We start from the raw sequence: 65,176 nt of genomic DNA on the forward strand, positions 1-65,176 counted from the left end.
TGGCATGAACTTCGAGTTTATCGGCCACCCATACCAGATCCAATAGCCATTCAGAGAGAAGAAGAAGATAAAATCTTCCAATATCTTGTGGGTCTCAATCCAAGCTATGAAGCCGTGAAATCACAACTTCTTTTAACAACTTCCCTTCCCTCCTTTGCTCAAATTACCACCATGGTGGAGCAAGAAGAAAGCCGACGGCTTGCTATGAGTGGTCCACAAGTCGGTGGCAGCGAGGGACACGAGACTCATAGCTTTGCCACAAAAACCCCCAATTTCGGAAAAAACCCTAACTTCCCAAATTACTCAAAACCGATCAAGTATCAAGGGAGATAGATGCTCTCACTGCAAAAAGGAGGGTCACCAAGCCGAAAAATGCTATTTTCTTCACCCACATCTCAGGCCGAAGTGGTGGGATTCAAAGAGGGGAGGGGGAGACGTGAAAATGGCGGACTGGAATGAAGGGAAGAAGAGAAAGAAAGGGACTGAGTCGCGGACTGAGTCGCGTGGGGGTTTTTCTGCTCAAACTGAACCCAACCGGCCAATAAAAATGATTGGTTCAAGTGAACCAGGGTCTAACCCAGATGGCGCTGGCGGGTCAAGCGGGTCAGATCCGATGCAGCAGTTTTTTGAGCAGTTCTCTGTGTGGTTCTCCAAGAAAAATTCAAACAACACTTGTGGTATTGTCTCTAACTCAAATTATTTAAATTTGTATAATCAAATAATTATAGATAGCGGTGCCACTGACCATATGTTTGGAAATAAAGACCTTCTTACAAATTTAGACATGGCAAAAAATAATCAATTTGTATTAGTGGCCAACGGTATGAAAGCACAAATTAATGGTGTAGGAGAAATTGATATTTTTAACAAAAAAGTTCATAATGTTCTATATCTTGATACATTCCCTATAAATCTAATTTCCGTAAAAAAACTAACATATGAGTTTAATTGTGACGTAATTTTCTCATATAAAAATGTTATCTTTCAGGACCGGGAAACCGGGAGGAAGATTGGGGAAGGTTTTCTTGAAAATGGACACTATCTCTTGAATTTACAAGAATTAAACGTTTGTGCTTCCGCTAAATCTATTAACCAAGACATTTGGCATAAGAGGCTTGGGCATCCTTCCAACAAGATTTTAAATAGTGCACTAGATTTTTCATTTTCAAATTGTATCAATTGTGATATATGCAAGTTGGCAAAACAAACAAAGCTTCCTTTTTTCCAATCAAATAGCAAAAGTGAAGCATTGTTTGATTTAGTTCACTCCGATGTATGGGGTCCGGCCCCAATTAACTCTTATAATGGATTCAAATATTTTGTTATATTTATTGATGATTTTTCTAGAACTACTTGGTTGTATTTATTAAAATCAAAAGATGAGGTTTTCAATTGCTTTCAAGAATTTTTATGTCTCATAGAAAATCAATTTGATGCAAAACTTAAAATTTTTAGATCGGATAATGGAACGGAATTTGTAAACAAAAATTTCACAACGTTTTTTAAAGAAAAAGGAATCATACATCAAACTACTTGCATAATCACTCCCGAGCAAAATGGAGTGTCGGAAAGAAAAAATAGACATCTATTGGAAATGACACGTGCATTACTATTTCAAAATAATGTTCCAAAAAAATTTTGGTCGGATGCCATCCTTTGCGCCACTCATTTAATAAATAGATTACCAAGCGTTATTTTACAAAATAAAAGTCCAATGGAAATCATTTACCAACGAAAAATTAATTTTGATTATCTAAGAGTATTTGGTTGCGTATGCTTTATAAAAATTAAAAGAAAAGATAAATTTGACTATATGTCAACCAAAATCATTTTTTTGGGATATTCCTCATTTAAAAAGGGATATAAGTGTTATGATCCTATAACAAAAAAATTATTTACGTCTAGAGACGTTATATTTTGTGAAGATAAGCCATATTTCAAAACAATGGAAATGAGTGAGACACCACATGCAAGTGACCAAATAAATTTGGAACCAACGGTACTACCTCATGTAAATGACCAATTAGTTACACAAGATAATGACCAAGAGGTTGAGACAAGTGTTGTTGAAGAAACAATAGAAAATATTGAAACCAATGATAATGAGATAGAAGAAAATCAAGAAGTTAGACGGTCCATAAGAACACCAATACCGTCCGCTAGACTTAGAGACTATGAGACCTATACAGTGCAATACCCTATACAAGAATTCATATCATATAAAAATATTTCTTCTTCTTATAATGCATTTCTCACCTCCATTGAGAGAACACTAGAACCAAATAACTACCAAGAAGCCATAATTGATCCGGTATGGTGTGGTGCCATGAAGAAAGAACTAAGAGCTCTTGAAAAAAATGGGACATGGGTAATTGTACAATTACCAAAAAACAAAAAACCCGTTGGTTGCAAATGGGTATACAAAACCAAATATAATAGTGATGGTACCATAGAACGGTACAAGGTTAGATTAGTTGCCAAAGGGTACACTCAAACATATGGAATAGATTACAATGAAACCTTTGCCCCGGTAGCTAAAATGAATACCGTTAGAATTTTATTTTCTATTGCGACGAATAACAATTGGAATCTATACCAAATGGATGTAAAAAACGTCTTTCTTCAAGGAACACTTGAAGAAGAGGTATATATGAACCTACCACCCGGCCATAAATTGGAAAACAATTCTAATTTAGTTTGTAGGTTAAATAAATCAATTTATGGATTGAAGCAATCTCCACGGGCATGGTATGGAAAACTTAGCTCTTATTTAATTTCTTGCAAGTTTAAAATTTGTAGTGCCGATCATTCATTATTTATTAAAAATGATGGAGAAAATATAACCCTTGTACTAGTATATGTAGATGATATTATAGTTACCGGAAATAACGTAGAAGAAATTAAAAGAGTTAAAAGCCAATTAAAGGAAAAATTTGACATCAAAGACCTTGGATATTTAAAATATTTTCTAGGAATAGAGGTAGCACATTCAAAATTGGGACTCTTCATCTCCCAAAGAAAGTATACTTTAGACCTCTTAAAGGAAACCGGTAAATTAGGATGCAAACCAATCTCTACCCCAATTGATAACCGGCATAAATTAAATGATGAGGATGGTGAACCAATTAAAGACATAAACCAATTTCAAAGGCTAGTTGGAAAGCTAATTTATCTAACGGTCACCCGTCCGGATATTTCTTTTTCCGTAAGCCAAATTAGTAGATTCATGCACTCACCAAGAACTCCACACCTAGAGGCAATAAATAGAATTTTAAGGTATTTAAAGAAAAATCCCGGCAAGGGAATTTGGACGAAAAACAATAATTCTAATATCATATGTGGCTATTCCGATGCAGATTTGGCTGGAAGTTTTGATAGAAAATCCACTACCGGCTTTTGCACATTTGTAGGCGGAAATTTAGTCACATGGAAAAGCAAGAAACAAAACGTTGTGGCACGATCTAGCGCGGAGGCGGAATATCGTGCCATGGCGTCAACCGCATGCGAATTAACTTGGATAAAACATCTACTCAAAGAAATAGGCATTGCTTGTGATCAACCAATGAAGATGTATTGTGATAATAACTCCGCAAGACATATCGCATCGAATCCGGTATTCCACGAGCGAACCAAACATATAGAAGTGGATTGTCACTTCATTAGAGAAAAAGTTCAAGCAAAGGAAATAGAAACACCATACGTTAAGAGTAAAGATCAACTAGCGGATATCCTCACCAAAGGCTTGGACCCGAGTTCATTTGAAAAAATTTCAAGCAAGCTAGGATTGTATGATATATACATTCCAAGCTTGAGGGGGAGTGTTGAGAAATAGGATCTAGGATCTCAGATTAATAATCATCATAGATCTAGAAATAGAAGGCTAGGATTAAATCAAGGAAGTAAAGGGGCCTCCTTGCATATATTCAACAAATAGGTATACTGTACATAGGTACAAGGTACAAACGGTAACAAAACAGTAGCTTAGATGTTTGTAATATATATAGGAATGGTAACAGTGTAAAGATAAAAGAACAAAATGAAATAATTGTTTTCTCAAAATAATCTCTCCTCAGAAATTGCATAAATTCAACATTAATGTCAAGCTCTTTTACACATCTTTTGTTAGAAATTAGAGGTTTGTACTTGGTTGTTAATTTGTTATTTAGTCTTAATTCTTGATAATACTCTTTCATGTTAGTGTGTGTTTATTTATTTTGAGAAGAGATCCACTTACAATATTTATTAAATATGTTACAACATCTTATAATAATTTGGTTTTGCAATTTTTAAAGTTCAAACAGTCAATCTAAATTATTCAAAATGTACTTAGAAATCAAATTTTACATTTTTGATATGTTTTTACTATTTATTAAGTATTTTATAAAACTGATATTTTTCAGAAGTCCATAATTGTTTGAAACAATTAATTTTGTAAAATATTTAATAAAATTTTATTTTCAAATATATTTTAACATAGAAATTATATTAAACGGTTTAAATTAAACTTTTAAAATCACAAACTTATTAAGATATTATAACTTACAGTATACTGTGGAGTGTGGATCCCTCCTCAGTCCTCAATCATTTTATATTTCAAAAAGCAGGATATAATAGACAGGATATTGTAATGGCGGTGCGCATGTGAGCACTAGAGACTGTAGTGGTGGGCCCCATCTAAGCTAGCCGCAAATGAATCCTCTCGTCAGACTCAGTCCTCTTCTTCTCCTCCTAAATTCCTATTGAAAAAGTTGTAATATAATAATAATGAATGCATGGACCTAATTAACTTTCCTTGTGAGAGCGAACAAGGCTCTAAACTCCACACACAATTAAACAAACAAACACAGCTCAAGCAACCAAAAACCACCCCACAACCGCAATAAGCCCCGTTTGGAGTTTGGACAAATACGAAACACGTTCCTAGCAGCATGTGATGTGTTCCTCAAAAGGATGTAGTAATTGTGTTTCATCACATCAATAAGGGGTTGGTGAGATAATTTTTAAATTCATTGAATTAACTTCAAACGACTTATTCAAATAGTTGAATATTTTTATTTACGAGTGATGTGTGCACCATGAAGTCATGAACCAATCACTAATTTTATTATGATATTCAACAAAGGTAATTAGGCTAAATTTTTTTTAGCTTCATTCAATCACTGTCAATTAAAAATGGCAAGAACCTATCGTGTGCACCCGTGATTTAGCGTGGAGGGAGGCAAAAGGGACACGGTTGACACAGCTAGCGTACACCCGTGACAGACACAGAGATAGAGACGACAAGGAACCTGCGCATGAGGTTCCTGCATTGTACAATCTATTATTATCGTATCTGGTATGTTTGTCATGTGACTTAATTTCACCAAATCTTAATTCCAGTTTCCTATTGTCAAAGACTTAAAAGGCAACATTATTCCGGATTCGGGTCGGACTGTTCATGTTATATCATCCGAAACGAAAAGATTGTATTTACCATTTTGCCTTTTACTTGGATTAATTTGTACTGTACCAAACAAACCACACTCTCTGTTTTTTCCATGTAGACCCAACCAAACAATAGCAAGCAGAATTGCTGCGAAGAAAACGACATGGATACCAGAAAAAAGAAAGGTACAGAGTTGAAAACAAAAACTGATTAATTATGTTATTAAGTGGGCCTCTTTTTCTGGTTTGTTGCTTACCTTATCGGTTGGTGCCCATAATATGCACTCATGCACCGAAAGAAACACCTCCATTCTGACTATGATTCCCACGATACCACTTCAAAAATTTAATTTCATGACTAGGGTCTAGGGCCGTCCTGAAGATTTTAAATTTAGGACCCTTTATATATATAATTTTTTTATGAGACCAGCTAATACACTTCCATAAGTACTTCAACACTATATGTTTATTAAATTATTTTTGTCTTTTCAAAGTCCAAACAGTCAATTTGAACCATTCAATATGATATCCATATTAAAATGTACTTGAATACCAAATTTTACATTTTTTTTTATTTTTATACTTAATATAGGTAAAAAATTCATTGATTCAAAAGATTTTGAACTATAAAAAATAATTATTTTCTACTTACCTTAAAAAATAGTAAAAAAAATTCTAAAAACTGCAGGTCTCCAAGTATGTTTTAATATGGATATCATGTTGAACGGTTTGGATCAACTATTTGGACTTTTAAAACGCAAAAACGACTTATAAGCATAAGGTGTTCAAGTACTTATGGAAGCAATTAGGGGTGTTCATCGGTTCGGTTTGATTTCAACTGAACCGAACTAAAGTTTCATTTCGGTTTCTTCGGTTCAAACTTAAATATATTAATTTTTTTATTTAAAGCAATTGATTTATAATAAACCGAAATATATTAAGAAAAAAAAACCACGGTATTAAGAAATAAATCATAATATTAAGAAATAAACCAAAGTAATTAAATCAATTGATTAAAAAAAGGGTATAATTAAGAATAAACCGGGGCAGTCCAGCCTAAATTCATAATATATAAAAATTCGGACGGTTCGGTTATTTTGGTTTTGAAAATTTTTAAACCGAACCAAACAAAAGTTATAATTCGATTTTAAAAAGTAGACCGAACCAAACCATTAAACTGAAAAAAAAACTAATCTGTTTAGTCCAAACTAATTCAGTTTGATTCAAAATCGACTAAATCGGACCCAATGAATATCCCTAGAAGCGATTAGCTAGTCTGATTTTTTTATTGATATTCCAATATATAGATTATACCTATTTATAAAAAAAAAATTAGCCCTTTATATATACAAAATTTGAGCGCTAATATTTTATTTAGTTTTAATATATACAAATTATTTTTATTTATATATATATATATTTTTTTTTTGGAGGCCCTTAATTTTTGGAGTCCCGAGCGGTCGCTCTGGAAAAAAAAAAAAAAGCAAAGTTTTAATACAAGAAAAGTCAAGGGGGGTTCTTGAACTAAAGTTAAATTAATCCAGAGAATAATTGCTTGAGTTGAAAAAACAACCCTTTACTTCTCCATTTATATGCTTCGTGCAAGTTAGCAATGAAGAGTACTAGCTACTAAACTGTAAACATTTTTTTTTTCCTTCCAAAATATGGAGTTCCGAAGACAAAGAGACTTCTCTATCACTGTATACTCTCTCTTTCTCTCTCAATTTCTATCTCATACACACACCGAGCATACTTAATTCCCAGTTAAAATGCATCTCCTTGGCTTCTACTCTTGCTATATATTATAGGATGATCTTTTTAAGTTCATTGTTGTACTCCGGCCCGGTCAAAAATACATACTGAGCAAATCCTTGTGGAATTTCAAACAATTAGACTGCATTTTTCAACATTTCTTTGTGAATTATATTTACTGGGATTACTTCTAATTCAACTGCATATAGTAACTATTTTGAAGTTTGTAAATTGTACATATAGCTCATGCATCTTCTGAAGGCACATTTTTATTTTCTTTGATTGTGCCAGATTGAACTAACAACGTGGCTGCTGCTCATAGCAACTATTTCAATCACACCAACTCAAGCCGTCCGGAGGCAGGGTTCATATGATGAGAAGCCCAAATCCGGCAACCCGGTAACAGAGATAAAGTACTCATCACCGAGCTGCCGGGCCCACGCGTCATCTCTGGCAGAGTTTGGCGGGGTTGGGGATGGTACCACTTTAAACACTGATGCTTTTAGGTCAGCTATTGACCACCTCTCTCAGTATGCAAGTAACGGTGGCGGTATGCTGTATGTTCCAGCCGGCAAGTGGCTAACCGGCCCATTTAACCTTACGAGTTACTTCACATTGTTTTTGCACAAAGACGCCACGATTCTAGGTACACAGGTGAGTACTCAGAATATATTACTCTTATATAATGCCTGTTTTTTTATTTTTTTTTTATTTTGGACCCATAAAACAACTAAAGTCACACATTTAAAATCTCTGTTCAATGTCAATGGTCCAGTATATGCAAAGTATGTAGTTTGTAAGGTTAAATAGGTAAATTACAGAACGAAAATCAAAGTGACACTGACAATAGTGTGCTACAAAATGGCGCAGGATGTAAATCAATGGCCTCTGATAGATCCCTTGCCTTCATACGGGAGAGGGAGAGATAAGCCCGGCGGCCGGTACAGTAGCCTCATTGGTGGATCTAACCTCACCGATGTTGTCATCACTGGTATGTATCATGATAGACCATATTAAATCTCATGATTTTCATAACTAATCAGTGCAAATCTTTGCCAATTCAAGCAATAAAGCAGACCTAGCCATGATACATTTGCAATTGTGCCTGTCCCAAATTGTACCACTTAGTACAGGAATGTACAGTTTCTCCTAGCTTGCTTGTCACAGCTACTATATATTATTTACCATTGAAATACCTGATTTGGTATTTATTTTATTGTGCATACCACACACTATAAATTAAACGATATATAATTTTAATTTTAGGGGACAATGGAACGATTGATGGACAAGGTGCCTCCTGGTGGCAAAAATTTCATAAAAACCAGCTGAAATACACACGCGGTTATCTAATCGAGCTGCTATACTCGAACCAAATATTGATCTCTAACCTCACATTAGTTGACTCGCCTGCTTGGAATATCCATCCTGTCTACAGCAGGTCCTTTCAAACTTTACCAGTATAATTTTTCTGGTTGTAAAATTTGTTAACTTATAAGTACATTTCTTGGAAAACCTCATATGAATTACAAATAATATCAAACTTCAATAATTTAGTAATGTTTTTGGAGTCCACGTTTGTCAAAAAACAGATCAAACTGTGCTTAGTCACTGGTTCACAAATTTATTGAGCTTATTGTAATTAATTATTTGAGTAATGATCTATCATTTTTTTCAAACATATTGAGTTAAATTTATTTAGCCATTGTACTTCCACTGGTGATATGACAGCTTTTCTGACATGAGCTTAATAATTCTGCAATGCAGTAACATAGTTGTGTCAGGTATTACAATTCTCGCTCCGGTGCGTTCTCCTAACACAGATGGAATAAACCCAGGTTAGTCCTAAATGCTTGCACAATTGAACATTGACAAGCGGTAATCAATAATTAATTTGCCTAAACCTCTCCCAATTGGTTGTAGATTCATGCTCACAGGTGAAAATAGAAGACTGCTATATAGTTTCAGGGGACGATTGTGTGGCAATTAAGAGCGGTTGGGATGAGTACGGCATCTCCATCGGCATGCCTAGTCAGCACATTGCCATTAGACGATTGACATGCATCTCTCCCACCAGTGCAGTGATTGCACTTGGAAGTGAGATGTCTGGTGGAATACAAGATGTCCGTGCCGAAGATATAACGGCCATCAATTCTGAATCTGGGGTACCTAATTAATGAACCATATGTTTAATTCAATGTTTAATTGTTTCGTAAAAAAGATAACATATATGCATGTTTTGCCTAATATATAGGTACGTATCAAGACTGCACCGGGACGAGGTGCCTACGTGAAGGACATTTATGTGCGGGGTATGAACCTGAACACAATGAAATGGGCCTTTTGGATGACCGGCAACTACAATTCGCACCCGGACGACAAGTACGACCCCAACGCAATGCCAGAAGTTTCAGGAATCAGCTACAGCAATGTGGTTGCAACTCAGGTGACGACAGCTGCCAGGCTAGAGGGAATACCCAATGACGCGTTCACCGGGATTTGCATTTCCAATGTGACGGTTGGCATGGCCAAATCCAAGAAGTACCCGTGGACGTGCACCAATGTGGAAGGCGTCTCAACTGGTGTCAGCCCCCAGCCGTGCGAACCGCTTCAAGGGAAGCACGATGGTGGATGTCCTTTTCCAACTGAGCCCTTGGATGTTGATAGTATCCAGTTCGAGCACTGCTCTTACGCACTGCCGTAACTAACTAATTAATTTGCCTTTTGTTTTAGAAAGAAATTCTTTCTTCTTTCTTTAATTGCTCTATGGAAGTTCTTACGTAACTAATTGTTTTTGTTCTTCGTTATACAAAATTTTAATATTTAAAAACAAAATTATTTGAGTACCCTATCAGTACTCTCAAAATTCCCGCACCCCATTTAAAAAAATTATATAGTATGATCTGTACTAATTATATGGTCCTCACTAATTATTATTCTAAAAATATATTATATGATATCTACTAATTATTATTCTAAAATCTCTGCAGCACTCTTTCTCTATGATCCCCCTAATTATATAGTTTCCCCTTTTTCAGTTCCCACACTCGTCCTCGCGTCAACTTTCATAAATATAAATATAATATATTAACACTTAAAAAATAAGATATTAATATTTTGATGCACAACTTGTTATGATCATCTATTTTTCAGTCCCACAATCGTTCCGCATCAACCTTCCTCTAATGAAGCAACGGGGACCCTATATCACCGCATCTGTCTTACTCGGATACGGCTATTTAGTCGCCATACCCGTATCCGATACGTATCGGATACCGATACGCGTCTGATACGGCCACGATACGTATCCGATACGCTAGCTGGCGTATCGGATGACGTGGCGTATCTCTAAACTTTCTGATACGGTCGCGATACGCGTTGACTCATATCTGATACGACTATTTCAGCTAGATACGGGCGAGATACAGCTATCAGCGCTGGTGAACCGTGCCCGCACCCGTGAGCCGCGACTCTGAGCTGCGCCACACCTGTGGACCGCATATACACTAGCTGAAATATTTTTTTTTCCGCCAAAGCTGTGGTTCGAACTTGGGAAGGCCCAGTCCCAGCCAAAAGCTTTATCCACTCCGCAAGATTTTGTTTATGTTATATTGCAGTAACTCTGTTATTTAATATCTAATCTTATATTAAGCCTTTAGTTTTTTATAGCTTGATTCAGATTTTGTAATATATTCATCTTTTTAATTATATTTTTTATAATTATTTAAATGTAATATACAGATTAATAAAAAATAATATATATATAATAGCCGTATCGTATCCTTCATTTTTGAAAATTGCTGTATCACCGTATCCGTATCGTATCCGATACGATACCCGTATCCGTATCCATGCAACATAGCACCGCATTAACCTTCCTCAATTGTCATCGCATCAATATTTATCTAACAAAAATAGTTGACCACATAAGTATAAATATTTCAATGTATATGTATATATACTTGCAGTACTTGATATTAATACTTTTTTACGTCATCCAGTGTCATATGTAAAAAAATACTTACATGTATATGTATAAATACTTGCATGACGAGGTATAAATACTTATGTGATGACGAGTTCAAAAGTATGTCATCATGGATCTCATTTGAAAAAGAAAATTGCATAAAAGACGTTCGTGATTTTAGATTCGCAAAAGTCCTCACATATTGTCAGAAATATGGATGAGATTGAACGGAGAAAAAAAATCATCTCTAAAAACGTGTATGGTCCCCACATGTAGTTTGAGTGGTCCCCGCATATATTTAGGTCATGTTCGGATGTCACGAGATTATACGGGATGAGATTTGATGGAATTGAGAACTCACTTTTGAAAAAGTGGGAACCCACAAGTACGGATATACACAAGATTTATTATGAAAATGTGTTAAATTAAGTGTTCGGTTGTACAGTGGAATTAGTCGTAAGAAATTCTATTTTTTTTTTCTAATATGTTTGATAATATACAATTTTCTTTATTAATAAAATTATCAATAATGCAATTAAATAATAACATAATATTTCTTATTAATTATTATATTATAAAATATAAATATTTTTTATAATTAATTCAACCTACTAGAAAAAGAGACATACATCCAGATTAAAAAATACTTCTTATTTAAGAGTAAAAAGACAAGATAAGAAAAAAATTACTCCAGAAAATAGAAGTGCATCAAAACCAAAAATATATAATCAAACTCAAACTTATAATAATACAAAATGTCTAACAAGCAATCTAAAATTAAAGCTAATAGTTGGCAGTGCACCGACTGGAAAAATCAAAATTGAGTTGGACTCAATTTTCATTTTCCCACCAATTTACATTATGTGGGAAAGAGTTTAGGAAAAACTATAGGAATTAATACATTGGAAAAAAAAAAAAAACGAGCATCCAAATGGTATGAGAATTATAAATCCAATTTCCTCAAAAATCATATATTCCCATTATAAAACTATACATCCGAACAGCCTCTTATGGTGCGGATACGTTTGAGAGATTTTGTTAGAGAGACAATTATTTACATAAAACTTGTTCACCTCATAAGTATAAATTTTTTCATGCATAAGTATAAATATTTTCTTGCATATGTATTAATATTTTAGAAAAAAAAAATTTAGAGTTATTGTGATTCTCCAAGTAGTTATAGTAGTTATGGCACAGATATAGTAGCGCGAATACTGTTATCATCTTTCTTTAAAAAAATATTTATATATTTCTAGATTCGCTACATCTAAAATTTCTTGATAAAATCGTATCGTCTTCAATTTCAGGTTTCTCGAACAAACAGTTTTTTTTCAGGACGAATTTCAAAAAAAATAGTTTTATTTCTATTTCTGTATGCATGACATAAGAAAAGAAAGTTTGTTAAAACATGTTCGATAGAAAAAATCGATATGGTAAAAAAATTTACTTAACAATGCTTAAGAAAATTCTGCTGAATTGAAATTCCTACAAATTTTCATTGACGTAGAACGAAAATAAAAGCTAAAAAATTATGAAATGCTACAAATTTTCGTTAACAATAAAAAACACTATATGGGTCCATTAAACTAAAATGCTTGTCGGTAATATAAAAGCTGTATTAAGAAATTGTAATTCATAAAAAAATTATGATTCGAAATAATTTATTATCTTAACGGTGTAATATATAATTAAAATAATTGAAATAGTGATGTTTTTAGAAAATAAACAAGGAAAATTATAATCTTTCCAAAATAATGTGAAATATATACATAGAGTAGAGTTAAAATGTCTTATTAATTTTGTGTTCTATTATACTTCAATATCATTATCTTTAATTTTAAAATTTAAATAATTGATCCAAATGTTTAATATAATCTTCATGCTAAAATGTGTTTGGATAACAAATTCTAAAATCTTTAGAATTTTTCACTAGTACAAAATCACTGTTTTTTAGAATTATCTCTATTAGACCTAATTTTGTTAGTGCTATAATCGCTACATATCAAAAATAAAATATTATTTGTTGACCGCCTTAATAAAGCGATCCGTGTAATAAACCACAGCGTTTCAGCGAGAAGCCGACAAAGCAAAGCAACCCCTTCCTAAAAAAATTTATATCGACCAAACCTTTTCCTCCACGGAATCAGAGAAAAAAAAGAAAAGAAAAGAAAAGGGTGAGAAGAGCTTTCTTCTCGCAGCTAGGGTTTCTTCTGAGAACAAATCGCAAAAGAAAAGAGGAGACAGAGAAAGAAGAAGATGACAACGGCGGCGCGACCTACGTGGGCTCCAGCCAAGGGAGGCAACGAACAGGGTGGGACCCGCATCTTTGGCCCTTCTCAGAAATATTCGTCGAGAGATCTCGCTGCTCACACCAATCTCAAACCCAGGTTTGCGAACACAATTTGGAGATGCTTAGCTTATTTTCTTAAGAAGCTGTACTTCTTTCAACTTTTTTATTTAACAAAATAAGAAAAACAATGCAGGAGAGAGGGGCAGGATACAAAGGAAGAGCTTCAAAAGAGGAATTTCAGAGACGAATTGGACGAGCGTGAGCGCAAGCACTATTCTTCCAAGGATAAGTCATATTCCGGTAATTCCCATTTATTGCTGGTGAATTTTCTTATTCAGGGTTAATTGTGTTAAATATAGTCTTCATTAAACTCCACACTTATTTAGTTTGAACACTTATTTCACAATTTAAGCTTGCTGAAGGGATAAAAAAAAAAACATTTATTTGTACTGGTTCCTCAATTCAAGATCATTTTTTCTAATTTGAATTTGTGCTTTACAGAAGAGAGAGACAGAAGGAAAGGGTCAAGCTCAAGCCAGCTTCTCTTAGAAGGTTAGTTTTGTACTGTCTTCATCAATTCCTTCTGTATTCACATATTCACAGTTATTCATGTTATTTTCCATTTTACAATGGGAAAATTTTCATTTGAGTCACAGGGTCCAAGAAAGAAATTGAGGATAGAATATTTCCACGAGAAATTGATGCTGATGACTCCGATGTTGAGACCAAACCTGAAAATGACAGGTTTTTTTTTTTTTTTGCAATTACCATCTTCATATTCAATTGCCTTTCAATACTTATGATCAACAATTATGTTCTGCTGTTGGTACAACACCTATCATCAAATTATTATATTGCAGAAAAATGGAAAAAGGAAGTAATGAAATATTTTTTATTGTTGGTACCGTAGCCCTTGTTTTCGTGATTACCTGTTTCATATCATTGAATATGTCAAGCTTGTGCTATAATTAATGACCATTTTAATTTGACAGTGATGAGGATGATGAGGATGATGACGACGATGATGACGATACAGAGGCTTTGATGGCTGAGCTGGAGAGGATAAAGAAAGAACGTAATGAGGAAAAGCTCAGAAAGGTCACATTTTTCTCTTTCTGTTATCCATTGTAGTGTAAGAGTTATCATGCTCCCCTTGCATTTTGAAGTCTTGAATTTTCTATTTTTTTTATGAATGCAGGAGAGGCAGCAGCAGGAAGAAGAATTAAAGGTAAAGGAGGCTGAGCTAATGCGCGGAAATCCTCTTATAAACATTAACAGTTCTACCTCCTTCAGTGTCAAGAGAAGGTTTGTTCTCGTACTTTTTTAATAAATTCTTCGTTTTGTTGTTGTAGAGAAGTGGGTATGCAGAAGTTGCATGTTCACTGTGTTATTGAAGAGTCACTATGGTTGGTACTGGCATATACCAAACAATTGTATGAACTGAGGATTATCTTGCAAAATTCAGACACAGCATGTGTAAGGACACGTCACAACACAGTATAGAGCACTGGATAATAGTAAAAGGACAGCCCAAATGTCATCATCTTTTCCATGTGTAATTGATGTGTGTCATAGTGTATTTGTAAAAGCACGGCATGCATCTAACACGGCATGCACGTGTAAGGGCACATTACAACACAGCACGAGGTGTTGGGTGATTTGCTCATCCCCATCTATCTGGCACGGTACAGCTAGCACGGGCACGGTAGCATGGTCAGGATTTTTTTTTCCTAAATTACTTCCAGCGGGATTTGAACTCGCATAGGTTATCAACCAAGAGAATTTCCAATGTGCCAGCCCGCACCTGTGATAAGATAATATTTTCATTGCATATGTACTGTTTTTCTATCCCAAATTAAACAAAAAAAATAGAAAAATTAGAAAATGTAGGTGGATTGATCATATTGCCTGTTTGATTTTGATGGATTTTGGTTTCTTGTGTAACAATAAATGTAGGTGGGATGATGATGTGGTATTTAAGAACCAAGCACGTGGAGAAACAAAGACGCCTAAACGGTTCATTAATGATACCATTAGAAGTGACTTCCATCGCAAGTTCTTGCAACGGTACATGAAGTGATTGAAAGGGATGGACACTATGCAAAGCATTTGAGAAGGCCTTTTGGGCATCTTGCTTATGTGTAAAATATCATGTCGTCACAGCAAAACCTTTGCAAGAAGGGTGTGTTCTGTTGGTTATGTAAAACTATTGATCATTTGGCATTATGTTCTCTCTGTTTTTTTTATTTCGTGTCATAGAACCTTAGTTTGTTACTATATGTTCGAACAAACTTCATTGTTGATTGTGAGTATTTTGTTTATACTTGTAACATCATGGTTGGGTCCGTTGTGTTTGTTTCTTGGATTAAGTCTAGACTATGGTTCATTTGTACGACCAACTTAACTGAAAAATTAACAATCGTGTTAGTCTTTAATATCTAGCCGTATTTACTCCCCCTGTTGGGGGTACAGTATCAGTATTCGTCTTTTGCAATACCTGTTGCCAATACCGAGCCTTTATAAATCGTGCTTCAAGACGTACAAACCGTTTATAAGGCGCTTTATGTAGAAGTGACGGCATTCACAGATTGTAAAAATCGCTTTACTTAAATACGGATTCCATTTGCAAGCATATGCGTAGATTGGCAGAATACACCATCAGAGAGTTCTTCTTTTTGCGAGTACTAAAACACCATAAAAATGTACAGAAACCATACCTCACAGATCAATTATAACAAGGAAATGGAAAGCAAACTATTCTTAATAACGAGTTCAACATACGATCAATATACAAAACCAGACACCTCAGTTGATATGCTAGAATTTGCAGCACTAGAACCACCACCGAGGTTTTAACAAAGAACAGAGACGAGGAAGAACTAGAGCACTAGAAGCATGAAATGGATTCCACCTGACACTATTTCCCTTGAAATTTTCTAGGCCCATCTCCTAAGCTAGTATACCAATATCTGTCACCACTGATCTCCCCTTTAACATTTTCAATTACAAATGCTAATGTAATTCCACTGTTCCCATGTCTGATTTTGCTCCTTGAAACTGAAATGGTGTGACGTACTCTTTCCGCAGGTACCACAACTGACAAAGTTGAAGCCAACATTACAAGTTCAACTTCAAGATGCAAATTGCAATTCTTGGAAAATACATTTAGCATGTCAACTAAGTCTTTCTCTAGATACACTGAACAATCTAATATAATAATGAACAATGAGCACCTCTAGGAAACAAAATACAGCTGAGTTCTATTTTACTCCCCCTCCCTGCTTTTCTTTCTATTTGTTACTTGCTGAACAATTTCGAGAGGTAAATTTATCGGTATCTAATATCTGTACCAAGCTCCGGACCACCATGGAAACCAGGCAGTCTGCCTGCCTGCTGTGATTTCGCCCGCATTTCCATTTGTAATATCCTTTCCAGTGCCTCTGGGTGAGTTTGATTGCGAACTCCAAATTCTAATGGACCTGGTCCTAATTTTATGACAATTCAAGAAGATAACCAACATCAAATATATTAGAGGTTAGGCTCATCTGGTCATACATATTCATTTACAATAGAATGTTTTGATAGAAGATAATCCTGTCAAGGGACTCATTTAAAGTTTAAGGCACCCTTGAAATCAAGAATTTTTTCATCCCTTCGGATCATTGCCTTTTATATTCTCAAGACAAAAGAGGGCAGATATAGGAACAGTTAAAACTGGACTTTAAAAGATTAGGTTTCATTTCTAATTGTCCAACCGAATAGTCTAACATTGACAACCAAAATGTGGACTTATAGCAAATTCAATTTTACTAGGTTATTCAAGTTAATATACCTGGCATCCCAAGTCCAACTCCATGCCCAAAATTAGGTGGTTGGTGCATCGGCAAATTCGGTAAACTGGTTGCCTCATGAGACACAAAACCTGGGTGCACCTGATGCATGGGATGAGGTACAGGACCACCTCTTGACAGCCCGTGACGGATCAGGTCCATTTCTGGCCCAAACCCAACAGCCCCATAACGAGCATTCTGCATCATGACATGTCGAGCAGCTGGATCAAGGTCAAATTGGGGGCGGAATTGATGGCTTGGATCTTGCAACATTCCTTCAGGGCCAAGGAGTCTCATCCTTTGACTTGGATTAATGTCTTGAGGCCCGCCTATATGAGACATTGGAACATTATCAGACATGCGAAGATGGGAAACAGGTGTGGTGTTATCAGGTCCAAGCCCAATATTGAGCATCCTGTTACCAAGATCGCCAACTGAAGTATCATGCAATGCCACTTCAGTCTTGCTATGATTTGTAAAAGGCGGAAGGGAGTTAGGGTTTGGCTGAAAATTTACAGGAGCGTCATTGACTGAAAATAGACTCTCTTCCTCAGGTAAATTGATGTTCATCTCTCTCTCATGAAAATCCTGAAATAAGATATTATTGGAATTGTTATTCCTGAGCTCTATGAATTGGGGCTCCGACAGATCCTCCCTGAGAGAAGAGACAGGTGCATCCATTGAATGGAGCTCATTCATGAATGCTGTACCGAATAGAGCTTCTAGGGTTACATTATTCCCTGAATCAGTTGTTGCCTCAAGGTTTGTGCTAGGTGTAATTTCAGGATCCTTCTCCTTCATAGCAGCAGGAGCTCCCTTCTGCAGTAAAGATAGGAGGTTGAAAGATGAACTATTGTCCTTGTTAGCACCATCAGACCCACCTCCAACTTGCCAGTTTTTACTCGAGATATTAGGCCTAGTAGCACTGTTGTTATCGGTACTGCTGCCTGCCTGGGATAGCATAAGTTGTTCAAGATCTTCACATGTGAGAACAGCAGGCTTAGTGTTAGTGCTGAGAGTTTGATTCTGGGGCTCATTAGTAGGAGCCATTGATCCAAGAGCAGAAGCTTTCGGCACCACTTGTTCAAATTCTGTCTCGTTAGCTGTCCCGAGAGAAATTTGAGGATATTGGGTAGACTTGTTGTCAAGATTTTTGGCAAACAAGGAAAGAAGATCCTTGGATGAAGTGTCTTCTACAGGCTTTGCATCTACAAGAGGGTAAAACAAGTCCTCAAAGCTCAATGGAAACAAAAATCAGCTACGAGCACATCAAACCACCCCCCATAACATATTTAAGATGCACTAAACAAGTGACAGACTTACCTTCTTCGAGGAACCATTGGGCGAATTTGGATGATTCTGGTACAGAAGATGGATTGATTATCACTTCTTCAGCTTTGGAAGGCCGGGGCTACAATTAAAGACAGCAGAAATATGGTCACAAATTGTATCTGTAAAATTGCCAGAGTAAAAACAATTAAGAAAAAAATAAACATCCTCTTTTTCTATGGAAAAGGCGAATAAACTGTATAGGACTTGAGATGTGACCGACAGCCACAACTCTGTTTGATCACTTTCTTGGCATGAGAGAGTACAAAATACCATCCGGAGTTTGTACTGGACCAGAAGACAAGGTTCCAAGAAGGCTCAGTACCAGTGAATCCATAATTAAGATGTTAAGAGGGTACTTTGATATAAATCCCCCCCCCCCCCTTCCAAAAATCCCTCCAACAGTACAGAATTAATTGCACTCACAAAGGAACAGGAAAAACGTAGCAGAATGAGATGTGTCTTGTACAGCCATGAGCCCCCAGTTCTAGAATACACCAAAATTCAAGACTCTAAATCTTATTTAATAACTAACATCAGAACAGCCAACATACCGCAATCTGAACAATGGAAGAGGAAGGTGCACTAGGTTTCGACAAGGCAGTACCAAAGAACCTCTCCAGAACTGAAACTGAGCTCTCCTGCTCTGAAGAACTTGCAACTATTCCAATAGATCCTGCCTCTTTATCCTCATGGTTGAGAAAAGCACCCCACATTTGAGTCAAATTTGGGGTACCCGTAGCATTATCTTCTTTATTACCAGTAGCTGTACTCCAGTATTGAGCCTCGGTTGCACCATTCTTCATCTGCAAGCACATACCACATAATCTTTATACTGATTACCAAATGAAGTTTCAGTCGTATACCAATCACACCAAGTGCCAGTACTAGCTGCACTTTCTGCAAGTACTGCATATTTTTAAAGAGGTTATTATAAAGGAGAGGTAGAATTGATCCCCGTGTTTATATGAGGATCTTAACTTATTAGGTTAATGCGAAGCTAAAGTATGAGCTTTCTTCTTATGGCCAACTAGAACTTAATTTAGGTGCTCTCTTTTATTGAAAAGGAAATTATAGGCTTCAAATAATCATTACCTCAGATTCGGTAGAGGCATTCAAAGACCCCTTTTGGAGCTTTTTGTCGCCCACGGAAGAACTGGCAAAGCCTGGCGGCACAAGTGGCCTAGAGAGAGAAGGCTTGTTGGAAGCATCATGTGGAGCCACATGTCCATCTAGGTCCTCATCCTTTTTTGAGATCGTGCCTTGGCTATTGGTTGAGCTTTGCAACAGATCAAGGAGATGGTCTCCACTTGGCTTTGGGGCTTTCTCTTTCTGATTTTGTTTCTCCTGCAGCACTTTGTGTTGTTCTTTCCTCATCATCTCAAATGATGCTGTGCATAGACAATTTTCCTTCAGAACCAAGATACCTAATAATATAATCAAAATACCAGTAGTGGGGGTTGGGGGAGGAGCACAGACCTCTTCTTTTTCTTTCTTCTTCAGCTCTGTCTTGAGTGGAGTGCTCCGTAGAGCCAAAGGTCTCATCATTGCAAGAATCAACACCACCTCTTGAATAAGGTGCCGGCTGAATATGAAAAATAATAAAAGATTTTTTTAGAACAGTACAGCAAAGGGTTCACTGCGCAACGCAGAAGTACAATATAGTCTGGTTGGACACAAGCCCAATAGCACCAAAGAATTTATCATACATCCCAGCATAGAGTATAGCAAAGGATACTAAGGCTCCTAAAGCCGTCCCTTATCAGAAGTCCTTAATTAAGCACAAATTATAACAATTAGATTCAAATAACAAATGAAATACTGATCTAGAGGTGACATGGAGGTGAGTCTACGAGATGGATAATTCATATATTGAAATTTTGGGGATATTGCCTTGTACGGACGGGTATAATATTACCTTGAAAGGACGGGGAGGCTGATAAGGCTCAGAAGTCCTTTTAAGCTGATAGGGCACACTTGGGTGGGTGTTAGGTGAGGTTCCACTGACAAATCCAGATGGCTTTCCCAAAAGGCCATCATGCCCTCCTGATGAGCCCTGCCAGCTCCTTCTGTTCTGGTTTCCGAATCTTCTCTCTGCATCAATTACAGTATTTACACAGATTAACAAGGACAGTCAAGTTTTAAACAGTTTTCAGATTCTGAACAATGGATCAAAAACTTGTCTGATCCCAAGTCAAGTCAGCCGAGTAGGTCATAACTGACTGAAGATAAGCGAGTTTCATCCAAGAAACTTGCTTGAGCATTTTTTTCCAGCAAGCTCAATTGAGCGAGTAAACTCGGTTGAATATGTAGTCTAAGATTGATCCGATTGGACCAAACTTCACCAGCTTAGTAATGGAAAAAGAAAGAAATGGTTGAAGTGCTTGAATTTAAGAGGATATGCAATTTAGCTTTTGGAGAAGAAGGGTAGAATAACTCATTTGTGAAGAAGAAGAAGAACAAGAAGAACAAGAAACCAAATGAGAGCATAATTATTCTACTCAATCTTCTAAAGTACACTTGGTGCATAGACTCTTTGTCTGAATACTATTACTTGGTTCATAATAAACCAAAAACAACCCATATTTGGCTTTCCTTCTTGATCTTTGGAAATGTTGTTTGAATCACTGTGTGGATATTATAGATTCAAAAAAGAGATAACAACAACATATTTCACTGTTATGTATAAATTGCACCATGACAGCAGCAATACTAAAAATATAATTAATATTATCAAGTAGAACTAGGGTGTTCTTAAGTTCATCAAGCCCTTTTGTAAACTCAACTCTAAAACCTACCAGATTGGTTTCAAACGACGAATCATTTTGTATAGAGTAAAGTGGTAAAAAAACGTTAAAAAAAAATGCATTAAAACTAATTTATGAACCTTCTAATTTTGACCACTTGACTTTATACTAAATTAATTCGAAAGGTTAAAATTTTTGCATGTAAACGCATCACTCGTAAGGTAGATGGGTTTCAACGGTTTGGATTCGTCACTTGAAGCCAATCCGATAGGTTTTAGAGTTGAGTTCACAAAGAGGCTTGGTGAACTTAAGAACACCCTAGTTCTACTCAATATTATTCATTTATATCAAAAATATTTTCAACTATAATATTATTTTATTATTCCTTTTTAAGTCACAAAAATCATTCGAATCATAAAATGATTTGGCCCATGCCAGCTGATTGTGATCCATATTATATTATATGTCCATTCCGATTCGGATTCAGATCCCGAGTTTCCAAATGATGTTCTGAACAGCTCAATCTTTAACATCCTAATACAATGGAATTTCACATACACCCCCAACAAAATGCTGAAAATTGTACAATCTAAAGAAATTTGGTTGACACCACACCACATATACCCGTTCTCTCTTAATAACACAAGTGCCTAAACTAACCTTCTTCAACACATTAAAAACAAAGATTGTGATGGCAGAATAATTAATTCTTCTTGTATTTTTTTTCTTGTAATGAATTTACAAATATATGCTTAAGGGTGTCTACGGAGGCGTTTCACATTTTCCTATAGCTTTGGACAAGGTAATTGAAGAACTTCCCAATAACCCTTGCAACTTGAAATTTAAGTGCCCAACTAAAGTGCATTTTAGGAAAAGCAGCTTGGACATTTTAAGATACATTCTATTTGTAGGGAGTATACTAGAAGGTTGGTACAGGATTAAAATAAAACCTGTGCCAAAAGTGTCGCGTTCAGATTGTGAGTCGGCATCTTTGTCGCTTGACCCAGTTGAACGAGTGTCCCATCGACCTGAGCTTCCTTTGGAGAAGGTGCTAGAACTATCAAACCTTGTCAGAGTTGAGCCATACTCCCCTCTGCCTCTTGACCTCTCTGCTACAATACTGCTCGAAGTATCCTCTAACTCACTAAAATTTATAGTGAACAAATCACATCAGAATTTTGGGAAATGTTGGTGATATTCCAAGTTGTAATGAGTACTTGAATTAATATACTTTCATTTCTTAAAAGCTGGTAAATGATTTATGGTCGATTGGTAATTCAGATTCAATGAAATCCTTAACTTACAAATAATTAAAAGGTTACTAGAGGATTAATCTAAAAGCACTAAGAAGCTTCACTTTTGGAAACCTCACCCTAGATTATTTTTTCTCATTTTAATACATATATGCCATAGAAGTAAAAGTCTGCAAAAACAAAATACATTCAAAGAAATTCATATGGAAGAGGGTTAACTAAGGGAAATAATTACAGAGGATAGATTCTCCGTATGTAATGGCACTGAGTCAAGATTATTTTTTTGTGCACATGTCAGCACTCTGACAAGATACACCCATAATGTATCAAATTCGTGCAAAAACTAAAGTGCTGTCAAAAACATCCCCTAGAATTAATGAGGCTAACTGCCACTATAGTGAGAACAATTACTGTGGAAGGTTACAACTTCAGATAAAAATGGCCAACTTAACAATTCCACCTGCCATATAACATTCACTACCCTTTTTTTATGTTGATAAAAGAACTCTTAACTAATACATAACAAGACACATGTACATGAATTTAACATTAATACTGAGTCTTCAAAACACAAGCAGACAAGAGACTAGATATAATACCATATTCTCGAGGGCTTAAAATTCACAAGAACAGAACGCATAAAATAGCCAATTATATTATAATACGACAAGGGGTACCTTCGAACTGAAGAATCAAAACCATCAGGCAATTTTTTGCATATTTCCAAGTCCCTGAAGGAGAGGAGGAATTCTCTTGTATATGTTTTTATCAGATTCCTAGAGTACAAGGAAAAATAAATCATAAAGGCTTTGTTAATAGCAGCATTTAAACTTACACCTTTGATCTTCAACTGTAGACATTGTAAACTTCAATCCAGTAAAAATAGTTTTCAGAAGAATTTTTTTAGATTGTCACAAGAGGCAATTGCTTCTGAAAACATCATGAATGCCCAACAATAAAAATTGTGCCTTTAAATTTCAGCAGAGGGAGAAAAGGACTTACTTATTGGATTCAGGTACATTTTCTGATGGGATACCAGATGGAGCCTGATTTGCATTTTCCAAACTCATCCCCAAATGTTTAAAAACTATGCAGTCAGCTACAACAGACAGATCTACAACTAAATTTCTACAGTCTAAGTCATACGGGTCGAATCGAAACCCCAGGAAGTTATTAAACTTCTTTGAGGATCCTGTACAACCTCCCTGTGCCAATTAAAAGCACAACAGTTTAGTGATATAATTTCTGTGAACTAAAAACAAGAAACAGTGCAGGACAAAGAAATTTTGTGCAGCAAAATAGAATTGGCTGATCTAATATAAGAAAAAGAAACGGAATAAGGACAACAATTCCTATGGAAATCTTGAAACGTTGGAGTATATCTAGGCTCGTGTCAACATGTGGTGAAGATAAACATATTTTTGTAAAGGAGGATAGTTAATAGAATTATACAAAAATTACAAAATACTAGTGTATCTGGAGAGAGTTAAAATAGAGGTGCTACTGAACGTGGCTTTTATGGCAATTGCGGATGATGAATCTAGTATCAAAACAAGAAAAAAAAATAAGAATATCTAAAAAGTAAGCACAAACCCTAGAACGCCCAATCTGGGATTGTTTTCAGATATAATAGCTCAGTGATCTAGAGAACATAGGACTAATAAGATCCTGCAAGAAGAATCAGGCTAGATAAGCTTAGAAAAGGTGCAATTTTAGCTTAAATTGTCCTATAAAATATTACAAAGAGTGAAATGGTGATACTCCTGTGATAGCCAAGAAAAATGAAACCCTAGAAATTCCTAACCTCGCAAGGACGGAGAGAGAGAGACAGAGAGAATTACCTTTCCGGATCGATGGATTGGTGCTTTGGAGAGAGAGAGAGAGAGAGTTCCTGCTCGGCTGGTATGAAAAGGCGATGACCGGGATTGAAACGAGAGAGAGAGAGAGGGAGATGGAGAGAGAGAAAGAGATGATTTCAGTACATTTTTTTATTGGTAAAATTACCTAGGTACCCTACAAAACATGAAAACGCTTGGAGAAGCCCTTTACGGGGGGAAAGGCTCGGGGTGACTGTAAATTTATGACGTAACCCCTGATTTTTCTTTTGTTTGTTGGTTTTTCCTTTTTGAGCGCAACGATTTCTTACAAACAGTTTGGTTTGGTTTGGTGCTATACTGCTATTGATGGATGTTTCGCTTAAAGAAAGATTCAAGAATCAAGATGTGGAAACGGGGCAAGGCATGCACGTACTCTCTGCAGTACTGCCGGAATATAACGAGTTTTCAGCCGAGCGATTGGAAATTGTAATGCATGAGAATGAGAATTATCTTTTAAAAGAACAAATTAAACGTCCTCTCTAAGAAAAACAATCTAATTACTGAATGTGTCGTGACTGGTGACATGCATGTCTTCATTTTCATCTATTAAAATTAAAAATAGATAAAATCATCTGCAGATCAGATCTGTCAAGCATACATAAAGATGAGATTAAGTTGGTGAATCTGTTTCTTTGCATATTCACAATTAAGTTATTTTACACATCGACTATGTTACGCCGAAATTTTCATTGGAAAAATATTAATGGGCTCTAGTGTGATTGGTCTCGTTAAGCCCGGTTATTTTTTATTATAATAAACAATAAATAATAAATAGTACAGTTAAGAAATAATTTTCATCTGCATTATTCTAATTTTACCGAATACAAGCCTGCTGGTATTGGTAATTGGTGTGAATCAAAAAATTAATCCCCACTCCGTACTTTTTCATTTTGAGATAATCGTGACGTAGCACTAATACCATCCTATAATCATCACAATTTCCTATCACAATTTTTTGTTATATAACCAATAATTATTCATTATCCGTTTATTATCTATTAATATTAACATGTAAGGATATGAAAATAATACCTCCACCCATTACATGGTACCCATCGATACCCCTAATATGAAGAAAATATTATCCGCGAGAACAAAAAAATATTGCTAGCTAATAAAATAAGAAAAGATTTCTAATCATCAATCGTTGTATTGGGTCAACCAAGTCTCTTAATTTTTTTGTTTAATAAAATCCTTCAACCACTGTGCGTCTATACATGGTTCAATATTCTAAAGTCTAAACTGTTTCTTAGTTCGAATAGTTATCTGAATTCATTAATTAAGACTCTAAGGAACTCACATTACTTGCAAATTAAGTCATCACCTATAATGTAAATATTAATTATCAGCAACTAATTAAGTATCAATTTGAACAAATAATCGAAGATTAAGGGTAATTGATTCAAGAAAATGTTTAAGAATTTGATCGAATCACTGTACAATAGCCGAAAGGCTTGATCGATTCAAAACTAGAATTTATTTTTTAAATGTTTCTAAATTATTCAGACTCAATTACAATTATAAAATTGATATTTTTTTTTTGTAAAAGCTATCAATTATTAATGTTCTTTTTAACTTGGCACCCCAAAGAAAAGTATTGCTGAAGAGCGTTAATTTTCTTAACTATAAAATTTTTCAGTTACATATTTTTGCCGAGGAGAGTTCTAATACCTCATGTTTTTCATACCTCATCATACCTTATATTTTATATCTTTATTTTTAAAATCTAAACTGTCGATCTGAACCACTCAACATGATATCCATACTAAAATATGCTTGGGATAAAATTTTATAATTTTTGAAGAATTTTTACTATTTTTTAAGATAGATACAAAATCGTTGTTTATGGACCGTTAAAAAAAGGTGACTTTCTACTCATCTGAAAAAGAGTAAAAAATTACAATAATTATGAAATTCCATCCGAAACATAATTTAGTATGGATATCATGTTGAGCGGTTTGGGTCGACAATTCAGATTTTGAAAATAAAAACATAAAATATAAAGTATGATGAGGTATGACAAGTATAAGGTATTGTAACTCCCCTCGTTCTTGCCAAGTTTTTATCATCAACGATATCAGTGAAAATCCAACCACCTCAAATGATTTAAATCGTATGATGCTAGCCATGATTGAATATATCAATATACTATAATTCAACTAATTAATGGAATGCAGCTCATAGTTGTACATGCAAAATTAATCTGATACCTATTTTAAATAAATGACTAATCATGTACTAAATGAAAAAAATGGTACAAAAGAATGTACTTTTTGACGGGGAAATAAGATATTTAACGTTTCAATACAAAAATACAAATTTAAAATTTTTGATGGGTACACTAGCAATTAATCCCAACAAAATAGCCTTCCTGACAGTTTTGCATCCTCACCCCGTAAAACTATCCTTATTTGCCCTCTGAAAGTCGGGCCCCTCAGCAGCTGTCCTACTCGCACTGTTTCCAGTCGTCTTAGTTCTTACCCCATCAATGGTCACCTTGTCCGTTTTCTTGCTGCAACAGTAAAACCCTAACACGACCTCCCCTCAAAATCCTAAATCTAATGCCCTCTCTCGTCCTTCCCACCGCCTCTTTCTCCACCAAACTCTCACACCGCCACCATTCCACCATTCCCTCCGCCTCGCACTCCCGCCGCCCGCATCTCGCCGGCGACCCGCCTCGAACCGTCGTTATCACCTCTGGAAAAGGAGGCGTCGGTAAAACCACCGCCACTGCAAATCTGTCCGCCTCCCTTGCTCGCCTCGGCTTCCGCGTTACCTCCATAGATGCTGACGCTGGGCTCCGCAACCTCGACCTCCTACTAGGCCTCGAAAATCGGATCCATTATACCGCCTCGGAAGTGTTCTCTGGCGAGTGTCGCCTCGACCAAGCCCTAGTCCGGGACCGCCGATTCAACAACCTCCGCCTCCTCTGCCTCTCCAAACCCCGCTCTAAGCTCCCCTTGTCTTTCGGGTCCAAAACCATTACTTACTTGGTTGATGCGCTCAAAACCCTTGAACCCGAAAACCCGGTTCAGTTTATCCTAATTGACTGCCCTGCGGGTGTGGATGCTGGTTTTGTGACTGCAATTGCACCTGCAGATGAAGCAATATTAGTCACCACACCTGATATAACTGCTTTACGTGATGCAGATCGGGTTGCCGGGCTATTGGAATGTGATGGTATAAAGGATATTAAAATAATTGTGAACCGGGTCCGGGCTGATTTAGTGAGAGGGGAGGATATGATGTCACCCTTGGATGTGCAGGAGATGTTGGGTTTGCCATTGCTTGGGGCTATCCCAGAGGATGCTGAGGTGATTCGGAGCACAAACCGTGGGTCCCCATTGGTGTTGAATGATCCCCCTGCACCAGCTGGCATTGCTTTTGAGCAGGCTGCATGGCGGTTGGTTGAAGGAGATACAATGACTGCGGTTGCACTTGAGGAAGCAGATCGACCATCTAAGAAGGGGTTTGGTTGGTTCTCATTCTTCGGTCGGTGAATACAAGTACTTTTCAAGCATTTTCTTTCTTTTATGGGTTTTGAGTAGTTACTTCACTTAAATTAGTTGCTTGTTTAAATTGGAGGGGTCAATTTATGTGAATTGTTAGCTTAATTGTTTAGTTGTAGGTTGGAGATGGTTTTGATTGGGGTGGTAATTTTGTTTAGTAATTCTAGAGGTTCAGTGATTGTTCTTTTTTCTTTGTTTCTTTGTTAATTTTATTTCTGTGTAAATGAAAATATTATGGTTTAGGAATTGTGATGCCTTTTATGTCTATTCATTTGGACGTAACAAATTATTACAACAACAACATCCATATCTGATGATTTGCTGCTTTAAAATTTGTCATTTATGCTTTGGTTGACTGAATTGGGACTAATTGTATTAATTTTCTGGCACTGGGTGCTTCTCCAGTCTGCTTAGGTAGATATCTCACAAATCAATCCAAATGTTACAAGGTTGTTTACAAGATGTTTGTTCTGCCTAACAGCGGTACTTATTAAATCAGAGTTTTTTTTTTTTTTTTTTAATAGAGTAGTTGTGCTGCTACAAATCAATGGTCCCAAAATTTGTTCCATGATGCTCTCATCATTCATCAAAATCAGGTTATGAGCTTGGGCTCGGGAATGAGTTAGAACATTAGGTTGCTATGTACTGATATGGACCAGTATCTATTTGGCTGTCCCTTTGATTAACACGTTGTTTGAGTTTAGCTCTGGACTGTCCGATTAGAATCCGAACCAATCTGGCACGCGTCTGTAGTGCATGGAGCCCTTTAATATTCGTGCAGATCAAATTGGACGGTTCGGAACTAAACTCAAATGGTGCGTTTAATGAAGACTGAAGAGATGCGAATTCTTACAATCTAGCCCAGGTTGGATCAGTGCCTCTAAATTTTCCACTGCCTTTTGTGTTATTGATTCCTTTGGCAACAAATGCAGCTTCCATTTTCTCGTCGTAAGACTTATCGGTTTATTAACCTCGCGTTATTCTCAGACTGTCTTTGTAGTATCTTTGCATTATGTTATGTTTCATCTTATCGGTTTATTAATCTCGCGAGGTGCAAAGAAAACAAACTAAAAAAAACTTAACTTTAACCCCCAAGTGAGAACTATTTGTATCCTTTAGCGAGTCGCCAAAGATAGATTCTTTTTTTCCAAATTGGCGCTAAAATCAAATTAACAAAATTGAAAATAATAAAAAGTTAAAGACTTTGAATGCCTCACTACATTTTTTTTTGGGTCAAAATTTCTTCGGACAGATATCTCTTGAACTTGATACTGAGTCCAAAAATCCAGTTTTTTTGTTTCTTGTATTCAAATTTTGTCAATTTTTTTATTTATCAAAATCATATATCTATGAAATGCAATCTAAATTTCAAAGCAATTGTTAATCTATGAAATGCAATCTAAATCATATTTTATATATTTTTAAAATTGACATTTAAAAGCAATTGTAAATGATGACGTGATATTTAATAAAAAATATTAATATTGTAAAATTAATATAGTAACAGTTGCTCTACCTCCTTCCAATTAAAATTATAATTGTCACAATATTTGTAATTTGTTTTCAAGTGAGATAGAAATGATTTATGACGTACTCTTCTTAAACGAATACTACCAAACCAAATTATAGCAAGGCTTTTAAAAATTGAATCAGTCGATCATCCTCGACATACTAAAATGTGATTCATTGAGGGGCTCTTTAGTCTTTGCACACCAATAGCAAATCTATTTTTGTGTTGTCTTAAATATCGTTTCAGTAATTTTTGACCTGAGAAATAAATGGTTCGGATAAGGAAGCACTGGCTCATTGCCTTGTCTCACTCAGAAAAATGCTTCCATTGTTGAATATCACGACGCCTTTCTCAATTCTCTTTTTGAAAAACTGATAGTGGCTATCAGCTAGCCTTTCTCAATTCTCAACGTCAGAATCTTCTTCTTTTTTATTCAGAAAACAGACGTCCGATGATCAGTATTCGAAATTTAGGTGGTGATACAGCCTAAGTCTGGTAAGACTCGAGGTCCGTAATGGGTTTTGTGATCGGGCGTCTACGTATGTGTTATGGTCCGTCTCGGAGAGTCGGTCCAGGATTTCTAAATCGGGGTTTGGAACCCGAGGGTGTCTAAGTCAGGGTTTGGAATCCGAGAGTGTCTAAGTTGGGGTTTAGAACCCGAGAATTTCGAAGTCGGGGTTTGGAACCCGAGGGTGTCTAAGTCGGGATTTGGAACTCGAGGATAGTTGTGAAACACTATAACTTTACCATATGCCGTGTCTCAAGTAGTGAAAGTGCCTCATTATTCAATGGAACTGTTCACCTTAAATAGCCTCCTCCAGCTCTGACATTCCGCGTTATCAGAACTGTCAGAGAGAATTCTAAGCCGACTCTGGACTAGGCCTTGGATCAGAATGCTCTCATCTCGGGTTAGGCCATATAACTAGGCCACCTATATTTATTCCATCTTGGGCCTTTTGTTTGTTCTTGAGTTAATCCCATTGAGGTGGCTTTCAATCCAAGTTCTCATTTGTGACACAAAGTTAATTCTATAAGAACCTTGGGCATATGGCCTATCAGGTGGAATATCTTTTACAGATATTTATTAGTAAAAGATCTGTCCTTTGTCATTAAATTATATGTATTTTAACTCGAGCATATATATATAATCCCTCGCATAAATTTATCAGTATTTAGAATTTTAGATTTTGCATGTAAATGGGTTAAGAGGCTTTATGAATGAAGTAGATGATATGTTAACGTTCATATTAAATTGTTCAGCATGATTTTGATAGGAAAAAAATATGTGGCACCAGATTTTATATGCTTAGAGCTTCTAACTATTTTTTATAATTAGAAAATTTATTGATCTAAAAATTCACATTCGAAAATATTGATTTTTATCTATTTAAAAAATATTTTAAATACAAAATTTGGTCTTCATTACATTTTCATATGAAGATTAGGTTGAGACGTTAAGCAGTTTAAATTTTAAAAATAAAAAATATAATTTTTCTACTTTATAAATTATTTTAGCTTAATAACAACATGACTAATTTTTCCTACTATTTCAGTCACGACCATATGTGATATGTCACATTTTTTTCTTCACTGGACGTAGGTCGAACCTGGGGAGTCGAATCGGAGAGCAATAACAAATTAGCAATTAATTCTAACTTCTAAGTTATTCAACGGCCGCATGGCCCGCATTGGCTCCGATCCTGATGGCTGATGCGGACTCAAATCGAAGATGATATCCACTTCTCTGACAAGTGGGACTGTGGGAGTACCTGGTTTCCTGGACCCATCAACAGCGTAATTCGCCAGATGGAGCTCGAAGCTACTAGAAAAAAAAAAAAAAAAAAAAAAAGCCTCTGACATTACTCCAAACATGAATCTCGAAACATTATTCTAACATGCCATCACAGCGTCCCTTTTGTACAAGTGTTTATCAGTGATTTATTTCTTTTTCTTTACCCAATATTTCTTCTTTCATTTTCTATTTATCGAAGACCCGTATCTTCATCAGAATACTTTCTTCTCCACACATAAAAAAAACGGTATTTGGCTATAATTTAATCCGTGCTAATAATTTTTCATATAGTTATGACATTTTCCTATACAGTATTTTACTCTAAAGTATATAGAAAAATATATATAAATACAAATTATTAAAAAAAAAAAAAATTCAATTGATCCCCTTCTCTTTAACTAGCTCCGTCTCTGTGCCAGGCAGAATCGTTATGTTGACAATTTCTTGTAAAAACACTTCACAACCACAATCAAGATTTTGAAAACAAAAACAAAAAGAAACGATTTTTGGAGGAAAAAAGTGAAGTCGATTAGCAAGTAGCAAAGTGTGTCTCGTAATAAGTTAGAAGGGTCGGTTGACAAAAGCTACAGCTTGTTTTATTTTTCTTCTCGTCTCGCTGTCCTGAAGTGCTCTCTCTGTGTATCCCAAGGAACTATTAGCCAAAACAACCCTAAAGTATTTTTTATTATTTAAAAGTGTTTTTTTTTCCCATTTATTGTGAATGTAAATTTTGAATGGTATCTCGTTTTTATGATCCTACTGCGTGATTAGAAATAATTTGATCGAACTCTTTGCAACAGGACCTTTTAATGTATCGTGACTTTTAAATATATGGTGATGTTGTTATTAGATTGTATCATAATCTACTTGTCTGTTTGATTAGATTTGTAAAATATATATTTGTTGAATTTTACAATTTTTTTGTCATGAGATATTTTATGCAGGTTCATGACTATAGAAATTGCAATATACACATCAAGGATGGATGAACAATTGTTATATTTATCGAGAATGCATTCATAAAACACTTGGCATTGGACATAGAAGCGTCACCTTTAGATTAGGATTATAAATATGTAAAATTAGTAAAATATGCTTGAGAATGTGCTCAGTAAGGCTAACCGTTATAACGGTTTAGCAACCCTGAGCTGTTATAATGGATAAAATCAGATCCTTTATCTATTGTGCAACGAAACAAATTTCTCTCTATTGTTGTGCAACAGATTAAATTGGATTGGCACCACCAAACTTCCAGAGAACTACCGTCGTACATCTATTGCAATGGTTAACACTCGTTAGGGTTCACGGCAGCCAAACCCAAAATAAGTTGGCCAACTGTTATAACGGTTAAGGCCAAATTACCTTATTTTGCTCAGCTCTCTATAAATATAAGCAAAATCAAGGTTTGGATTATCATTCTAACTGCCCCAACTGTAAAATACGAATTTTCATATCTAAAAAAGTCATTGTTACTTGTGCACTCCAACTTCAATATTCATACACAATCTCAAGCATATTCAACTAATACTCAATCTCTCTGTAAGATTTAGAGTGATTATGCGTGATCAACATTCTCATTCATTCTCTAGAGCCTTTGTTGCTCACCTTGTTCAACCTTGAGCATTTAGTGCTCGTGAGCCATTCCGTGCTCGGGTCGTGTGATTTTTCAGAAGCTTTGTAAGGGCTCACCGGTTCCATCTTATACTCTTTACTCATTGGATAAAGAAAGACATGCCATCTCAAAGGTTGCGGGCTTCGGAGACGTAGGCGTTAGTGCCAACTCCGTAAACAACTCTCGTGTCAAGTGTCTCTAAATTATACTATTTACTTTTATATATTTATTTAGATTAGAGTTATTATAGTTTTCGTCAAGAATAACTTGTAGACGCGTTAGATAAAAATAACTTAGTTTAAAATTTTAAAAATGCCCTATTCACTTCTTCTAAGTGCCTTTGAACCAACAGTTACTTGTTCATTTTTAAAAAAAAGAAAATAGAATAATGTTGTTCAGTCAATTTTATCAACAAATGAATTTAGATAAAGTCATCAACTATGTATATTCTCCTACTTTCATTTTCTTTCGCGTGACTAAATTGATATTTCTTATGTGAATGATCGTAACCGAAATTTTTAAATATACCATTTTCGCAAAAATAATAAACCAAAACACCCTTTTTTCTGGAATTATTAAAAATGTCATGGCCGCATCTCCTAGAAGTGACCACTTTGTTGGTGGCTGCATCTAGGAAAAACGGCCAATTTTTTTGGCCGCTTCTAGGGAATGTGGCCATGGCCGCTTGTAGAGGATGCGGCCACCCAATTTTTTTTTTCCAGAGTGCGTTTTTGTGGTTAGTTGTTTTTTTATGTTATTTTGTTTTTGATTTATTTGTTGTTTTAAAAGTAGTTATAATTGTTTTATTCATTTGTTCGATATGTCGTTACAGAATAAAAACAACAAATAAAAAATCGAAATAGTATGATAAATAAATTGTATCTGACAAAATAAGTATCATGATATAATAAATCATAGTAGTATCTGACAAACACTATAGTAAAAAAAGTACGAAAATAAACTACAATCTAATATTCAGAAGGACTGAACGGCTGCCTCTGTCTCCTGGCCCCCAAACCCCGAATTCGCACCACGAGTGGCGTGTGGTCGAGAGAATCATCTGACTCAGCATCCTCTACATGACCATCCCCAATCTCAGTTGACTGCTGGACTATAGGACCAAATGCTACTTTCTGTCTAGTCTCAACCGGCGGGAATAAATCGTAGGCACATCTCATGATATGATCCTCCATGGAGATGGGAGGATACTGCGTGGAGGTGCCAGCAATGTCCGGACATGGAGGATACTGAGTCGGCTGTGTGCAGGTGCCAGGAAACGGCGAGAAGGGAACAAGCTGAACAAACCTTGTTAGATATGCAAGAGGTATCGACTGAGTTAGAACGTACCCCGGAGAATACAAACCATCGAGATCTGTATTGATATTGAAGCCCAGCCCCTTGTCCTCCTACAAATTTACAGATTAGTTATGCATTATTTAATTTTTTTTTTTTGCACGAGTTGTATATTTTTAAAAATCATACCTGTATCTGCGCGGCCTGAGTCGGGATCTTCTCCTGAGTAGGGATGGCTTGCTCCAGTGTAGGGACGGCCTGCTCTACGGCGCGCTGGCGCAACGTCTCAGCACCTCTGTCGAACGCCTAACCGATAGTCTCAGCAACCTGGACTGTAGCCCAAATAGCCTCATCACCAACATATGCGACATAGATATCAGGCTAATCCGATATGTCATCAATATGATCACATCCAGGCAATCCTGCACATCTCAGGAGAGAGTCGAGGCGCGTCTTGTACCCACGTTAAAATGTTTAATTACATTTTTATCAGAGTCTCAATTTATGTTATCTTTAAGCGGCTCGTCAATATATTATTGTGATTTTTTGTCACCTATTAATTTATTGAAGCATATTTTTATATTATGTTACATGTGTTAAAATTATTTTCAGCGTCAGTAATTATTACAGAAATATATGTCCTATGTCCATCTAACGAATAGAAGACTAAGTCGTTATTTTTGAATTTTGAGGGACCAATGCGAATATGCGATGCACTCGACTCAGACGGTCAGACCCCTCCCCCCTCAGCTAACTAATAAACAAAAACCGACTCGAGACATTAACCTTTAAACGTCTCCCTCACAACTCTTGGAAATTCTTCCTCTTTCTCTCTTTCTCGTTCTTATGGGCATCTCAGCGGAGCAGCAAAGAGAGCTGGAAATTACTTCAACGATGGAGGACTCAGCTGCAAATAATAGCAGGAAGATTAGGAAGCCGTACACCATCACTAAATCGAGAGAGAACTGGTCTGATGTTGAGCACGATAAGTTCATCGAGGCCCTCCAATTGTATGTATTCTACAATCTACTACCTCCTCTAATTCTTTAGCTTGATTGTTGTGGTCTAATTTGGTGCTGCCGAGGAGTTGCTGTGAAAACCGCCCTCTTCTTTGACATTCTGAATCGTATTCAGCTGGAATTAACACCTTATTGTCAGTTTAAAGCGGCCTATGTTCTTATTGGGGCATATATAGATCGTTTTATGTGATTTGGTAGACCTGTTTTGGAAATTTTTACGAGTTTAATGGTGATATCGCCTTCTCTATTCTCTGTTGTATCAGGTTTGGTCGTGATTGGAAGAAGATTGAAGCTTTTATTGGTTCGAAGACAGTAATTCAGGTATAGCTTAAAATACTTACTGATCTCACTGGACATAAGCCAATCAAGGGTTTAAGAAAAGACAAATTCATGTGCAGAAGGCTGATACACAGTCACACACAAAAGAAGAAAAATATTAGGGTTTTATTTTACATGCTCAACTATCAAGACACCTACAGGAGCCTTTCATTTGTAATCAATAAAGATATATACTAACTCTTCAAATGACATGCTTGCTTAATTATTTATTTTTCTAAAATGTCAGATTAGGAGCCATGCACAGAAGTACTTTTTGAAGGTTGAAAAGAGTGGTACTGCTGAGCAGCATCTGCCTCCTCCCAGACCTAAGAGGAAGGCAGCACATCCTTATCCCCATAAGGCCCCTAAACACGGTATAATTTATTGCTCAACAATTTAATCACTCTGCTGTTTCATATTACAAGCAAAAAAATGACTAGCCATGTTTTTTATTGATGTAATGTTCTATACCTGTTGATGATCGTATATAGTTTAATTGAGATATTTTCTTTTTGATATTGTTAATATCACACAGCGTCAACTCACGTAGTATCACAAAAGGAAGCTTCTCTCTCTACTGGTGCATCTGACAATGTCAGAAGCTCTTCTCACTTAGCCCATGCAGTGGATGGTTTGTATTTCTTCCTCCACAGATCTCTTTCATCTGATTTTGAATTGGATCTGATGTACTCATTTAAAATTAACTGTGGATGCAGGGGTTCTTATGGCAAATAACAGTTGTAGCAGCACTGACAGCCATTCTGAAGCCACTGTCTATGACAATCATGTTCCTTCTCTTTGTGGTATTTCTTCTATCTTATTTCTATTAAAGAATGTTTAGCAGTCTATTAGTATGGTATGAAAGTGAATCCTTTTGTCAGCCTGAGCAGTATGTTCTCTAATTGAGGTTTATGAATACACCAGGCATTATAACGAGTAGAAGCATTAACTATAACACAATAAAACCAATTTAATACTGTGCTGGTCAAGTTCCATAGTTGTTGACCTCGGTGGTATTGTGATGAACTGTTTGAGTAAACAGGAGAAAAAAACAAAATAATAACTACTATCAATTAGATTGGCTCTGTTACTGACTGGCATGTACAAGTACTGTCTTGTTTGTACTAATTTTATATGGAATCTGAGAGAGTAACTTAGTACGTTGTTATACAATATTTACCCCAGTTGTGATTGGCATGTACCAGTAGTAAGTGGTTTGCTCGTATCTGTAAGGTACAGAACCACTGAACCAGATGCTCTTCAAGATGTCATTTTTTCTTCTTGGTAATTATTTTGAATTTATTTAGTTATTTTGGCTAACTTTTCTTCTGCTATTGGATGGTAATAGCAATGCCAGATTTTGCGCAAGTATACTCTTTTCTTGGAAGCATATTTGATCCAGGCACAAGTGGCCATTTGCAGAAGTTAAGGGAAATGGATCCTATTAATGTAGAGACGGTTAGTTCGTATCATTGCTACTAAATTGAAACAAAATATATATGCATTGTAGCCATTGCTTACTGTGAGCTTTTACACAGGTATTATTGCTCATGCGTAACCTGTCTATGAACTTGACTAGCCCTGAATTTGAACCTCACGTATGTTCCCTCTTCCTGCTCTTTTAAAAGCTATTTGTCGCTACTTATGAAATTTCATAACATTGCATATATTCAATTGCAGAGGAAGTTGCTATCGACATATAGTGGCCCAGAGCAATTTAGATCAGGCAGCCCTGATAATCTTCTCCACTTCCGTCCCTTGTAATTTTTTCTTTTGTTTTCATTTATTAAAGCCAGCTTTCTATCTGTTTTTCTTTGCCTAAAATTTACTTTTGGGAGACCCATTGTGTTTTTCATAATAGTTTATAGTTTGGCCTCATGTTATGTAGCCCCATCATATATCTGACTGGTTGAATCCCCTTGCCAAATTGTTGTCAATATACCATTTTATAGTTTGAAAGCTCTTTTCGATCTGATTGAACCTTATTTTGATAAAATATACTTTTGGATCAAGTGTGCTGTTGTGCACTTTGGGCCACTTATGCCAATTTTAGGGCTCTTTCTCAATTGGTGTAATGTTAGTTGTTAACCAGTGAACTATGGGAACGAATTTGATATTGGGTTTGTACAAATAGATTTTGACATCAGTTGCATTTTACATTTTTTCAGGGTCAAAATCAAGTGAAAGTAAAATTTTGGTTTTGTGAGAAGTTTTTAGGCAGCAATCGAGTGAATTTTGTGCGGCTTCCAGCTTCTTTTGACTAGTATGCCTCTATTATGTTTAGTAAAAGTTCTTGACTTTGTAAATAGTTAAAGCCTCTATTATGTTTTGTAAATGGGCTCCCTGTTTTTAGTAGTAAGAATTTAATATTGTTATGGATTTTGCTTATATGGTAAATGCAATTGATGTATCTATGTATCGCTGTATGTGTGGATGGGTGTATGTATTTATGTGTGTGTGTGTATATATATATTTCCATTTTTCAATGGTGAATGCATGTCTGTGGTGATGAATTAATTTACTAGCTTTGAAAAAAAGTTGAATTTGTGATGGATGCGTGTTCTCATGGGTAGGTGCAAGGATGGATAGAATGATAGATACTATGACTGTATGGCTTTAGCCCTTGTGTATGTACTGGGGTTGGAGATGGATGTATGTAGCATTGTAGCTTGCGGTGTACTTGAACCAATTTACTTGCTTTCAGTTTCATGTGATTCGGCCGATATCCCAAGTAAAGCTCATACTGAGTCCATTTACGGCCTTCTGGCTTGTCAGAAGTCTAATAATCAAGGTCCAAGGCAAAGAGACACGATGTTTTGGTTAGATGAAAGAGGCAAAGAGTAGAGGAGGAATGAGTGACCAAACTTGACCGTTTGCCTTTTAAAATAAATATTCTAATTACCGAGCTTTCATATTTAAAGACTGTTTGTGTGTGTATATATATTTTTTAACTTCCGTGCATATTTTGATCCACAAAATAATTCGAAAATCGTAAAATATTTTGATCCTTTTTTTCTGAATCAATCTTAATTTTATTTTAACATGGAGAATCTGTTAATTTTTTTTTTTTAAGGAACATGAAGAGAAATGGGGTCAAATCCAAGATGTGATCACCTTCTACCTAGGCCTGCTAAATGAGCCGGGCCGGCTCGTGGGCTTTGAGCTAGACTCTTGAATGAGTCCAATTGAGCTGAGCTCAATTCGAGTTGAGCCCGAGCTCGGCCCGAACTCATTTCTGCTTAAAATGTGATCAAATCCAAGATGTGATAATCTTCTAAGCACCTTCTATGAAGCAGAAATGGGCTACTTAAAATGTTCTACCGTAGAAGGTGATCACATCTTAGATAGAACATGAAGAGAAATGGGGTCAAATCCAAGATGTGATCACCTTCTACCTAAGATGCCTATGCTTGCAAGTTGCAAGGACTAACAACATTTTATTTTTATTTTTTTTATTCATTTGCTTAATGTATGCTTCAATTATCAGGTTTGTTCACACTCATTGAGCTGATAATAAGTCACTTTTCTCAATTCAAGTATTTCCAATCAGAGTCTATTTTAGGTTGGAGGATTGTAGGATTTGACAGCAGTGATCAAAATAAATGCAATTATAAGATTGATTCAGAAAAAAAGGATCAAAAAAGGTTGGAGGATTGTAGGATTTGAGCGCTTCAGATTGACTATTTTAACTTCAAAATCGTAAAAACCACTTGATATTACGAACGACGTTGTACCAACGTGCTTCCTCTAGTATATCAACAATATGTTTCCGACCTTCAAAATCTATGAATCAACTTCAAACGGTAAATACAAACCGTTCAAACCAATCTCCTTGACAAGAGTTTTGTTTCTATATAAATTTTTTTTATTTTTGAATTTATCTATTATCAAGTCATGCGGTCAAAAAAAATGAAAAATATAGTGCATTAAGATGTGCACAAAATCCTTCATATTTTGACTGCTTGACTTGATAGGTTTGGATTTGTCATTTGAAGCCGATGCGATAGATTTTGAAGGCCAGAAGTATATTGTTGATATACTAGAGGAAGCATGTTAGCCACACACACACACTCTCTCTCTCTATATATATATAGAGAGAGAGAGAATAACTAAGCTCAAAACATTTTTTCCTAGCCCCTAGAACATACAACTCGGTTTTTCGATTTTCAAAGTCCAAACAGTCGATCCAAACCATTAGATGTTCAATCTATATTAAGATGTGCTTGGAGACCAAATTTTATATTTTTTTGGAATATTTTTACTATTTATTAAGATGGTTTAAAAATCGTTGTTTTTATTAAAATTCTGCACCATTGAAAAACAACGATTTTCAAACCATCTTAATAAATAGTAAAAATATTCCAAAAAATGTAAAATTTGGTCTCCAAGCACATCTTAATATAGATTGAATCTAACAATTTGAATCAACTGTTTGAACTTTGAAAATCGAAAAACTAAATCATTTGTTCCAGAGGCTAGAAAAAAATGTTTTGAGGTTAGCCATTCTCTCTCTCTCTCTATATATAACGCGCTGTAATCACGAATCTAGATATGCTGTGAAATAATCGGTCTAATTCCACACGATTACATGACACTTCATTTTCGAAATATTGAGCTCATAAGAAATAATAGTTCTGGCACTTTTATATAATTTTTTTTTAACAGATTTTATATATTTGTCCCAGATTACTAAAATCACTTGCTACCACAAATAACATGCTACATAATTAAAATTGATGTATATATGTATTTAAATTGAGTACAAATTAATTAATTATTTCTCAATTTAGTCAATAATATTTTGAGAACAAGTTATCCTTGAGTTCAATAATGCATTATCTTGTTGCTTCTATATTAAATATGTCATCACTTACAAATTAATTATGTAAATAATGGATGATTGAAATGTGTAATCACTAGCCTAACAAAGGACGAAATAACTTGCTAGAGATGTAGACAGTGAATGCTATTAGTACGACTGATATTTTTTCCATCAAGAGGGACATTAAATATATATTGTGAGAAGTTGACATATATAAATATATAATCATGGAGTAAGGCTATGGTATTATGGGTTGCATAGTGGACTACGGTGCTACGGCTCAATATTCGAGTTTTCAAAATCCTAACGGTCGATCCGAACCGTTCATCTTGTTCTCCATATTAATATGTGTTTGGAGACCAAATTTTACATTTTTTTTGAAAATTATTTACTATTTTTTTAGATATTTAGAAAATCAAATATCTGAATGGTGCATAATTTTTTAGATCAATTGATTTTCTACCTATCTAAAAAAATAGTAAAAATTTTTCAAAAAATGTAAAATTTAGTTTCCAAACATATATTAATATGGAGAACAAGATGAACAATTCGGATCGACCGTTAGAATTTTGAAAACTCGAATATTAAGCCGTAGCACCGTAGCCCTCTATGCAACCCATAGCAACGTAGCCTTACTCATAATCATAATAGACGACACAAGATGAATAAGCAATTATATATACCAATAATGCATATATGTCCTTGGATTTTTTTTAAGACAGCTCATACAAAGACATGCTTGAATACAATGAATAGTGAAGAGATATCCACATTATTATAAACCTTTGAAATTATCTGTACTGAAGTTTTTTTTTTTTTTTTTTTAATGTCCATTGATGGGTATACTGAAATAACTTTGTATGGGGTTTCTGAGAAAATAGGAAAAATAATTATAGCATGGGAATATAAGAACCAAGAAGTGCAAAGGAATTGAGAATATATATTAGAAAACAAATATGGAGATTAATCAAGAGCGGATGGTGGTGAATTGTGTCTTTCACCTAGCAACAAATGTTGAATTTGCACGAAAGCTATTATTAAAAAAAAAAAAAAAAAAAAATAGGGAGCAGGATTGTCAGTTCCTGTTTGCATACTTGTTTACATTGTCATATATATGTCAGAAGGGCTAAAGCTAAAGCCTAAAGGTAAGAAAGATGACAAGGGAGCATTTATGTAGGTCAATGGCGTGCATTTACTGGTTATTTAGTGCTTCAATCCTATAAATTATAAGGGTTTGGCAATTTCAATACCAATCAGAGCTCAAAAGGTACATATATTAATTAATGCAATTAATTTGTCTTTCCATTTTTAGCAATTGTTGATAATACAATAGCTAGATAACATAACATAACATCAAGTTCTTGAGTTCGTACAGTTACAATCACCCCCCAATAGGCAATACTTGTTCCGTTTAAAAAAACACCGTTAACTCTTTGTCATAAAAAAAATGTGTTTATTTATAAAATTTTATGATTTCCTTATCTTGTTAATTACCCGGTATATGCAGAATAAATTGTTATATAGGCTATATATATATGTGTGCGTGTGATCCATTCTTTAACAAGAAATTAATATCCAAAACCAGCGATAAATGGTTTATATCTTCATTTATAGTTAACAACATACTAATATGTATTTAACTAACTATGAGGTTATAGGTAGGAGGGATACATGAAGTTCTCATGCTATAATTTTAACAATAATACATGCGAGGCCAGACCATGCTATAATTTCCTTATCTCGAGAAATAACGCTACATGTATTTTCTACAATAGCACATCTGCTGCCATCATTATTTTTGGATTTTTAAGTGGGAGATGCAATAGTGAGGAGACAAGAAACATTTCTCGAAAATTTATAAGGTCTTTAAATCCGAGAAACAAGGGAATCAAATAAAAGTATTGGACAACCAACTTATCTGACTGTACATTGCCACATTGGGGTTTGAATTAATGATGTCACTTACCAATTACCATTGGGCAGGGCTCCTAGTCCTAGCCTCCTCTAACTGTTTCTCTCCGCCACCATTAAAAGAAATTACATCCCATACTCCCATGAAAAAATTATGTTATAAGATATCCAAACAGTATTATGTTGTCACAAATTGCACCTCGGAGGAAAATATATATATATATATATATATATATATGAATTTTTTTTTTTTATCTACTGTGTCTCCTAGGGGTGAAAACAGTATAAATAATATCCAATCTATATTCAAAAAATTCGATGTGGATATCCTGTGTAGATATGAATACTGATATGGTTTTACGTTTCAATTATCTGTATTCAAATAGTAGATATATATAATATATTTTAATGAGTAGGTCTAGAGTGTTCTTAAGTTCACCAAGTCCTCTTCTGAACTCAACTCTAAAATCTATCGGATTGACTTCAAATGACAAATTCGGATCGTTGAAATCCATCTACCTTACGAGTGATGCGTTTACATACAAAAAAATTTAAAATTTAAAATTAATTTTGTATAGAGTCAAGTGGTAAAAAAAGTTAGAAAATTGATTGCATTAAAATTAATTTATAAACATTCTAATTTGTACCGCTTGACTCAATAATAAATCAAACCGAGAGTTTAAATTTGTTGCATGTAGATGCATCACTCTTTAAGCCGTAAGGTAGATGGATTTCAATAGTTTAGATTCATCGTTTGAAGCCAATTCCATAGGTTTTAGAGTTGAGTTCACAAGAGAGCTCGGTGAACTTAAGAACACCCTAGTTTGTACTCTATTTTAATATATATTATGAAAAAAAAATATTATTCACCACTACATTTAAATAATATTATGAACTTTAGTATTTTTTAATAATTTTTCCATATTTGTTTAATAAATATCTGGCTCAATTCATATTCAATTAATATATAATCCGTATCCATATCCGAATAATTAAAAAGAAATATGAATATGATTTTATTACTATCCCACCGTTTTCAATTTTCAGTTTTAAGTGTCGCCTCATTATTCCGAATGCATGTATTTAGTCTGTTTATTTTTGTACTTCATTTTTTATTTCAATGTTTTACTTTTAATGTACGAGTTCAATCAAAATCATTGGACGTATACATTTAGAAAGTAGCAAACTTATTTAAAAAATATATATTATTGTTAAAAAATTTAAAAATAGGATTAATTAAATAAAATTTAAAAGGACCAAACTTCAACGTTAATGAAATTCAGGAATAAGAGGAATTTTAAAATCTCAAATCCCAAGCATGCTAAAATCCATGCATTGAAGCAGGTGGCCTCTTAATTAATTTGTGAATTGTCATATAAGATAAGATTACAGGTTAAACAAATAGTAAACCGTACGTACATATGTGATATGGTGCATGCAGCATCTAGAGTTCTAGACTCGTCATCTCGAATTCTGGATAGATACAAACTACCTTGCGGTCCCTTCTGACTTCTGACTAAGCTAAATTAATAATATTATAATTTATGAAACATGCACATGTGTCCTCGCAACTATTGCTTATTATCATTGTCCCATCATTACTGAGAGTACTCTCAGTCATTCAAAAACCCAAAATCTAATTTGTTGACATCTGCTGTATGCATATGGAAAGTAGCTAGGGGTCCGTTCGGCAAACTATTACTATTGGAATAGAGAAAAAGTAAAAAATAAAAAATAAATAATTGAAATTTGAAATAGACTTCAATTTCTCATTATTTCGATTGTGTTCAGGTAACGGTGGAAGAGTGAAATAGTAGAATAGTATAGATAAATGAGTCAAATCCATATCTTAAAAAATGAAGAATTGACTCGTGAAGGAATAGAGGAGGACCCAAATGTAAAAAACAGATATTTGATTGCAAAAGCTCAAACACATTTTCATTATTTCACTATTTTTAATTCTCCAATTTCACTCACTTCTCCTTTTGTTCGACAGAATGAAATAGAACCTTTTTTCCACTCTATTTCACTCTTGCGTTCTCAGCTTCAAAATCTAGCAGTTGTTACCAGTTTCCTTGTTGCATGATAGAGGAATCAGAAGACCTGAAGATAACATCTTTTTGAAAGCCAGTTCTTTTGAAAAAAAATATAATAATAAACAATCCAACAATTAATTGGGACAAATGGAACACAAAATAGAAAGTAAAATAATTAATAGTGGTTTAACATCTAGGTTAATATTTGTTCATGTTTAACATTGGGGTTTTACATAATTTACCCCTCATTACATATAATTATTTAGCTACAGAAAAAACTACAGCCCCTAATTCTCTAGATTGGGAATTAAAATGAATAACAAACATGAGAAAATATTACAAAAGGGGGTAAAAGAAGGGCAAGGAATGTACTTGGTCTCCCATTTGTACTTCTATTCCATCTCCAAAAGGAATAATTTCAGGTATAAAAAAAGCACCAGCATTCTAAAAAAGTTCTTATTCTGATAACCCTATTTCAATACACTACTTGAAATCTAAGATCAACCGAGATCCTGTCTTGCAAACGTAGATCCTAACCTGACAATTTGAAGGTTTAAATTATGATAGTTTTAAGTGTGAAACTAACTTTTTGGAGATGAAAAAATGAAACATGTAAATGGGAGAACAGGATTGATTTCCCTCCAAAATTGAGAAAAAAAAGATATAGAGCATTCTAACTAGACACCAGACTACTTGCACTTCATTACCTAGAAGAAAAGGCTAGACTCATTTGTCCTTTGATCAGCCATCTCTTGACCATGGCCATGGCTCTCTCCTTCCCCTTCCTCTCTCTCTTCATGCCTCTCCTCTTCCTCCTCATCTTCATCCTCTCCTTCAATCCCTTCTCTATCAAACTCGCGTGAAGAACCCATTTGATCCAACGGCACAACCACTGCATCAAGCAGCTCTGAACCACCTTTTGCCACCTCAGCATCCCCGGTCGGGTTCACAGAAGGAGAACTTGGTGAATACATATAGCTACTAGACTTAGAATAGAGCTGGTCTAATTGTTGGAAGTAGGGGCATGTCTTGGAATGTTGCGGCCTCTTCTTGCCACTCTCCTTAGCTTTTCTAAAGTACTTGTTTATGTTCTCCCACTTCTCCTTGCACCGCTTGGCGCTTCTTCGGTACCCCAGTGCCGTCATCCTCATGCTCACCTCTTCCCAAAGAGGGCCCTTCAAGCCGGGTTCCTGGAATCTGGCCTCAAGCCCACTTCGGACCCTAATTAGCGCCTGAACCTCAGTCTTCGGCCACCTACTTGTGTTAAACCCTAGACCTGTACCTGCACTAGCATTCCCCAGATCCTGGTTCTCTGACATATCCACCACATGGGTCGAGAGCATATTGTTGGCATTATTTGTTGCATCACCTCCGATGCCAGTGATGTCCATATCAGGGGGGTTTGTAGGAAGGTTGATCGTCTCACCAGTGATTTTTTCCAAGAAGGAGACAATAGCAGCCTCCCGAGCAGAAGCAAGGGCTCTCTCTTGTGCTCGTGCAGCAGCCTCCCGGGCAGCCTTTGCCGCTTCCTGGAGCCTCCAAGACTCCTCTCGACTAGCGCGTTCCTGCTCCCGCCGCTCCATGGACTCCAGGAAACGGTTGTGCAGCGCCTCCTGGTGGTCCACAAGCTGTCGCACTAGCCGTTCAAAAAAGGCTGCCAAGGAGCTCAGCCTACGCTGTCGCCGCCTTTTCCTCCTCCCTTCCCCACCACTTTTTGACGCTCTCTTCATGGGTGTGGCCTCCTCTCCTGCTGATGTTTCAGTACCTGTGGGAGCCATCGACATGTCACCTGCTCCAACCGGTTCATTGATGAGAGGGTTCTCATCGACCGTCAAACCAGAACCAGAACCAGTACCGGTTTGATTGCCCATGCCTGTGACGGGGCAATCAACTCCATCACCCCCAGTTCCACTGGCTCTATTCCCACCAGCACTGCTAGAACCACCAGCAACACTGCAATCACCAAATCCGGCACTGCTACCCGGCTTGTAGATAGCCTCCAATTCACTAAATAGCTTGTAATTGTTTCCATTGCCGGCCTCAGGCCCCTTTTTAAAGTACTTGGCTGGAGGCGGTGGTGGCGACGGCGGGGTTGTGTCGGGCTCCTTATCCTTGCACCTCTTGTTGTTACTACTTATGAAGTCTATATCCAAAGGCCTCCTATAAATGTAATTTTTATAGAATATAATTGAGTAGAGAGTGCATAAAGAGAGAACAATTAATTCTGAAAAGTTAATTTATGCTATACTAAATATTGGCCAGGTTTACCCTTTTTCTATCTGCTACCCTGTAAAATGTAATGAACTCTAAAAGCAAGTCATAGGAGTCAGGTGTCTCTATCCCCATTTCATCATTTTGCAATTATTACCACATCAAATACTATAAATTTGCAATGAAGCACGCATTAATACGAGCTTCTTATAATACCTATATTGCTCAGTTTGAAAATTATAAAGTTTAAACCACCCCTCTTCTTCCGTGTTAACAAAAAAAAATTCAAAATCAAATAAAAGAGCTGTACCTGTACCAAATTCAGAATGCAATTGTTAAAATTCAAGTTCAAAACTTACCAGCTCGGCTCCTTAATTGCAGACTCCTCTTCACCGGTATTACCACCTCCACCTGATAACATAACATCATCCTCCCCTGTACCACCACAGCTTGTACCAGTATCAACTGCCAGCTTAAAACCCATAGCCGCATTCAAAAAAGACGGTGTTGCATGGGTCCTGCCACCGCCGCTTCCTCCACTGTGCCCGCCGCCACCGCCCGAATTCTCTGGGCCTGACTCTGGGTCAAGCCCCAGCTGCTGGTGCACCATCAACCTTGTTCTCTCATGGTGGTCTTGTTGACTGTGTTGTGTGTGGTTAAAGAGCTGGAAATGGTGGTGTACATTGTGGGATGGTGTGTGGTGGTGTTGTTGGAACAGCTGTTGCGTGAAGGGGATGTGGGAATGGAAATGGGAGAAATGGGGTTGGAGAGAAGGAGGTGCCACGGTCCCAGAGAGGTTCGGAGCTTGCTGCCCAAGAGACGGCGACGTCTGAGGTGCGGCGGAGGAAATGGAGAAGAGGGAGGAAGCGTCAACCATGAATTGCGGGAACTCTGACACGCCTCCTCCGTACCCTTGTTGCATCTTTGAGTAGAATTTTAAAACTTCCGAAGGAACTTTTGGTTAAATTGGTCGGAATTAAATTGTTGAAACTGACAACTGTTTCTAATTCTACCCCTAGGTTATACTGTTAGCTGCCATGCTTCGAGGTACTGCACTGGGGATGACGACGGGGAGAAAGTGCAAGAAGGGGCTCAGTGTTTCAAGTAATTATGTGCTGGAGTGGTGCGTAAAATTGTGGTTTCAAGTAAAGACCAGACTTGGTAGTATTAGAATTTGTTCAACTCCGGCCTTCGGGTTTGGGGTTCATGCGCGTGGATCGATGGAAGAAGAACGTTGGCTATAGAGAGAGAAAGAAAAACTTGTCTCACTCTCTTCTCTTCTCTTCTCTTCTCTTACTAGAATGCTTTAGCCAGTGTAGTGAGGTAGACTTTTGTCAATTTGACCTGCTGTTACAGTCAAATTCTATAACTATCCCTAAAGTATCATGGTTTGCGGTTGGCGTACTTATTGAACACTGTCATGCCACTGAACTTATAGTTTGAGCAAAGTAAATTGACTCTGCCATTTAATTTCTTTCAATGCAAAAGAATTAATAGTTTGTAGTTATTTATTGTTACGTAGACAGTAGTTTCGAGTCAAAAGAACTTTTTACCTATTATTCCTTTTTAATTGACAATTGAAAAAAAAAATATAAATATATATATATATAGCACGTCAAATGATCAAAATATTAATATTGTTATATTACACATATTAATGCCTAAATTGTCAAATTACGACTTGTTGAATTCTTATATTCTATAAATTGAGTTTTCATTGCTAGTCGATTCAACCAATTTTAAAGTTTTGGTTATATATTTAACCTTGTAAGGGGCTAATTGGAAAAAAGGAGCATAGAAAGGTGGGGAAGGATGGTAGATAGAAAGGTTAAAGAAAGGGTACAGACCATGACGTCAGCATGGGGATGAGCAACTACTGGCAAACAAGGCATTTGTTTTTGCCACCGGCAGTGATCACGTGCCTGGCACGTGTGAAAGAGGGGAAGAGGAGAGGAGGCCAGCCCAGCCCAGCCTTGGGAAATGCCATTGCTTTGGTTCTTTCTGAGTTATAGGTGCTCCTATGTATTTCTTTACTTGCATAGCAAGTACGGTTCTACTAATTATATCTTCCCGATACTCCGTTGTTTGACACACAATTTTAATATTACCAAACTCCATTTTTTTAACAATAATCATCAGTTCATATTATATGTTACTTCATGGTATTGGTGGCTTCAAATTCTCGATTTAAATAAAGAGGCACGTAAAAATTAAGTTTTGCCTTGTGAAAAATTGCAAATTATTCATCAATTAATTAGGAGTATATAATTTTATCCAAAGGAAGAACGAGATGGATAAATTCAGATACTTCAAATGTTAATGTAAAATAAAACTTTAACAGCACAAGTAATATAATTTTATTCGCTAGTAAGAGCATATAATGTTATAGAAAATCTTGATAGCTACCGAGATTTTAAAAACATTCGCTCCTAATCTGAATTAGAAGCATAAATTATCTAATACTAAAGAATTCAACTAAAAACAAAAATACGTTGTATAGTAGCAACAATAATAGCAATAGCATGATAGCTAAGCTATAAGCAAATAGCATAGTAGATTAGTAGGTAGGCAAATTCAGAATAAGAGAGGTCCCGTATCAAAAAAAAAAAAAGGGTTTTATTTTAAAATTGAGGTATTCCTAGGTCACCGGAATGGGTACAGAGATACGCTCTTACTGGTTACTGCCTACTGGTCTACTGGATCATTGGCTACTCCATTACGAATTTACGATTCAAAACTCAAAAGAGATACATCGACGGGACTTACTGTTCCGTCCTAAACACCGAACACTGTAGATGACCAGTGAGACTGGCCCACGCCGTGTCAAATCGCTAAGTCATCGATTATATGAGTACGTGCCGCGTCATGGTTGGTGGCTCGGGTTACGGTCTGGATCTATAGAAATGTCCTGCTCTAGCGGCACGGGGCGGGCACCGCGCCTACGTGGGTCACGTCGTGTGGGGCCCGTTTGTATGAAACAGATCTCTTGTGGCGAATATATTGAAAATACATAAGTTGAATATATATGTTCAATGAAAAACTTCTTTCTTACAAGTAGGAGTAAGACACGAAAGACCAGAAATCCTGGCCACAGTTATCCTAGGCTGCTTTGCGTGATAACTTTCAAAGCGTGGGGCCCAGGAAGAAGTGGGTCCATGCAGACAGACACGTGTCAGTGGTCCTGGATGCCACGGCCAACTGGTGTTGCTGGGGTTTTGCAGGGAGAGAGTAAAGAGTAAAGAGGGGTCAGGGGTGGGTTATCTTCTCAGACTCAGACTACATGGCTTTTAGCCTCCTGCCTTCTTTCTTCATCTTTCCTCCCTCCTTTTTAAGTTTTGGATTCTTCTTCCATCTCCCATCTCCTCTCTCCTCTCTCCTCTCTCTTAGCGGCGACTTGTCAGAACAATGATTTTAGAAGATCTATCGTGCCATAAGGTGCATGTTGCTTGGTGAACACTGAACACATACATGTTATGTCATTGACATTTATTTATATGAATTTCCTAATTCTTTAACTCAACTGAAAATAATTATAATCTTTTTTAATTCATTAATTTTATTTCCATTTCATATGAGCATTTGAAATTCATAGTAGAGTTATATTTTTGGATTTGGTGTTTCCAGTTGCAGTTCCACTAGTATTATATGGAGTCAATTATCTCTTCTTCTTTTTTTCAAAATGTATTATTTATACAAAAAAATTTATATAGTTTAGAATAGAATATTACATATACTATGAAATTTTATCCTCATTCTCACCATAAAAATCTATATAATTGGCCTTATTTTTGTTTGACTTCTAATTTCAAAATTTGGTCTCACACCAGCATTTTAGATCATAGTAACAAGATTTCATGAATTATTTGAATTTGAAATGCTATCGAATTAATCCATGTATTATTCAGTATATCTAAATTATTCGTGAATTATATTTGAATTATTCTCTGAACCAAAAATGTCCTAGTATTTTTTTTTGTTTCTCTTATGAGACTAAAGTCTTCGATTTGGACTCAATGTATGATTATGAATTATTTATTTTATTCTGTCGATTTTTTTTTAATCATTGAGTTGTTAATATGTTTAAATTAGTAAACCTCATTGTGCCATGTATTTCAAGTTGGGTATAATATAAGTCGGCACTTAGCATTTTGAGTATAAAAATATAACGAGAGAGAGTGCAAGCTTAATTTGTACGAATTTTTATCTTTAGAAATTATTAAAATCAAACCGACGAAAATAGAAAGAGTGTTTTATTTCTAATAAATATAGAAAGATTTGATTTATTGAATTTGATTCAAATATTATGGATTAGACTTAATGATTCAGATCTTTTCTTCTTCTTTTTTAGTTTGGATCCGGATCATCTGATTACAGAAGAATCAAGCTTTGGTAAATATAACAGTTAGATCTGGATCACATTGAGTCAGATTCATATATTTTGGATTAGATTCAATGAGTCAGATTTATATATTTTGGATCGGACTCATTGAGTTAGATCTTTCTATATTTGTTAAAAATAAAACGAGATACTATTTCTATTTTCTTATGTCTGAATTTAATAATTTCTATGATAAAAATTTTCCCTTAATTTAGGAGAATGACGTGGGTAATATAAATACATAAACATAGGATACTTGCCCATGATAGCAACATTAGGAAAATATTATGCGGTCTGGAAAGTGGGGATCTAGACTTTAGAAAAAAAGACATCATGCACATCGTTATGACTTGTGAAATTACGCACCTAAAAAGTAGCCTATATATCTAGGGTAAGAAGTACTTGGTACAATCTGACAAAAACGCTCTGATTGTGATTGGGATTGCTTTATCCGGGAGTTGCTTTCCTACCTTAGATAAATTAAAGTCTTATTCGGTTTTCAAATATAAAATCAAACTAATTGAAATAAATTTATTAATCAAGGTTAACAAAAATTCAGATAAATTAAAGTTTTATTCGGCTTTCAAATATAAAATCAAACTAATTGAAATACATTTATTAATCAAATTAACCAAACTGAACTAAATTTTAGTTTGTTCAATTGATTCGAAATAAGAAGATTAATGTAAAAATAAATATTTTGGATTATTTTTTTTCGGTCTAGTCAGTTTGAGATCAAACCAAGTAATTTACATTATATTATATTGTAAATTTTTATTTTTTAAATATTTGGTTCAAACGGCGAACATGTTTAAAAATTTCAGTCAGTTTAGTTTAAAAGTTTTTAAAATGAATTGACAATTAAACCAGTTTTAAAAACGAACCGAACCAATCCATTTAATCGGAAAATCTGGAGAACCGTACCATTTAATGTTAACTCTTTTGATTCGATTTCAAACCGATTAAATTGGATCCGATGAACACCCTAACCAGACAATTTACTTGAATTTTGAATATATATATATATATATAGAGAGAGAGAGAGAGAGAGAGTTGGGCAATGGTGCATTGCAATGTATATGCCCTCTTATGAGCCATTGGATTTGAAGTTCAAATAGTTAATTTAAAGGGCTCAACATGTTCTTCATATCAAAATGTGCTTAGAGACCAAATTTTATATTTTTTGAAATTTTTTTACTATTTTCTTAGAATTTTTGAAAAACGCTATTTTAAAAAAAAAAAAAATTGGACCATAGAAAAACAGTGATTTTTAAAAATTCTAAAAAAAACATTTTTTTAAAAAAAATGTAAAATTTGATTTTCGAATACATTTTAATATAGATATCAAATTAATGGTTTAGATCGGTCATTTTGGAGTCTTTTTTTTAATTTGTTGTTTTAAAGTCAAAACCAATAATTTATAGTTCAATGTACAAAAAGGCTTAAACATTGCAATCCATCATATCTCAACTTCTCACTAAATTGTTACATTCTGAAATTTTAAAACTTGATTAGATTGATAAATCGATCAATTGGCTTAAATAAAAAGTTTAATTAACTTAACGATCGTTCAGAAATTTTCTGACCGACTAAAACGAAACTAAAAAAAAATTTCGTAGTATAAATAATGTATGAAATTATGTATAATAAAATTTAGAGATTTAGAAATAACATAAAATATATCATTAGGAATAAAATTATAATTATTCGGTAAATCAGAAACTTAGAAAATTCGCTACAATTCCTTTTAATTTTTAGGAAGGAAGAAATTGATTTAATTAGATTCGTGTAAATAAATAAATAAATTGAATTCCAAATAAGAGTATAATTATACGAAATTATTCGTACAAATAAATTATATAAATTATAAAACTCGTTCATTTAGAATTTTTAGAGAACTAATTGAATATATATAATTATATAAAAAGAGATCGAATTATGCGAATCTTAAATTGAGAGATAAATACACAAATTATATGTACAAATATAGTTACAAAAATATTATGAACTTTCGATTCGAAATTATAGTAGAAACAGATTTTTAAACCAATTAAATGACCATAATGAAATTCTGGATTTGTTTGGACCTTTGGATTGCAACCCAGCACAAATCTTGAAGCAACCTTTTAAACCCCTCCCTTCTCTCTTTCTCTCCTCTCCCTCTACCCGTGACAAACCCGCTCTCCTTTCCGTCCCCTCTCCTCTCTTCTACGCCAAAGAAGAAAAAGGGGCTCCGCCCCCTCCCGTCGCCGGCGAGCCGCCCACGCCCCACGCCCCACGCCCCACGCCCCACGCCCCACGCCCCACGCCCCACGCCCCACGCTCCATGCTCTCCTCTCTCTCTCCTTCTCGGTTCAGAAAACCCCCGCCCCTCCTCCTCTTTTCCCGCCCCCCCTTCCCTCCCATGAAACCCTAGAAACTAGGGTTGAGGTCGTGCTGCCTCGGTGCTTGGCTTGGTGCTGTCCCGGTGCTCGCTGGATGCCGTGCTGGTGTCGGCTTGGTGCTGTCTGGTGCTTAGTTGGAGCCGGCCGTTCTTTTCCCAATCCATCTCGTGATAGCTCAATCGGGTAAAATTCCGAGTCCCTCGTTTATTTGATCGAATTCTTGCCTTGTCGGATTGTTTCGTTAAATACACATTTGCTCGGGTTGTTGATTTTCTCGGCAAAGGTGCTGCCCTGTTGCTGTTCTGGCTTGTGCCTTGTTGTGCCTTGTTGAGGCTGTTCTGACCTGTTTTGCTGGTTTTGTGTGTATTCTAATGGCTTACCAGTAACTGCAATGGCAGTGGCCTTTCTCCTAAATTGTCATAAATCGATATTAGAATTGTAAAATGATTGACCTTGTGAAATTGTGTAATTCATGACCAAATTTGTATATGTGATAAATTAGGCCGTGACCGTTACTGTTGGCTTGTGGATGAATTGATTAAATGAATTGGGGGCCTTTGTTTATGTATGCATTGGACTAAATTAAATAAGTAGGCCATTGGATTAAAATGTATGACATGCATGAAAATTTTATACATGGGCTTTGAAAGTGAAAATAGTTATAATGAACCTAAAATGAATTGTAAATTTTAAATAGGAGGCTTAAACCTTTACTAAATTATGGGTCTTTAATTAAATTGAATTGGAATAAAATAATTGATACGTCCAATGGACCAAAGTGTAATAAGGTGAAAGTTTATATAAGGGCCGACCATATATATATAATTTTGGAATTAGACTTGAATTAAAATGATTATAAATGAGCCGAAAGGTATAAAAGAATTGACGAATTGAAAGACGGCTTTTGGAATTTAAGTTTTGAGAATGTAACCGAACTAAACCAAGTAATCGTATAATATAGGTGTAGGCTCAGTCGAGCAAGATATCGTGAGGTAATTCGAGACGCCCGATCCGTAACTAAGCGGTACGCTCGTCATAATAAGGTGCGGGATTCTTGGACTTGTTTGATACTTTATTTTCAGGAATTAAACTGTTTATTCGTTTGTCATGTTGAATGCTTAATTGTTGCATATTTTGGAATTCATGTTGTATATTAATTCTTGCATAAATGAGAATGATTTGAATTGTTCGGTTAAGGTTATTTGGCATGTTGGTATGGTTATTATTTGATTAGTTCTATTAATTGTTCTTGATGTGAATGAATCTGCCAGACCGACCTGTTTAGGTGGCTGGATAAGGTGACGGTGACCTATCCGTTGACTTGTGTTTACGAATTTGCCAGGCCGACCTGTTTAGGTGCCTGGATAAGGTGACGCTGCTGACTTATGCGTTGACCTGTTAGAATTTGCCAGACCGACTTGTTTAGGTGGCTGCATAAGGTGACGATGCTGACTTATGCGTTGACCTGTTCGAATTTGCCAGACCGACCTGTTTAGGTGGCTGGATGAGGTGACGCTGTTGACTTATGCGTTGACCTGTGATGATTTTGCGAGGCTGACCTGTATGTGTGGCTTTGATATATTTGCTTGAGATTTAGCAAAGTTGACCTGTATAGGTAACTTTGATTCCATGTGATTGCATTTGTCAAGTTGACCTGTATTGGTGACTTGTAACCGGACCTTAGGAAATGGTTAAGCCAAACAGCTACAGATGGGTGTCAGATAAAGGGTCCAGCTTGGTTGGCCATCTGTAGGCGCCTGTAACCCTACAGATGTGGGTTTGATAACGGTCCAGCTCGAAAGAACATCTGTAGTTGCTACAAGCCCTAATGAATTAAGTTAAGCCAAATATATGTCGTGTTTTGAAATTCATCTTGGAAGTTCCATGAACTGTGTTTCAGGTTGATTAATTGTTGTCGAGCATTGGCATTCTGTTATTTATGATTATATATATCTGTTTGCATTGTTATTGTTTGGGTTTTATTTTTGAATATAGAGTTTGATTGCAAGTCCAATAATCTAAACTGTGGCAAATTTCGCACTGAGAATTTATTCTCACCCCCACCCTCCCGATTATTTTCAGGTTTATTTCACGGATGCAACAAATGAGGATATTGGTAATGCATATAAAAGATCCACTGCCTTGCGTGTATATGTGACACTTGATAAATATACGCGGCAGGCTGTCGCACCCGTGGATTTGGGGTGTGACATAAATCCTCTAAAAATTGTAGGAGAAGTTTTCAAATCTATAGACTTATCTTAAAAAATGTATTTTGGAAGCGAAATAAAAGTATTACAATGGCGATAATAATTTATCCAACATAATTTAGTGTTTACAAAACCCCACCAAATTTATATATATATATGTGAGGAGGGTTCAAATGCACCCAAATTTTTGTGCACCCAAATACACCCTATCTTTCCAATTCTTTTTCTCTATTTTCAAAGTCCGAATAGTCAATCCGAACCGTTAGATGCGATCTATATATTAAGATGTACTTGAAGACCAAATTTTACATTTTTTGAAATTTTTTTACTATTTATTAAGCTACTTTGAAAATCGCTGATTTTACATTTTCTGGACCATTGGATCAGCGATTTTCAAAGCGGCTTAATCAATAGTAAAAAAATTTCAAAAAATGTAAAATTTGGTCTCCAAGCACATCTTAATATATAGATCGCATCTAACAGTTCGGATTGACTATTCAAACTTTGAAAATAGAGAAAAAGAATTGGAAAGATAGGGTGCATTTGGGTGCACAAAAATTTGGGTGCATTTGAACCCTCCTCTTTATATATATAAATATATAGATGGGCTATGGTGCATTGCAATGCATGGGCACCCTTGTGCATTGGACTATAAATCACCAATTCAAAGTCCAAATGACTGATCCAAACCGTTCATCTTGTTCTCCATATTAATATGTGCTTGGAGACCAAATTTTATATTTTTTGGAATTTTTTTACTATTTATTAAGCCACTTTGAAAATCTGGGTGAACAGTAAAAATTTATGGACCGCCGGATCAGTGATTTTCAAAGTGGCTTAATAAATAGTAAAAAAATTCCAAAAAATGTAAAATTTGGTCTCCATGCACGTCTCTCCTCCTTATTAAGGAGCTTAATGTCTAGATCCTGCAAGGGTCCTGATTTACTATTTTTTTTTTGAAATGATGCTCAGCCGTTGAATTTCTAGATCGCACATAGATGAATCTTCCAAATTATGAGCTTCAACACTTAAGTATGCATTGGTCGCGCCGCATATTATCCCAATGCCCGTGAACCGTGCCTCTGAACCACACACGGCACCTGCTGACCGAGCCTGTGCACCGCGCACCCTTTTTCTTTTTTTCTGCTGAAGGCGGGATTCGAACCCAGTTGGGTTCTGTTGGTGCCAAAATTCTTACCACTACACTAGAGTTCACATGTGTTATCTTGTAGATAAATATAGTATTTAACTATTTTTCTCTACAAATTTGATTTAAATTATCTCTCCTCCTTATTAAGGAGCTTAATGTTTTCTACTACATAATTTGCTCCTGTTGCTGTGCACATGCATGATTACTAGTTCACAACTGGGGACCATTAAATAAACAATCCCGTCACCCAATGATAAATACTTCTCATACATAATGATAAATACTTTATGCTACATGAGTAAATATTTTATTTTACATGGATAAATACTTCACAGACAGCTGCAACTTTTAATAAAACATGAATGATAAATACTTCTCAAGCATAATGATAAATACTTTACGCTACATGGATAAATACTTTACGCTACATGGATAAATACTTTATGTTACATGGATAAATACTTCTCAGACATAACTGCAACTTTTAGTAAAACATCAATGATTAATACTTCTCAAGCATAATGATAAATATTTTATGTTACATGGATAAGTACTTTATGTTACATGGATAAATATTTCTCAGACATAATTACAACTTTCAGTAAAACATCAATAATAAATACTTCTCAAACATAATGATAAATACTTTATGTTACATGGATAAATACTTCACAGACATAGTTGCAACTTTTAGTAAAACATCAATGATAAATACTTCTCAAGCATAATGATAAATATTTTATGTTATATGGATAAATACTTTATATTACATGCGTAAATATTTTATGTTACATGGATAAATACTTTATGTTAGCGGGAATTGTTATTAAAGGAAAGTATAATTAATGCAAGGATTGTTATTTTAGGACAATATAATTAATGCGGGGATTGTTATTAGAGGACAACATAATTAATGCAGAAATTGTTATTAAATTACAGTCTAATTTAATACGGGGATAAGTGAAAATTATTAGCGGAATAAATGGGAGAATAAAAGCTGTTAAGAAAGTTAATATTGAGGAGAGAGAGTGCGGGAAAAAAAGGGGGACAGGGATGAGAGAATTAGTATAATTATTCTAAATTTTGATGTTCAGCACTAATTGGAGTTTGTAAAATAATATTTCACCGAAGCAGAGTCACCGAATATTATAAAAGGAATGTAAAAGAAAAAAAAAATTGTCGAGTATGCATTTTGAAAAAAAAATATATATATAAAGAAAAATAGAAAAAGCTTTTGTGAGGGATAGCCGTGCACGTGGGAGGCATGGAAAAGGAAAAGAAGAACAAACAAAAAGGGTTAGCCATTTGGCAACGCTTGTATTAATTCTCTCTCAGACCAAACAAACTTGACTCCTCTCTTTTCAAAATGGTCCCATTCGATCAATTCCCCCTTCACTATCCGATTGTATCCATGTATGATGTATCATGAATCCGTTCCAACACTCACATCCATGCTTATCCCTGCCACTGTCGCCTCTCAAATTAATTATCGCTTCTAGGGTTCCAACAAAAATTGATGAATAATACCAATTATACTAATTAATACACATATATATATATATATTTCATAGTTATGATATTAATTTCTGGTACCGTTACCAGTCAGCTTCCACATGTACCTTCACTATTGGGAGTTCTTTCCAGGCAGATATAGACCATCTGTTTTAGATGAGTTTTAGGATATTATCAAATTAATTAGGTAATATTGTAATATTATATTTTCAAGAGCAGTACTGCTACAAAAAAAACAAATGAGAAGACAGATGGCAGTTATTGTTTTGTGTTGATTGTGTGGAGAAGAAGCATGCATCATTTTTCTACATACAGACATGGTTATGTCACTTGTCAAAGTAACTCGGTTGTTTCTTTCAAGGGTAACGCATCCACATGTCATTCAGTGATAAATTTGCTATAATATCTTCTTTCATTTATCTGGAGACCGGATATTTTATTTAAAAGAAATTATATATATATATATATGAGGTGGGCTACGGTGAGTTGCGAAGTAAAACGCGTTTTTACTTCACGCCGTATTTTTATTTTGAAAGTCCAAATGACCGATCCGAACCGTTAGATGTTTAATCCATATTGAAATGTGCTAGGAGACAAAATTTTATATTTTTTGAAATTTTTTTACTATTTATTAAGCATTTTTGAAAATTGCTGTTTTGCAGTGAACAGTAAAAAACAGTAAAAATTTCTGAACCATCAGATCAGCGACTTTCAAAATTGCTTAATAAATAGTAAAAAAATTCCAAAAAATGTAAAATTTTGTCTCCAAGCACATTTCAATATGAAGAACAAGATGAACGGTTCGGATCGACGTTTTGAACTTTAAAATCACAAAATATGAGCGTGAAGTAAAATAGTTGCTTTACTTCGCAACTCACTGTAGCCTAGCTCTATATATATATAGAGAGATGGGCTATGGTGCATTGCAATGCATGAACTCCCTTATGCATTGCACTATAATCACGGATTTAAAGTCCAAACGACCAATCCGAACCGTTAAATGTTTAATCCATATTGAAATGTGCTTGGAGACCAAATTTTACATTTTTTGGAATTTTTTTACTATTTATTAAGCATTTTTGAAAATTGCTGTTTTGCTGTGAACAGTAAAATTTTCTGGACCATCAGATCAGCGACTTTCAAAATTGCTTAATAAATAGTAAAAAAATTCCAAAAAATGTAAAATTTGGTCCCCAAGCACATATTAATATGAAGAACAAGATGAACGGTTTGGATTGGTCGTTTGGACTTTAAATCCATGATTTATAGTGCAATGCATAAGAGGGTTCATGCATTGCAATGCACCATAGCCCATCTCTCTCTATATATATATATGTGGGTAACAATTATATATGTGAGTTTGTAGGTTATTGGATTTTGAATTTTATTTCGGAATGATATATAATATCTTTTTTTTAATTTTGTATTTGAAATCAATTAAAAAAATGATAAGTGATTTTTCATTTTAGATAAAACAAAATACAAATTAATATTAATACTTCAAGTATAACCATAATTCTGTTAAGTCATATAAATATCCATGCATGCGATTGTGAAAACTGAAAACAATTAAAACATTAGAATAAAAGTAACAGTAAAAATAAATACTTTATCTATGAAAGATAAGCAAGCCTGTGGTGTATGCACAAGGATATGCATGACATTATTAACCTTTTTCAGTGACACTCAAAAATCAAATCATGTGCTCAAGCAAGTGTTTTTGTAGCAACTTAATTTATGTTGGTTGTTAGATTAGTTATACTTATACATCATATAATATACCCTTGCCTTGCATCCCAGCAACCAACAAATACTTTATATGGATCCTCAACAATTAATTACCAAAAAATCAACTATAACCTTCTTATATTTTCCTATCCAAATATGAATAACTGTAAAAAAAAAAAAAAAAAAAATTCCAATAACGGAAAATTCCAGTACGGATAACTATTTTAATTTTTAATTTGTTTAGTTATTCCTGCAGCTATATATTCCTTTGTGTTAGATAGATAGATAGCTCTGAGAAATATTCTTACTTTTAACTTGTGCAAGTCTTTATTCTGTTATTGCATTATTGCTCTGAACGATACCATGTGAAGATCAGATCAGATGTGCAGCTAGCACCCATGAATCCATGATATTAACTACCCCTGTTGCCTGTTGGTCGACTCAATTCATGAAATAAAATTCAACAGTTTTTTGGAACTAATTTAATTTGAACTTGCAATTCTGCAAAAGAACATGATCTTTGTCGGCTGGCGTCCCTTCTCCTAATTTAGATAGACCAATAACCTTTTGTATTTTTGTATACGTACCGTTGCTTTTAATTAAATGTTATGCCTTTTTTTTATTTTTTATTTTATTTTTAATTAGCTACCTTTAATTCACTGAAAGAAAGGTGTCTGTCTTTACATGTAACATACTTCTTTTGGCAATGATTATTAATTGTACGTAGTTGCTGTTGACAAATAATAATTGCCTCGTAAATTATCAGAATGCAACTAAAGCTAGCAAATTTAATTTATCAATCATTGGCCAATCTTTTTTCCTCGTCTTTCTTTTTCAAATGTGAAATGTCAGGCTAAATCATATATATATATATATACTAGGCGCGCGTTAGATGCATTAATTCATCAGAACTGAATGCGTACGAGGGTTGTTTACTATATTAACATGAGTAAAAAATTAAAAATAGAGACGCGATAATAGGCCTCCGGCCGAAATAAAAAAATTATCTGAATCGTTCAACTCTAATGGTCAAATATTTTGACGGTTCGATTATCTTTTAGAAAGTTAGCACTCTCCGTATTAAAAAATGTCAGCACAAACCATGTATACGCTGAAATCAAGTCTTAATATTTTTTCTTAATACATGTGCTTCGAACTCTTAATATTATCTTTCATATGTCTTAATACTCATTAAAATTAGTATGCTATTGAATTTAAAGTTGGATTCTTACCAAGTTTTAATACTTGTATTTACAAATCTTAACAACTGCTCTCTTAAGTCTTAATATTGTTTTACACAAATTTTAATATTTATATTCACAAGTCTTTTTTATCATTGCATTATAAATCCAATACAATATAAGTCATCATTCATTTTTTTAGTAAAAGTTGGAGATCAAACCATCTAACTATTTAATATCCACAAGGAATTTTTTCATCTGTGTTTCGAACCTGCGATCTCCCATACGCAAGGCATTTCATTTGCCACTAAATCAAATATTAATTCTCATAGCATTGTAAATTCTAAATATGACTTTGTCATTTTACAAAAAGAGAGGAGATTGAGGAAGTGAGAGCGAAAATGACAGCGGAGTAAAGGTTGCGACGGGACAAGAGCGAGAACGAGAACGAGTGGGAGCGATGACGGAACGGATAAGGGAGGAGGCGGAGGTGGGAAAGAGAGATGGTTGAAAATTATTTTTCAGTTACAGTAGTTTTTATAAATGAAAAAGCGTTATAGTTGAAGCACAAGAGAGAACAAAAAATTAAAAGATAGAGAGATTTTCTCAAAAAAAAAATTAATATAATTAAAACTATTGACGAGAAGAGATAAATAATTAGATAAGTAACATAACATAATTTAACACCTTGAAGATTTTGGCAGTGCATGCATTAATTAGACTTGAGAGATGAAGGATTATAGGTAAATACTAATTAAATCGATCCGGACCAACTCATCAGACGATATTGATCAAATTAATTAATACAGTAATAAACAGACAAGTAAATCGATCATCCCGTCCAAATTCAAATTAAACAACGGTTCAAATAAGCGACGGGGTCCCACATGACAGAGATCAGGAAGAGATGGCTGAGCAGGAGAGAAGAGAGGGGAGCGTTGACATGGAGACGAATTAGAGCGCAGCTGCTGCTGTGGCCTGTGGGGCTGTGGGTGAGCGAATTAATGTGCGTGTGTGAGTACACACAGAGGATGTGGGCCCGGGCCCACTGATCCAGACAGGCCTCCCCCTCTCCCGCCTGACCCGTTGTTTTCCACACCAGAGGCCGGCCCACTTCTCCACCCGTACGGATGTGGGGCCCACTCATCAAATCACATCAACTTGTTCTGGACCTTATATTGGGTCCCCATTTGTTGCAATCCATGCAGAAAACCTTGTTTTCTATAAATGTAATCACATGCAATTTTGAAAATGCCACACAAATATCTGGTGTTTATATTGATTTCAATCTTTTTAAAATTTAAAAAAAAAATGCTTTTAGAAAAATGGAGTGAAATTAAACTGCTACGTGTTCTTTTTTTTTTGTATTACGAAATATATGATTATTGAAGAGGATTCCTAGCTCTATTTGTACCTTCGTTGCAGCACAAATTGTTACGACCATTCCTCTATTTGTATGTTTCAGTCGAGAAGCCGACCGATTTAAATTCACATTGAATTTGTAAGCCATTCAAGACAAATATATTATGCATAACCAACAACAACAACAAGTATAGTATTCTGGATGTTTTAATTAAATCTCACAAAGTAGGTTATGATGGTGCGCCAGAAAAGATCCACATCCAAATGGGATCCCTTTAGACGACAAGACCCCTTTGCATTGATTTCTCCCATAAAGAGCCAAAACCTCTCTCTAGAGATTTTAAGAGGGCATGTCTAGTGGTACCATGTCTACAGCTCATGAGACCTTTCGTGGCCTCAGATTTGTTCCTCTCTCTCTCTCTCCTCTTGTCTCTTGCAAGTTGCAAATGCGAACTCTTAAATGAGAGAAAACGACCCAGACAGCATATATGCCGCAGCCTGGGCCTGGGCCTGCGCCTGGGGTTCTCGCCTCTTCTCTTTGTCACTTTTTTCTATCATGTGTAGTTCTGTACCTTCTCTAATATTATGTACGGCTGCTATTTTACTTCCGTGCTTTACTCGTCATTCATTTCCCATTTAATTTGCTTCAATTGCTTCTAATTAAACTTTTCATTTCATCAGCTAAATATATAGAACAAAGTTACAATCTACTTTGGACAGGTTGGATTTGTCACTAGAGATAGTAATTCAAACCAACATGATGAATTTCAAGTTTCAACTTGCCAATTTAATTATGTTCGACCAAACCCGACATCTAACTAGCACAATTGCTTAATTATCAAAATATTGAATATTAAAGTCGAACAAAATTTACTATGATCAATTACGGGTCAAAATCATGCCTTCACAAATATCGTTAAATGATCCTTCCAAATTATTTTTCAAGCAATTAATAGGATAACTTGCAGTGTTTCATAAAATAGTAACCAATCAGTATTATCTGCTCTGATCAAATTAACCCATATTGTACCCGTTTATTAATAGATCCGAACTCACTTTCATCATTGTCTGCTGAGCCAACAATAAGCAATAATCAAATTAACTCATCTTGTACCCATTTTCGGTCCGTTTTGATTTAATGTCTTCTCAGCCGTGACAATAAAGGATGTGTCGTATGCAAGAAGGAACCAAACAAATATGCGCATTGTGAAATAATTACATTTGTATTTAATTCTTTACAGCTAAATGCTTTTAAAGACATTCTTTGTCTAATATCATGTAACATATAGCTTGAAATTCTTTTAAATTAATGTAACGGACTTTAAAAAGAAAAAGAAAAAAAAAGCAACAATCATTAGTTGCTTAATGTAAATGGAAAAGAGAGAGTATAGCTGCACCTAGTGTATTTATACTCGGGCGGGTACGGGTACCCTGGGTATATCCGGGACGGGTACGGGTACGTCTCGGGTACGGGTATACTCGGGTACAAGGGTATACGGGTACGGGTATGGCGGGTATAATTTTCAAAAACCATACCCTACCCGTCCTATACCCTTACCCGTGTACCCTTGACGGGTAAGGCGGGTACGGGTACGGGTATTTTTTTTTTTTTTTTGCTGTTTTTTTTTCTGGTTTTTTTTGTTTTTGTTTTTTTGTTGGTTTTTTTCTGGTTTTTTCTGATTTTTTTTGGGGGAAAAAAATACAAATTTTGAATTTTGAAATGGCATGAATAGTGGTCGGGTATACGGGTACGGATACTCGGGTAGTCGGGTACGGGTTTAGTCGGGTACGGATATAGTCGGGTAGGGTATGGTCGGGTATTGATCAAAAAAACCGGGTCCGGTCCGGTTTTTGCCCTTACCCGCGTACCCGAGTACCCGACTCTTACCCGGGCTCGGGCGGCGGGCACGGACGGGTAGGGTAGGGTATACCCGTTAAGGGTATTGTTAATACTCTAGCTGCACCTACTGTCGTAGTGTAATAATATATATAGTCCAAATTGTACTTGAGGACTTATGCATATTGATTCAAGCCAACAACAATTGAAGGAAATTCGCCTACGGGCTTTTTCTCAAAAAAAAAAAAAAAAAAAAAAAATTGAAGGAAATTGATGAATAATGGTAGCCTAATCTGGGTCCTGAACCTCTCTTGGTAAATTATGAAAAATTTGGACCCAAAAAGAGTATAACTTTTCAGGCATAGTTTAGGCGTTAAAAGTTAAAAAGCAAAATTGGCCCAAATAGAGAACTTGTAATTTCCCAATTTAGATCTTCATAGGTTAGAACAGGCCCGATAGTAGAAACAGTATCTCATCTTCTTTTAAGATAATTTCTCCTGATAGAGGCGGGAGTGAAGTCACAACTCAGAAGTCAGAACCGATAAGTTATCTGCCATGGCGCCAGTGTCACACTCACTTTCCTTTTCCCTCATCCCCTTCTCCAAAACTCTAACCCTGAAACCCTCTCTCTCGGCTTTTCCATGTCGCGCCTCCTCCGCACCGCCACCTCCGTCATCTCCGCCTCCCGCCGCCGATTCCGAGGGCACTGGCCCGGCGGCGCCCACGCGAGGTCAGGTGTTTTTAGAGAGACAGCGGTCCAAAGCGGCGGCCGCTGTGGTAATTAAGGAGTACAAGAGGCAAGATGATTACATCGAAAGGAAGAAGAAGAGGAGAGAGAGGAAATTGGTTCGAGCTAAGGTGGCAACTAATGTGGCTTGTTGCTACGGCTGTGGCGCGCCTCTTCAAGTAGAAGAGAGAGATGCACCTGGATT

The 65,176-nt window shown here is 35.6% G+C and overlaps 7 protein-coding genes across 10 annotated transcripts in view; 5 read left to right on the top strand and 2 right to left on the bottom strand.

The window, feature by feature from the left end:
- The first annotated feature begins 6,906 nt into the window (after window positions 1-6,906).
- LOC144567399 (putative polygalacturonase) lies at window positions 6,907-9,931 on the top strand. The gene is made up of 7 exons (XM_078317527.1): window positions 6,907-7,124; window positions 7,468-7,830; window positions 8,047-8,167; window positions 8,443-8,617; window positions 8,944-9,014; window positions 9,100-9,341; window positions 9,431-9,931. The coding sequence occupies exons 1-7, from the start codon at window positions 7,089-7,091 to the stop codon at window positions 9,878-9,880; spliced, it is 1,458 nt and encodes a 485-aa protein (XP_078173653.1). The 5' UTR covers window positions 6,907-7,088; the 3' UTR covers window positions 9,881-9,931.
- Window positions 9,932-13,266: 3,335 nt separating this feature from the next.
- EMB2769 (Cwf15 / Cwc15 cell cycle control family protein) lies at window positions 13,267-15,757 on the top strand. Of its 2 annotated transcripts, none has more exons than XM_078317532.1 (7): window positions 13,267-13,530; window positions 13,627-13,733; window positions 13,935-13,985; window positions 14,090-14,177; window positions 14,426-14,531; window positions 14,632-14,738; window positions 15,390-15,757. In XM_078317532.1, exons 1-7 carry the CDS (start codon window positions 13,400-13,402, stop codon window positions 15,511-15,513), a joined length of 714 nt encoding a protein of 237 aa, XP_078173658.1. In that variant the 5' UTR covers window positions 13,267-13,399; the 3' UTR covers window positions 15,514-15,757. The 2 variants fall into 2 exon arrangements, with proteins under 2 accessions (XP_078173658.1, XP_078173659.1); XM_078317533.1 differs by having other exon boundaries at window positions 13,283-13,530; window positions 14,435-14,531.
- A 421-nt stretch (window positions 15,758-16,178) lies between these two features.
- On the bottom strand, window positions 16,179-24,588 carry LOC144567400 (chorismate synthase). 3 transcript variants are annotated; one of them, XM_078317528.1, is made up of 12 exons: window positions 24,434-24,588; window positions 24,186-24,260; window positions 23,595-23,797; window positions 23,270-23,368; window positions 22,290-22,483; window positions 20,511-20,686; window positions 20,072-20,177; window positions 19,688-19,983; window positions 19,147-19,398; window positions 18,587-18,674; window positions 17,266-18,471; window positions 16,179-16,918 (listed from the first exon to the last, which is right to left on the bottom strand). In XM_078317528.1, the coding sequence occupies exons 3-12, from the start codon at window positions 23,660-23,662 to the stop codon at window positions 16,761-16,763; spliced, it is 2,643 nt and encodes an 880-aa protein (XP_078173654.1). In that variant the 5' UTR covers window positions 23,663-23,797; window positions 24,186-24,260; window positions 24,434-24,588; the 3' UTR covers window positions 16,179-16,760. The 3 variants fall into 3 exon arrangements, with proteins under 3 accessions (XP_078173654.1, XP_078173656.1, XP_078173655.1); XM_078317530.1 differs by lacking the exon at window positions 24,186-24,260 and having other exon boundaries at window positions 24,434-24,576; XM_078317529.1 differs by lacking the exon at window positions 24,186-24,260 and having other exon boundaries at window positions 16,179-16,912; window positions 24,434-24,575.
- Window positions 24,589-26,926: 2,338 nt separating this feature from the next.
- On the top strand, window positions 26,927-28,317 carry MIND (septum site-determining protein (MIND)). Its single transcript, XM_078317895.1, has one exon. It carries the CDS (start codon window positions 27,031-27,033, stop codon window positions 27,967-27,969), a length of 939 nt encoding a protein of 312 aa, XP_078174021.1. The 5' UTR covers window positions 26,927-27,030; the 3' UTR covers window positions 27,970-28,317.
- A 6,616-nt stretch (window positions 28,318-34,933) lies between these two features.
- Window positions 34,934-38,068, top strand: LOC144567401 (protein REVEILLE 6-like). Its single transcript, XM_078317531.1, has 9 exons — window positions 34,934-35,195; window positions 35,468-35,525; window positions 35,770-35,896; window positions 36,058-36,153; window positions 36,239-36,325; window positions 36,871-36,980; window positions 37,061-37,120; window positions 37,203-37,282; window positions 37,691-38,068. Exons 1-9 carry the CDS (start codon window positions 35,032-35,034, stop codon window positions 37,704-37,706), a joined length of 798 nt encoding a protein of 265 aa, XP_078173657.1. The 5' UTR covers window positions 34,934-35,031; the 3' UTR covers window positions 37,707-38,068.
- Window positions 38,069-44,439: 6,371 nt separating this feature from the next.
- LOC144567403 (uncharacterized) lies at window positions 44,440-47,839 on the bottom strand. Its single transcript, XM_078317534.1, has 2 exons — window positions 46,862-47,839; window positions 44,440-46,451 (listed from the first exon to the last, which is right to left on the bottom strand). Exons 1-2 carry the CDS (start codon window positions 47,422-47,424, stop codon window positions 44,999-45,001), a joined length of 2,016 nt encoding a protein of 671 aa, XP_078173660.1. The 5' UTR covers window positions 47,425-47,839; the 3' UTR covers window positions 44,440-44,998.
- Window positions 47,840-64,729: 16,890 nt separating this feature from the next.
- Window positions 64,730-65,176, top strand: part of NOA1 (P-loop containing nucleoside triphosphate hydrolases superfamily protein) — a 5,316-nt gene continuing 4,869 nt past the window's right edge. Inside the window, exon 1 of the mRNA XM_078317036.1 lies at window positions 64,730-65,176. This exon is cut by the window's right edge and continues 25 nt beyond it. Within this exon, the coding sequence (XP_078173162.1) occupies window positions 64,800-65,176 (377 nt within the window). The 5' untranslated portion in view covers window positions 64,730-64,799.

This window comes from Carex rostrata, chromosome 16 (assembly GCF_964058835.1).
Source record: "Carex rostrata chromosome 16, lpCarRost1.2, whole genome shotgun sequence".
NCBI classification, from domain to species: Eukaryota; Viridiplantae; Streptophyta; class Magnoliopsida; order Poales; family Cyperaceae; genus Carex; species Carex rostrata.

What these genes read in the sequence shown, in the direction of transcription:
- LOC144567399 (XM_078317527.1), top strand. Translation starts at nt 7,089, where the DNA reads ATGGAGTTCCGAAGACAAAGAGACTTCTCTATCACT. An exon ending in CCACGATTCTAGGTACACAG is followed by an intron (nt 7,831 to 8,046) that starts GTGAGTACTCAG and finishes AAAATGGCGCAG; the next exon opens with GATGTAAATCAATGGCCTCT. An exon ending in CACCGATGTTGTCATCACTG is followed by an intron (nt 8,168 to 8,442) that starts GTATGTATCATG and finishes TTTTAATTTTAG; the next exon opens with GGGACAATGGAACGATTGAT.
- EMB2769 (XM_078317532.1), top strand. Translation starts at nt 13,400, where the DNA reads ATGACAACGGCGGCGCGACCTACGTGGGCTCCAGCCAAGGGAGGCAAC. An exon ending in CAAGGATAAGTCATATTCCG is followed by an intron (nt 13,734 to 13,934) that starts GTAATTCCCATT and finishes TGTGCTTTACAG; the next exon opens with AAGAGAGAGACAGAAGGAAA. An exon ending in ATGAGGAAAAGCTCAGAAAG is followed by an intron (nt 14,532 to 14,631) that starts GTCACATTTTTC and finishes TTATGAATGCAG; the next exon opens with GAGAGGCAGCAGCAGGAAGA.
- LOC144567400 (XM_078317528.1), bottom strand. Translation starts at nt 23,662, where the DNA reads ATGAGTTTGGAAAATGCAAATCAGGCTCCATCTGGTATCCCATCAGAA. An exon ending in AGAAGAAAGAAAAAGAAGAG is followed by an intron (nt 19,984 to 20,071) that starts GTCTGTGCTCCT and finishes GTCTATGCACAG; the next exon opens with CATCATTTGAGATGATGAGG. An exon ending in CCAATGGTTCCTCGAAGAAG is followed by an intron (nt 18,472 to 18,586) that starts GTAAGTCTGTCA and finishes ACCCTCTTGTAG; the next exon opens with ATGCAAAGCCTGTAGAAGAC.
- MIND (XM_078317895.1), top strand. Translation starts at nt 27,031, where the DNA reads ATGCCCTCTCTCGTCCTTCCCACCGCCTCTTTCTCCACCAAACTCTCA.
- LOC144567401 (XM_078317531.1), top strand. Translation starts at nt 35,032, where the DNA reads ATGGGCATCTCAGCGGAGCAGCAAAGAGAGCTGGAAATTACTTCAACG. An exon ending in TCATGTTCCTTCTCTTTGTG is followed by an intron (nt 36,326 to 36,870) that starts GTATTTCTTCTA and finishes GGATGGTAATAG; the next exon opens with CAATGCCAGATTTTGCGCAA. An exon ending in ATCCTATTAATGTAGAGACG is followed by an intron (nt 36,981 to 37,060) that starts GTTAGTTCGTAT and finishes GCTTTTACACAG; the next exon opens with GTATTATTGCTCATGCGTAA.
- LOC144567403 (XM_078317534.1), bottom strand. Translation starts at nt 47,424, where the DNA reads ATGCAACAAGGGTACGGAGGAGGCGTGTCAGAGTTCCCGCAATTCATG. An exon ending in GCAATTAAGGAGCCGAGCTG is followed by an intron (nt 46,452 to 46,861) that starts GTAAGTTTTGAA and finishes TTACATTTATAG; the next exon opens with GAGGCCTTTGGATATAGACT.